Source organism: Schistocerca serialis, chromosome 2 (genome assembly GCF_023864345.2).
Source record: "Schistocerca serialis cubense isolate TAMUIC-IGC-003099 chromosome 2, iqSchSeri2.2, whole genome shotgun sequence".
In the NCBI taxonomy this organism is placed as follows: Eukaryota; Metazoa; Arthropoda; class Insecta; order Orthoptera; family Acrididae; genus Schistocerca; species Schistocerca serialis.
In genome coordinates, this window is record NC_064639.1 from 372,356,184 (window position 1) to 372,428,272 (window position 72,089).

The window sequence follows — 72,089 nt, forward strand, 5'->3', positions numbered from 1 at the left end:
AGAAGGACAGTCGAAGATATGTGTGAGATGATTTTCTTGAGAGGACTGTCAATGGTGATGCATCCTGGAATTTTGAGTAAGATGTTGAGACAAAGTGGCAAAGTGAGGAGTGGCGCACTGTGACACCTCTGCAACAGAAAAAAAGTTCGAAAAGACAAACCAAAGATCAAAACAATGCTGATTTGCGTTTTTGACAGGAAGGGTTCCTCTAGGACAAACTGTTAACCAAGTGTTTTACAAAGATGTCCTTGAAAGGCTAAGGAAAAAGGAGTGAGACAGGACACCCCAGCCAAATGGATGCTGCATCGTGACAACGCCCCACGTCACACAGCCACTTCTACCACGGAATTTTTAACCTCAAATGTATTCCTGTTGTTCCACAGTCCACAATTCATCTTATCTGAACCCTTACGGCTTTTTTCTTTTCCCTAAATTGAAAAATGTCTTAAAAGGAGGTCATTTTGGGACTCTGGAGAACATTAAAAAGAATGTGACCGACATGTTAAAGGCCCACTAGTTGAAGCCTTTCAGCGCTGCTTACTGATGCTGGGAACAACGACTCTACCGGTGCATAGCTGCCGAAAGAAACTGCTCTGAAGGGGACAGTAATGTTGATCGAAAAAATAAATCAATAAATAAAAAATTTGGTAGATTAAAGAAAATCTGTCTCATTTCTCTTCCCACACACTTCGTATTTCTGGACTCGAACTCCGTAACACTTTTCACCTGACAGTTGACAGTCTTGCAAGAAAGTCTGTGATTTTAGAATAATTTATATTCACGTAAATGTGTTGCTGTGAACCCTGCCGTTTATTCGAAGGCCGAAAACTATTAAATTTATCCATGGTTGGAAGCTTAAAAGCAAAGTAATCTTACTCATGATTTAGCCGGACAATAAATAGAAAAGGCAAAAATGTGAGAGATGGGAGTAGATTTCTTGTTCGAAACGTGTTCTTCAGGGGACATGCTCCGAGGATATGTGCTCAAACTGCCACTCGCGTAATAAATGCGAAGGTCAGTGCTGCTGAAATTAACATAGACTTATTTCATACCAACACTGAGTAAAGAATGGACAATTGCTGCTTACAAATTTAACCTGAAAATAACTACTAGCAGCGAGGAACGCTTCCCGTAAACACGGTGCGTCGTTTTTCAGGAAAAAATAAGAGAACCCTCGCGACTCCCACAGACGACAGCCGCTCTGTAATTTCACTTAATTTAGTTTCTTCGAAATCCCTCCTAAAAATACACAGTCCAGAAAACAGCCAAATGAGAGCGACCATATATTTCTTCGTGAGCCGGGACTGTAAGAGAAGTTGGTTAAATTCAGTGGGATTTTTCGAGTACTCGAAACACAAACGAATATTATTACTCTTAAGCAACTCCGTGTCAGTAGTGTGTGTTCGTACATTCAGTACAGCGTTTCTCCTGCAGATGAGTGTTATGTAAGTGAAACAGGTTCTATTAAGAAATTAACTGTGCACCCATGTTTCATTCCTCTATATTTTTAGAGTTCCAGATTGCCTTAAGTGGACTTAAAAATAGCCAGACAAACAATATATCTGTGTTCGTCATCAATCAAATGATCATTTTAGTTTCAATATGAACTTTGACTTCGATAATTCTAAAACTCTTAAATTTGAAGCATCCATAGTGACACAGAAAAATGGGCTGCTAATATTAATAGAGGAGTAAATATTTTGTTAATAGTGATTATGAAATATTTCTTCACGTAGTGTCGTCGTGTATTATTAGCTGTCTCTCTTGTACTTTACAGCAGAGAAGGAAGATCGTCGGCAATACACAATGAGCAGTATTAAATACAGAAAACATAGCCATTGAACCTTATATCAGTTTGAAGAGTTTATTGGAGAAGTCATTACAGTCTGCTTATTTTACACAGCATCTTGACCCGTTCACGTTGTGCAAATGCATGGCCTACCTCACTCTAGCACTGCTGGACAGACTGCAGTACAAAAGCCTACCCATTTCCCTCAGAGCTATATTTCCTTCCCCGACAAATGTCCTTCTTCTGGAAGCAATAGAAATGCCTCTATATGTTGGCAAAACAATATTATGTTCGTCTCATTCAACAAAAAATGGGAGATACTATTCATTCAGCGATAAATAACGAAGCGTTCTCAAACTTCTGGCATTACACAAGTATAAGGGAAAGACAATATCTGCAAAATAAAATACACTGAAGTGAGTTCCTTTCATTGTCACTGTATCACTAACACAGCACTTATCAAAGTATTCGTATAACACATGGCGATTGTTCCAGCAAAATAATAGGATATGGGCAGTTTCATCTCAATCGTACATGAAAAGAAAAAAAAAATGCGAACAGGATGAACACTAATAAACTCAGTCTCATTGGAAAATCACACCTGTTCACAGAATGTTTCAGCCACCAGATGATACATCTGTGCATCTAGGTGAAACATTTACACTTATGGGGACAGTAGAATACACAATCTTCCTAAGTATTCCCAAAGCCGAAATAATTATTGAGTCACAAAACGTCATGTAATCAGCGTTACAGGAACTGGGGCAACAGAAGAAGCACATACATTCTGGAGGTAGTATGTCAGTATCATCAAGGAAAGACCGGTCGAATTACAGAATTCATGTTGATCAAATGTCAAGTCGGTATTAAAGACAATGAAATAGCAGATCAACTAGCGAAAGATACAATTATAAGCGAAAGAAACATAGACATAAAACTACCATACACAGATTACCTTCTGAAAGTAAAACAACAATCGATTTAAACCAACAATTGATTCTCTCGTGGCAGGAAGAATGGAACGCAACTCATGAAACGAGGGTAGAGCTGTTCATACCAAGACAGATATGGTTTGAAAAGTCCAGAAAATCAAAGAAAATAATAACGTCAATTGAAAGAAAGAGTCTTAGTCATCTGTCTTCTCCCATCAGTTTTCATAAATTTTCGTACTGGACACAACCTACTGTCATTTATAATTTCTCTTCCGTTTCAAATAAAAGAATAAAGGTTAATTATTTGTTTACTAGTGAGAAGGGAAAGCAGAATTACCTTAATGACGTCAGTTAAGGAAGAAATCAGTGATCGGCGATTCGTCGCTAACAGGCTGATGCATAAGTGTGAATCGGTATATTAATAACTATGGGTCATTTTCAGTCCAATGATTCTTTATAAGGTATCGGACGTCGTATGATAAGTTTAAAATAAAGCAGGTTCTTTTATTAACCATGCGATATCCATTTAAGGCTGCTATAACGACGGTCGATCAATGGCATCACCATATTAGCATCGTCCAGCTCAAACCATTACTCACAGTCACAAAGAGCTGCAAAAGTATTTAAAATCAACGATAGAATAAGGAATCTTGATAATACTATATAAAAACATCATCTCTCTCAAGATTACGTTATTAATCCAGGAAGTACAAAAACTAGAATATAACTACCTCATACTATCCACTGTGACAGAAGGCGCGCGAAAGAGAGAGAGAGAGACAGGTAGCTAAATTTTATCCATCACTTGCAAACATAACTGCAACGGTTGTCCTGAGTTTACACACTTCACAAATGTTTATAATATTATCCGAGCGTTCACAAGACTGTGCAGATCTTTTATGTATCGAATGATAAGGTATGGTTATAGTCTCAAATACCTCTGATGTATACAGGTTGTTCGGAAATTCCCATTACAAACTTGGAGGACTCGTAGAGGAAAGTGAGTACATAATATTCTGAAAAGGAACCCATGTCCGGAAATATACCGTTTCAGTTCTACGTCGGTTTCGATTCAAATGTTTCACTCATCCATTTCTGTTTGAAGAATCTAATTCCTCATGACACAATGCAGTTATTACGTAACATTTCGAAAAGAAAAATAACGAAACATAAATTTATCACTTCATCACGTTAAAACTTGAACATTATGTGTTTACATTATTCCAGACCAAAACAGAAACTAGTATACTGTTCATACGGAACAATAGTGATGCATTACAACAGCGGCTCGGTGTGGTGACCACCAACGTAGTTTCAGACGTACTTACGAAGCACGTTTTGGTACACGCTCTCCATATTTGTAGACACAAAATCGTTGTTAAGTCGCCGGAAAGCAGTTCATCGATGATGGCCATTGATTTAATCGTGTATACGATTGGAGTTACCCCGTCAGTGTCAGTTAAGGCCTGTTGATGGTGTACTCAATCACCGAAGCTGATAGCCAAATAATAAAGAACAGCGAAAGGACGGCTATGTGTGTTCCAGTTCATTACATACAATCAAGAATAATGCATGCATATGTTCATCTGAAATTTTTTTGCTGAGGATCACCGATCCTATGTCCTCTCTAAGCATGTACCTCCCCTTCCTCATTACAATGCAAATTAGTAAAAAATATTATTATTTTTAAAATTCCGCCTTCGCTCATACATGTCACATAGAGCGTTCACATGCTAGTAACAGGACACCATTGGGATTTACATTACTATCTGGAAAACTTAACTGAGCCGAGGCGGTTCCTTTCGAGTCGATCCATCGCTGCTTGCATATCTTTTGTTCGCCATCGCGTCTTGTGTCTAGGTGGCGTTCCGGGGCCACGAGGTAAACAAAGCAAACGAGAGGTGGCGTAGCGGCAGTGAGGCGAAAGGTCGAGATCGACGTGTTCGGTCAGAGGGTTGGCTACCCTCCGTAATAAAAAAACTGAGTGAACCGATCAACGAAGAGAAGAACCTCAACGAGTGTCATGGGACGTCCGCCCCGAACAAATACAACGAACAATATAGAACAAAATGAGATTAAAAAAAGAAAAAAAGATCAGCACGACAGGGCTGCACATCCGGTGGTAGCTCCGTCAGCTGTGGGACTGGCAGAACTTTGCAGTGATCGCTATCTTGATGGTCGTGTCGTATTTTGGTTGCACGTTGGGCGAAGGGCAGAGCTGATTTTTTGGGCCTTCCGTTTGTCCCTTAAAGCCATATTTATTGAGAACGAAGCAGATCGTCTGGAAGAGAAGGAATTACTATTCTGAACACTGGGTCCAAGCGTTGTAAATAATTCGTGCCGCATTTGTATTGCCAGCGTGGCAATTAGTAAAAATTTTTATTATATTTTTTTAAAATTCCGTGTTCACTCGTACGCATTACCCCAAAGAACATTCATATGCTAGTAACAGGACGCCATCAGGTCTTAAGTTACTATCTCAAAAACTTAACTGAGCCGAGATTGAATTTAGTTGACCGTCTTCACCTACTTTGGCTACGGCTATATATAATGTGACATTGATTAAGTTTGCCTGTGAACGATTTATTTTAAATTCGTGCATTGATTTGTATTGAAAATTGACGGAAATCTTGGTGTGTTCTAGTATTGCCCACATGGGTTGCTAAGTTTAAACTACAGTTAGGTCACTGGACAGTTATTGCGCTGGTTGTATATGACCTGTTATTTAGTCGTGGGCTCACTGCTGGAGTGTAATAACTGAAACTCATCTGTTTTTCATGTTCCAAGATGTTGCTTACTGTACTGTTTGATGTTCTGGCATCTGGTCGGTTATTGTGTTGAGTAATAGTTTTACGGGTCTAGTCTTCCGTTAATTATATATATTGTTCTGACTCTTATTTCTCTGAGGCAATATTGTTGACAAAATGTTAATTATACTTGTAATTTTGATCCAGTTAATTTTCTGAAGGTGCAATCTTTTATTCAGCTAGATGTGTTTAAGGGCGTAATTTTCAGTGGTAAAAGAATCTGATTTATATTTCGTAAAAAAGAACAAATTACTATTTTGTTCTGAGTAGTAGCCAAACTGGAACACTGATTTTGATTTTATTAACTAGAATACGTAGTACTGAGACTGGTCAAGCAAATTCTTGGTTAATAGATGGTTTACAGTAACCTTCATTTAGTTGATTAATTGTTTAATTATATCGTTATTTTCTGAATTGTTGTGATAAATATATATTCGTGTTTGAAATTGAACGGTGAATGCTGTTGAACAATTTGCTGTCAAGACATTCCATGCGAGTGTTTTCCTATTAATTCCTTTGGGCGCATTTTGCCCATTTCATTAACATTGTACGAGTACTTCGACAGAAATCTAAAAATTCCACTGTATCCGGTAAATGACTTGATTTTAACACATTTCGTGCGCTAAAACTCTACGTACAAAACAGCGTTGATAATCCCCTAAATGGACAAATAGAATTTATTAGGGAAGCACTAGGAAGCTGTCCAGTTCACAAGACATTCCTGAGCTACAAATAGCTTGTCTTCCTGCTGCTGACTCCTTAACTCGATTGAACATGATACAAACGAAATATAAGCCGAAGAGGAAGTGTTGTTAGAGGCACTGGGCAATTCTTCCAAATGTTTTGCTGATTTTTACTCTGTTTACATAAAATAAAGTGGCCAGTAAGTTAGTGAAGAACATTTAGAGTTGATGTTGCTCATAAAGAGTGATCAATCAATTAAATCATTAATGGGCAGAAGATAGACATGCTGCGTTATGCAGATGCACTGCTGTGATCACGGAAACGAAAGAAGATGTGAGAAGGTCCTCAGGGCAATGTAAAGGATTTTCAGTAATCAGTGTGACATGAGAATGAACAAGCGAGATACTAAAGTGGGGCAGTACTGAAGAAGAAAACGATCCTTTAAGAATCACAACTGGAAGAGAACCTAGAAGTGGTAGAGGAACTTACCTACTTCAGAAGCCTCCTCACAATAGAAGACTCGGGAAAGATATTGTAAGTAGAATAAAGCACGCCAAAATTGCTTTTAATTTGAGAAAGGAATTGAAATTGAGCAATAGAAATCATGAGAGAATACGGCTAGAAGTCCTGGAGATTTGGTGCTACGGATGGATGAGAAATATCAGCTGGAATGACCGAGTTACTGTCTAAGATATGCTGAGAAGAGTGTAGGAAACCAGACCTCTAGACGACACATTCAGGCAAGAAGAGACGAACTCGTAAGTCACAACAACGTCATAGGATCAATACCAGAATGAGCAAATGAAGGAGGGATTCACTTCGGATGACCAAAGATGGCATGCATAAAGCAGATTATGAATGATATGGGATGAATTATACACGTGTAAATGAAGAGGAAGACAGACCCAAGAAGTTTTGAATACTGAAAAGAGAGAGAGAATGTAATGTTATCGCTTTTCTATAAAATTCCGCTGAGTGAGTGTCATTTTTCATTTTTCTGATCTGGTGTGTGAAATCCAGTATAATTCCTTTTAAACTAGCGACAAGTGTCTAATTATTTTATTATCATTTTATTATCAGGTACGAAGAATCAAATTACAAATGTTTTAAGTTTTTATTTTTTGTCTGACGATAGTGGGAGATGGTCGGAACCGGTTCTCTGAAAACATAGTTGTGATTGTCTTAGAAAATAAAAAATCCCGTTTTCTGCAAACACAAGACATATTACCTGCCGTGGTTAACATCTAAATTACTTCTTTGTAAACAGTCAGTTCTCGGGACGGGATACTATATTTTAAGGCAGTAAACACCGCAGCGAGGCTTTTCTAGTAAATGTGTAGAAGTTCATCATTAATGACCGTAAAATAAAAGGTACGCAACTTTAACAGATTAGGTGCGTTCTTTCCAACACATCGTCTTCAATAACTGCCATGTTTTTCCCTATTCTCTTGCATATACAGGCTGTCTTTATTATTGCCAGTTTCATTTGTCTCGTCAGCAAACTCATACGCTGATTTGCCTGCAGAGTTTTCTGCACATATGAATTTAAATTACAAAGCGGTGATTTTTATTCCACTGTTAAGGTCATGCTGTTTGGAATTAAATTAAAACTGAACTTCACAACACAGATGTACAACTTTTTTTCCTACTTGTTTTTACGCACGTTTCCGATAAATATATCTCTGTATGTCCCGTGGCGGACGGAATCGATTCGCTTTGCTACATGTGCTTGTGATTCATTTTTCAAACTGAGACGCTAATTCCAGTTATGTGTTCTAACACAAATTGGGTAAAAATTCATTTTCGTAGAACCATTCTGCCACCAACACATGATGTCCTTCTGTGTCAGCTAATCTTTAACAGAGTGTCAAGCATCCTTTCCCGTAATTTGTTGTCCTTGTGATGCCCAGTATTTGCATTGATAAATTCTAAACCGAAAACACTAAAGTATAAATTTGGTCATGAGCTTATATAATTTTGTCATCCGTTGGAGTCACGCATTTCGTTTCAAAAATTCATTGAGACAGTTGCCGTCACTGTCTTATCTCCGGGTTCAGCTACTCGTCTTACAAATAGTATATGCGCGTACACTACAAATATGATATTATTAGCACCGTATATATATCGTAGAGAGACAGAGGGATAGCGCCACTGTACTCTCCACGGGAATTAAAATTGTAATTTAGTATTTTCCGGTTAGTTACCCACCAAGAAAGTGATATGTCAATATTCAACATTTTTTCCCTTTCGAGTACAACTTCTTGAGTCTCGTAGCAATCTACTTCCCTCTACGTAGCGGTGAGAAGTCGCGACAGCACTACAGCGTCGCCTGTTTCTACGACAAGGACTTAAGCGACACACGTCATTTCGCGAAACGATGTAAATGCGCATTTTTATTTCCGGCTACCTTGATTACCAAATGGTGTTTCAGCATAGTAATAATTCTGATAGTAGAATAACACTAGCGATAATTGTAGTAATATACTAGCATATCAACTAATGGAATATATTTGTATGTATTGGCTAATAATGAAGAAAATTAGTACTAGACAATAAATGAGTATATCATCTTATAAAGATGTGAGTGGATGTCCGTTTTATCTTAAACCCTGAAATAATATTTTTTCCAAAAGAAAAACAAACAATTCATCAACCAAATATTTCGCAACCAGGGGATCTTTAACCAACATGACTGCCTTTCTTGTAACACTGTTTCTTACGAAGATGTGAATAGCAGAATGAGATTTTCACTCTGCAGCGGAGTGTGCGCTGATATGAAACTTCCTGGCAGATTAAAACTGTGTGCCCGACCGAGACTCGAACTCGGGACATGTCTCCGCAATATCCTTTCTTTCAGGAGTGCTAGTTCTGCAAGGTTCGCAGGAGAGCTTCTGTAAAGTTTGGAAGGTAGGAGACGAGGTACTGGCAGAAGTAAGGCTGTTGAGTACCGGGCGTGAGTCGTGCTTCGGTAGCTCAGTTGGTAGAGCACTCGCCCGCGAAAGGCAAAGGTCCCGAGTTCGAGTCTCGGTCGGGCACACAGTTTTAATCTGCCAGGAAGTTTCATGTGAATAGCAGTACATATTAGCAGAAGAGCAAATGCAATAATGTTTACTAATTTACAATACGGGTTCATGTAGAGCAGTACTGCAGTACGATGTGCTGTTTACAGTAAAGGCAGTCCTTAGTTAAAAAATGCATCACCGTTACTTTTCTTTTCGTGTGGTAGAAAGTAGGCGTGATGCTGCTCAGGCAAAGGAAAATTTACAAACAATACTCCACCTTCCAGATCGATGTTTTGTCGTTTTGCTGTGTTGCTTCAGGAAACGGGATGTTTCCACCTGAGGCAACGCAATCGCAGAACTCGCGCTGACGAAGCTGCCGAATTTACTGTTTCTGTTGCAAAGAACCCACTTGTGAGCACACGACGGCTTGGACAGGAGATTGACATTCCTAAAGCCAGTAATCATCGAAGTCTAAAACATTATCAGCACCATCTGTATCATGCACACTTCCAAATATTGCATGGGAATGATTTCTAGCGTCGTGTATAGTTTTGTCATTGGACACTCCAGCAAAGCCACGCAAATCAGTTCTCCTGCGTTCGTTTTACCGATGAATGTTCCCTCTCAAACATAGGACAGGTAAATACAAACCACGTGGTTTATTGGTGCAGCGTAAAACCCACGATAGCTTGGAGGGGAGTAACATCAGTGTCAATGAATATTTAACGTCTGGTGTCGTATGCTTGGTACTACAATAACTGGCCTTCGTTCATCAATCTTAAACTAAATGGTAGGACGTATTTCAGCTTTCTCAGACGAATTGTTCCTCATCTGAAAGTGCTACGAGAACAGATGGATTTAGCAAGGATGTTGTACACACAACTGGTGAAGTGCCGCTAAAAACCAGAATGCTTAAGTGGTACGAACACGATGGCTGTCCAGAAAATTTTGCCTTACGTGTGTCTCGTGGTTCTGTACCGGATTTATCATGTCAGATGGATTAGTCGTTGAAATGTAGTGGATTGGTGTGCTTGGTCTTCTGATTTAAGAAGTCTGGATTATTTTCTTTACGGATGCATGAAAAATGTTATACCTCGCGACATTCCAGCAACTTCATAATACACGCAAGAGTGTACCGTGATTGCTTGTAGTACACTGGGAAGCAGCGATGATTTATTTCATGAGAGACGCGGACCACTTTGAGCTGCTTGGAACGTTTAATCTCTTATGTCGACACTGAATTACAGCATCACAAGTCCCTGCTTCTGTTTCTTAATTAGATGAATCATGTGTCTACTTTAATACGTGATACGTTTATGAATATGACTCGAGGAGTGGAAATGGATAATCGAATAAAAATATATACGATGAACTTTTTTTTAAGTTGTGCTCTTCATACCTCTGTAACGAGCAAAATTAAAAGAAAGGTAATCATGCTGATTGATACCCTCCATAGGTAAATAAAACGTGCTTGTAAAAATTTATTTGGGGTGGTCACGACAAACGAAAGAATCTATATATGCTCTCTGGAATGGCGTCAGAGCAGGTAACCAATTTCTTCAGCAACAATCGTCACTTTTTTATGTTACAAAACAGTACAGGAAAAACATGGAGAATGGTTACGGTACTGTATTATACTGTACGTGTCAAGCAACTCCCTCCGTCGTGCTGCTCCCCATCTGGATTGGAACTGGATGTTGTGCCGATTAAGAGCTGCGTTCTGTGTGGGGCTGCACACACACATTTTCTAACACATAGCATTTTATTCATCTCAGGCAACTGAATTTCTATTTATTGAAATGATCAGCAACCAGTCACACAAAAGAAATTTTGTTTCCTTTGTCGTTGCCTGGTACCTAGTGCCCTTTGTCAGAAGATTATAACTATCGTATTATTTGTATCAAAAATGAGATGCACGAAGTATATTGCTGTGATCATGTAGTTCATAGCGCCTGCGCAAACGTGGTAAAACGAAACCAGACGACAAGTGTAGACGTCGTGCCACAACTGGACTTCGAACGTGATGACATGGAATCAAGAAATCCGGTCATCAATATTTAGACCCTTCAGAAAAGTAAGCTCTATCAGAAGACAAACACTGTTGTAGTTGGAGAAAGTGAGACACCGTGTCCATATCTGGAATATTTTACTTTGTTGCATGTTACGTAATGTTAAAGTGTACTTGGTCTAGCTCGTGCACTATAAACGTAACTGTGAAATTAGTGGTTGAAAATTTATGTAGTTGGTGCATCATTTCGAAGTTTGTTCAGTTACTTCAGAAAAAGCAAGGTGTTTCCAAACGTTTCATGGAGGAATGGGTTGAAGGGACGTACCGTATGACTGTATAATTTATTTTACTTTAAGCATGGCGTGGAGATAAGTTTCTTATACGGAAAAGCAGTGGATCTACATTCTGTAACAGAGATCCGGTAACGCTTTCTAGGATACATCCAGTATACCTCTGCAGTATCCTTCCCGTGACTCCTTTCCCCACTCATGGTCCTTTTATATCAAGAGCCCACATGGATAGTAGTAATTACAATACGATACAAATGATTACATAATTATGTGTCAGGTACTATTTTATTTCATGCAAAAAGTGACAACCAAGGAAGTGCAGAGCAATGGCTAAAAGAGGTAAGCTTTCAGAGATCTGATTTCTCGCAGCCAATGTTATTTTTAAGAATAAAAAAGTCGTAAATCAGTGGTGGACCCCGACATTGGCAGCAGCGTTTTCGATCAGTTGGCGGTTGAATGTAATGAATACTGCGCCGGATATTTTCGAGGGCAAATATTGACGTAATTCTTGTTATACTCCGCAGTGGGTGCAAATTTTCGCTGCTGTTTATGTTGTAAGAAAACAAAGCAGTTACGGACATGCTAATAAATAAGATTTTGCTAAAGCAATAAAGGCGACAGCAAAAAACCCCACGTCCAAGTGGAAACAGCGATGAAAACTTCTGGAAGACATAGTGCTGCTGACGGGTTTTATGGCCACCATTACAAAGAGAGAAAGTTGAGCACTAGAGCGCAAAGCACTTCTTCATATTGGCAGTAAAAGGGGACACCAACAGCGTGCGAAGCACATCTCTAAAGCAGTCACCGTCAGAAAATTGCCGGTAGTAGGTGGCTGTTACGATCAAGCCGTTTCTCTACCCACCAACATCTGTTCCCCAGATTAAAGTACAGCTGCATCTCGTACAATAGAAGCTCTCTAAACCTGGAAAAGCGTAGATATGTGATAATGGAACATACCTGACTTATCGTTGTTTTATCTGATGGAATTTTATAGTTTACTTTGAATGTGGATATGATCTAACGGAAGAATTAAATGGTGCAATTTGTAAATGGCGCTGAAAAAATAAAGAATGGTAATCAACATGTCGGAAGAAACTGAAAGCATACAGCTGGTTCATTAGATGTTGAATGTACTTTACTTGAAGTCAAGGAATCGTTGGAAAGCAAACAAATACATGTATATAAAATGATGTCTGCTTGCAGTAGCTACTGGGTGGACTGAGTAGCTCAGTAACACCTGTTGTCTGACTCCAGGCCGGATAAAGGAGGAGGGTTGGCGTACAGCGGAACTGTAGAAAAGTTGACAACCAGAAGTTAGCACGCAGCACCTTTCGATATTAAGAATTCGAGCCATAAATCTATAATCGTACCAAATGCTCAAGTTTTTGCATATATTTTTGACTTGTAATGGTTATATGATGGGACAAAAGCTACCTCAGGTTCTGGATTCACACACTCTTTTTTCTTTCTACAATTGTGTTCAAGGGGATAAGGAACATTGTGTGGAGAGAATCTCTTCGTTCCTAGAAAAAAAGATTTGTTTTTATTAAGAATGAAATTCCTCCACCTGAAGTTAAGATTTTATATTTACTTCAGTCTAGACTGAGAAACACACAACTGATTTCATCAAAGTGTACGGGCCTGAAGATGACGTTGACGCAACATCGAAACTGGTAGCGAAGTAAATATAAAATCTTAAGTACACCTGGATGAATTTCATTTCTAATAAAAATTATACCAGCTGTGACCCACCTTCATCCAATTTAAATATGGATGTACGAAGAAGAAAAAAAAAAAAGATTTGTAGGTGCAGTTAATGACAACACGCCACTGTGAACTTACACTCGTAAGTAGCTTACTGGCACTTTGGACAAATTACAAATTTAAGTGGTAGCTCTGCAAGATGAAACCATATTGGTTCAGAGAACTACAGGGTATATACGGGTAATCCAGCCGCAAGAACTAAAGGAAATCCAACCGTCGTTGGGGCAGCCTTTGTAACAAAAAGGAAACGGTTATAAATTCGGTACTTAACTATAATTCTCGGTCTAAGGAAAGTCTGTACTTTGAAATCAAGCAAAAAGAGTACACTGTGATCAACGTCCACGTTCCCCCAAAAAAGATAAAAACAAAAACTCGATGACATCTGGGAACTCTTAGAGATCACCAGCAAGCTCCCAGAACATACTTCGAAATTGTTTTGTTTGATTGCTAAGGCAGAGAGAAAAACCGAAATTCGAAACGGGCAGCTTCTTATAGACTTTGGCAAAGCCTTTGATTTGAAACGCATGTTCACCCACTTTATAAGACCTCCGCATAAACAGGAAATTACAAATACCTATACTAGAGCAACTCCACATTGATCGTGTTGCAGCTTCAACAAAAAAGATTAACATCCACAACATCAGAGTGCGGAAAAGAGTTTTTACTCGCACCGTTACTTAACGTAAATTAAAATAAGGTTCCATTCCGATAAATCTAGACCTGATAGAGGCCGGCCGGAGTGGCCGAGCGGTTCTAGGCACTGCAGTCTGGAACCGCGCGACCGCTACGGTCGCAGGTTCGAATCCTGACTCGGACATGGGTGTGTGTGATGTCCTTAGGTTAGCTAGGTTTAAGTAGTTCTAAGTTTTAGGGGACTCAGAAGTTAAGTCCCATAGTGCTCAGAGCCGTTTGAACCATTTTTAGACCTGACAGAAGGGGCTTTCCAAGCACAGACTCAGAGCGTCTTAAGCAGAACACTAAAATTCTGCCACAGTACATACGCTAGAAAATCTGTCATACCAACCAGACAAATACAGCAGACTGCAGAACTCTGCTCTGAAATTAAGACACTCCAAGAAACTGTAAATGTGGATGGAAGAACCTTTCAAAAACGCAGTAGACTACCGAAACAAAGCATAGAATAAATCACACGAACGTAGAACTATTGAAAGATGACGGGCATTCCTAAAGACACGAAATTAGCTCCAAAATAACTCAAAAAGGAAACAGAACCAGACTTCTTCAGAAACAACAGCAGGAATTTTTACGAGACCAAGGACCCCATTACCCCAGTACCAGCCACTATAACAGTTTCCGTAGAGTCAAATGCAGAACTGCGAGATACGGAGAGACTAATTCCAGAACTAACTCTGGTACACTGAAAGAAAGAATATACTCGGGAAACCCGTGTCAAATCCGGATTCAGAAACCACTACCGCACAAGAAACGACGAATATTATTAGACAGCCTGAAAACAAGAAAGCTCCTGGTGAAGACTGAACTAACTCTTAGATGTAAAAGTTATGAGGATATAAACTTACAAAGAGAATATTCAGGTGTTTAATTAATATCTGAGAAACTAGCACGATTTTACAGGATTTTGAATATGTATTTGAGACACTCACCCTAGAGACTCACAGAGTCTTATCTCTCTTGCCAGTCATATATAAAATTCATTCGCACCATCTTATACCGTCTGGAACAACAGACACAAGAGTGCGCAGAATGGATACGGAAGAAGACAAAATTAATGTTCCACCAATGCACAAGTCTATGGCTCAGCCCACAGACAGAATATTTTGGCACTCTAAAAGAGCTTAGACAGGAAGGCCAGAGAATTAGTCTGCCAGACTCTTAAAAATATAAAACGGAAAGTTAAATTCCTTGGTGACAAGCTTTTGAGCTACGTACAATTATTCGGCAAGCAGAAAGTTTCTGTCCTCTGCATACAGTAACAAGAGAATGGGGAAAATGCATTGAAAGCAATAGATCGGAATTCTGAATTGCTTAATCACGTCTGATGATTAGACAGTGATCGTCAAGACTAAAGGAGGAACAAAATTTTCGATGACAAAACAGTACAAAACTACAGAAGTTGATCAACAGCTTGTGGTAAGAGAAGCTTGAAATTCCATGGTCACATTTACAGAACGGACAACAGAAGACATACGAAAGGACTTCTCGCCTCTATTAACTAAAAAAGGTCAAGAAAGGTCGTTTAGAAGACACAAGGAAACATTTAAAAACCATGAACATCACATAAAAAACTTAATAAAGCGTTAAGCCCTCGAAACGCTAGTAATGAAGCATGCATCCACGGACAGCCTTAAAAGGAAACTGAAATTTTGTAATTGTACTACTTAGCTTTAAATAATCATCACATTCAACAGCCCAACTACTTGTCGTTTCCAGATCGAGTTTCCATTTGTTCTCTCTGTAGCTATGCATTGTTTCGTTGGTCTTCCTACTTTATTTACTTCTGCACTCATTTTTCATGGTCCATTTGTACAGTTTGTTCCATCCATTATATCTTTCATCTTAAATCGTGGAACATTCGTCGTATTATTTTCTAGTATCTTTTGTGATGTGTGGACTCTAGTTATACTGTCCTAAAATTCCGTGTTCTTTCTACACTGGACCATTTCCGTTTTCTTTTACTTCCAACGTGTGTCTAATTTTTCTTACTATATAACCTGTAGACCACCATCGTCCTAATTTACTTTACGCTCCTGACGTTTGACTGGCTACAGAAAACTTATACGAACCATTCTTGGGTACTGATTAAGTGTTTGGGATCTCCACCAGATCGTGTTAAAGAGAGACATCGAAGCAATTGAGAGATGAGCCTTTAAGTTTCTTACCGTTAGGTTCGATCAACATAAAACCTTCAGAATGATTTTCCATTTATACTTCTATATATTCCTTCCACCTCTCACCTTTCTCCTCTTTGTTCAGCATTGACTTTGTCATCGGAGCTTGGCAATAGACTGGCTGAGAGAGATGTACGAGCGATTCTGTACATAATCTGAAACCTTCGGGTATTTTTAATGCAGAGGGAAGAGTGATAGATGGAATGACTATACTGAAGGCCTTTATGAGGGAGGAGACTTGTCTGATGTAATAAGAGAAGAGACAGAATTCCATACAGAAGAGATAGAGAATTAGAATCAGAGTTTAAAAGAGCTTAGGAAGACATAAGATCAAAATAAGGCAGGAAGGGTAGTTAATATTCCATCAGAATTTCTAAAATCATTGATGGAAGTGGCAATAAAACGACTATTTACTTTGGTATGAATCAAGCGATGTCCATCTGACTTTCGGAGACATATCGTCCACACAATTCCGAAGAATGCAGCAGCTGACAGTAGCGAGAATTATCGCACAATCAGCTTAACAGCTCATGCATGCAAGTTGCTGATAATAATAATATACAGAAGAACAGAAAAGAAAACCGAGGATGTGTTAGATTACGATCAGTTTGGCTTTAGGAAAGATACGGGCAGCATAGAGGCAACCCTGACGTTGCGGTTAATAATGGAAGTAAGACAAAAGAAAAATCAAGAGACGTTCATAGGATTTGTCGATCTGGAAAAAGCGTTCGACAATCTCGAATAGTGCAAGTTTTTCGAAATTTTGAGACAATCAGGGGTAAGCTATAAGGAGAGACGGGTAATATACGACATGCAAATGGACCAAGAGGGAATTATAAGAGTTGATGAACAAAAACAAAGTGTTCGGATTAAAAAGGGTGTAAGAAAAGGACGCAGTTTCTCGCCCCTTCTGTTCGATCTATACATCGAAGAAGCAATGATGGAAATAAAAAAGAGGTGCAAGAGTGGAACTAAAATTCAAGATGAAAAGATACGAATGATAAGATTCGCTGATGACCTTGCTATCTGGCCGGCCGAAGTGGCCGCGCGGTTCTGGCGCCGCAGTCTGGAACCGCGAGACCGCTACGGTCGCAGGTTCGAATCCTGCCTCGGGCATGGATATGTGTGATGTCCTTAGGTTAGTTAGGTTTAACTAGTTCTAAGTTCTAGGAGACTAATGACCTCAGCAGTTGAGTCCCATAGTGCTCAGAGCCATTTTTTTGACCTTGCTATCCTGAGTGAAAGTTAAAAAGAACTGCACGATCTGCTCAACTGAATGAACACTCTACTGAGTAAGGAATACGGATAGAGAGTAAATCGAAGAAAGACGAAAGTAGTGAGAAGTGGTAGAATTTGGAACAGCGAGAAACTCAGCATCAGAATTGATGGTCACGAAGTATACAGTGTTAAGGAATTCTCCTAACTAGACGGCAAAATAACCCAGACCTGCACTGGCAAACGAGCATTCCTCGCTAAGCAATGTCTACTAGTACCAAACATAGGCTTTAATTTGAGGAATAAATTTCTGACCATGTATGTTAGGAGCACAGTGTTGTATGGTAGTGAAACATGGATTGTGGGAAAACTGTAACAGAAGAAAATCAAAGCATCAGAGATGGGGCACTACAGACGAATCTTACAGTAAGGTAATAAGTGAGGGGCGGAAAAGGATATATGGGAAACACGACGAGAAGGAGGGACAGGATGATAGGACATCTGTTAGACATTGACGTGGCACTAGAGGGAGCTGTACAGGGTAAAAACTGCAGGTGAAGACAGAGACTTGAATGTATCCAGCAAATGTTACTCTCAGACGAAAAGGCTGACACTGGCAGGCCGCATGACACCAGCCAGAAGACCGTTGATTCAATAATAATAATAAAGAGTGGCGCTGCGCCTGAAATGTATTCCTCGGGTATCCACGAGAAAACTACGTGATTTCAAAAATGTCGTTCTGACCTCCATCGAGGAGACGTCAAAAGGAGGGATGAGATGTGACTTTCGTATCGTGTGAGACATGTACGAGGGCATCGGGCAGAACTGTAGTGAGTTTTCTTGCCAATAGGACATCATTAACCCACCTTACACCTCATATAAACTTGTGAGCAGTGGCCTTTTTTTTCACATGTGACTTACGTGACATATGTGATGTCGCAAAGTACCATGCTTTGGCACCGCTACAAAGAAAGGTTCCAGGCACCTGTGAGCCAAATTTCAAATTTCTGCGAAGCAATGCGAGACAATCACGGTGTTTCGAAAAAGTGATCCTTTAATTATGTTGCGCAGTGTAGTTGCCCGTACTTCTCCTATGACTGAAAGCAAGGATGCATGATTGGTTGACTGGATTTAGCCTGAAATTTTCCCTGCTAAATAGAGCTGTAGCGTGACATGGCAGTTCTGCCGATGTGAGATGGTGATGGTACAAAGTCGATAGGTTTTTGCATGCCGAAGATATCTGTATTTTTGGGACCATTATGTTGGCCAGACGGTGCAGCTTGCCTGTTTATAATCCTCATCTCATTTTCATCCCCAAGCGCTCTGGCGTGGCTGTGCGTGGCCTGACTTTGGCTGCAGCAATGACTATTGACGGTGGTGTTTTTGCGAACACTCCTCATAGTTTGTGGATACAGGCATCAGGATATCTCGTTTTTGAGTAATCGTAATGTTAAACGTTTGTCTTATAGCTATAGAGCATTAGGAGAGAATTCATTGTGGTTCCCTTTCCCGTCTTTTAATATTCAACGATTGTAGATCTCTGCGAGGGTTGTTTTTCTGATTTGAAATTGAAGCCACTAATGGATCCTTATAGTCATACTAGTGGATCCCCCGGAAAAATCAATGTTAGTTTCAGTAATTCGTGTGATGTAGTTCACCTCCGCATAATTTGATTCCACTATTGTCGGGGCCTATATCCTTTGTTCAATGGCTCTCCACATGATGCTGCATGGAATTTAAGCTATCCGTTTGTCTGTTAAATTTCACATGCTCGTGCCTTTTGCATTTATTTAACAATGCGTTCATTCCTAATTTTTGAAAGACAAAATTTTTCTTATTCATGACCATCACGTGCGATCGCAGGTCCTTTAGATTTTCTTTTGCTCTAAATTTGAATTACTAAAATACGTTTCCCGTCTCCTTGTATTAAATGAAGACAATGTAAATGTTCTACGAAATTTTGTTTCTCTAACGACCTACTTAATACGCGGCTTCACATGTGGAACAAGTGCCCATAAGCGTTTTGATTTCCTCCATTTGCTCCAAATCTGAATTACAACTTTTTCTTTTTTGCGAACTCGTGGAATGGGATCGTATTCCCTGTGACGAATTGTTACATGTGTGTGCTTCCTAGCCAGAGCGAAATACATTTTACTTTTATTGTGCATGTGAATCGATGTGTGGCTGACTTTCTTTGTTTATCCCCTCTCTGTCTCGTGTATTCTGCAGCCTCACCTGTAACACGTGACGGTGTCCGTCTCATGGACGCTTAAGTAAATCTGTGTATTATTCCTTTCTTGTTCAACTCGTGACGCTCGAACAATCCTTTCATCCTTACTCTGGGAATCTATTATCAAAACCATAGGTGGAAGCATAAGCGGCCAAAGACTTTATTAGCTAGGGCATAACCACCTATGGTAAGCTAACATACATCGACAAACGACAACATCGGCAAGCCCCTGCGTAACAGCAACGTTGACTGGATATGCACCTCCATTAAAGCCCACAAATAGGCTACAGCAGGGAAACCAACAAGTTCCCACAGTGGTGCATAAACAAACCGCCAACCTTACCCTACACTGTGAATCTGGCATATGACCTATCAGACACAAAACGATGATGAACCTAACTGTTGGAGGTATGCTGGCGCTGACCGAGAAATCAACACCGGAACCCAGCGGCAGCCGTCGAGCAACACCACCGCACAACGACAATGGTATCGACCTGCATGATACCCAGTACTCGACCCAACTATCGCAGAAGTTTTGTTTTCTTGGATATTACCTTGGCAGTTTTTTCCTCTGCCCTTCTAACCGCTACCCTTCGTTCAACTTTCGACCAATCTGTCTCCAGATGAGTGCGTATTAAAGGTTAACCTTAACCAGACGTACGCAAACATTGCAGTCCCCACACTTGCGAGACCTCACTTTAGAGAAAACTAACCATTATGCAAAGACGGCAGTAGACCTTTTGTGTTGGCCATCATGCCGGTGTGGGCGTGGAGGGGCTCCAGCTCTTAAAAAAGAAGTACTTTCTTGTATCGACGGGACACGTAGGCCTATATTAATCATTATATCGAGCAAAGGGCAGTTGGTTTGTCAAATAAGTGTTACGCTGTTGGCCTATATTTTTCTAAGTTAACTATCATTTACATAATTCAAGTGATAAAATTTCTGTTCATAGTTTACCGAACGCCTTGTAATTACGATGTCTTCTCTTATTCTATGGTACTGTTAGGGATTTATGCCCTCTTCTTAATTATAACGTTGAGTAAACGAAATCAGTGAGAAGAAAATACCGTCATTAGGCCTTGTACTTTTGTTTGTAACGCCACGAAACCCTTTCATATCTGCGTCCCTGTGTTATCTATTGCTCATCCCTTGTAGCAGGGACCTGATGTACAGCAACCTGATCCTAACTAAATTTCTTTAGGCACAACAAGCATGGAAGTTTAGTGAGGAATATAAGAATGTGCAACTGTGGTGTCACCGCCAGACACCATACTTGCTAGGTGGTAGCTTTAAATCGGCCGCGGTCCATTAGTACATGTCGGATCAGCGTGTCGCCACTGTCAGTGATCGCAGACCGAGCGCCACCACACGGCAGGTCTCGAGAGACTTACTAGCACTCGCCCCAGTTGTACGGACGACTTAGCTAGCGATGCAACACTGACGAAGCCTCGTTTATTTGCAGAGAAGATAGTTAGAATAGCCTTCAGCTAAGTCAATGGCTACGACCTAGCAAGGCGCCATAGCAATTGATAGTTATCGTATGAAGCATGTCTCATCAAGAACGATGTATACAAATGATGGATTAAAGTTATTCCAGCAGCTACGTACTTTTCTTTATAGCATTCAATACGTATCCTGTTTCAGACCTCACGCCATCCTGCGTGAGTTTAAGCGCGTGCCTTTCGGTTACCCGTCACTGTGGACTGGCTGTCTTGTCAGTCCACAACAGCAACAATGGGATGTAACCTTCATAGATAATAGCGAGTACGAGCAGGTAGCCGTTTACTTTCAACGGGACTTTAGAAAATTGTAAATTTGTTATAGGCTTTCTTAGAGAAAGATTTCTGTGTCACGCATATCTGTCGATATCGTAGTTCCAGTCTTCCCTTGAACAAAAGGCGTTAGTTGAACGTGACTGCATTTTTTCGTGTCCGTTTCTAAAATCGGGTTTTCAAGTTTTAACAGCACATTACTGTGGACATGTCGCTAAGGAAAATAGACAAACATAATGTCTGAGACGTATAAAGACACACACACACACACACACACACACACACACACACACACACACACACACACATACAATTATATAGGCTGCACGTATAGTTGTAGGACGCACTAACGCAGATGTACCGCTACCTGTCACAAAATCTTCCTCTCTGACGATTTCTTTCTACTGTAGTTTACGAATTACCATCGGCAGGTAGTCAGTCGTGAATTTAGCGGCAATACGAAACGTCGAATTTCCGGTTGAGTCTCCAAAGGCAATGTGCTTCCAGCAACGAACAGAAGCTGTTCCGTATTCAACAGTGGCTTTGATCTTCACGATCGGAAATGGGGCAGGGTATTGGGACGAGGTGTGTGATTGTGCTTCAGGAAGTTTTCAGTAGTCGACAGAAATCGAGTGCCTGATCTTGTTTCAAGGCGCAAGCAGTTCCCTAAGAGGATACAGGGAAGCGCTGATTCAAAAAATGGAAAATCAACTGTGAGCGCTACTGCGGCGCTGGAAAGTACTGCAGAATGTCGTAACAGCTGACAGCCACCATGAGCCACCATTTCTAGCATTTTAGGTAAAACGTCAGAGTCAAATCAAGCAATTCTTTTCAAATGTAGAGATGTGCAAGATAATGTAAATGTACTACTGAAATAACACATAAATAACTTCGTAACAGCCGGCCGAAGTGGCCGTGCGGTTAAAGGCGCTGCAGTCTGGAACCGCAAGACCGCTACGGTCGCAGGTTCGAATCCTGCCTCGGGCATGGATGTTTGTGATGTCCTTAGGTTAGTTAGGTTTAACTAGTTCTAAGTTCTAGGGGACTAATGACCTCAGCAGTTGAGTCCCATAGTGCTCAGAGCCATTTTTTTGAACTTCGTAACAAATAAGAAGAAAGCAGAGTGTTCGCCACACATGAGGCCAACTTACGTTGGCATCCACCAGAAAGGAACAGGAGGGGGGGAGGGGGGGGGGGGGGAAGGGTCTTATGTGGTAATTCACACTGTGGCAGTAGAGAGGTTTCTGTTTCTTGAGGCTATTGCAAGTGCTGATTCATTCGTACTCAAGGGCTCGAGGCCTCTGACAGAAGGAAGCACAGAAAATTAAATGGAAGGGTCCACCCCGGCGGCGCTACTTAATCCTTCACCCCTTTGGTTTAGAGCCACTCCGTTTCACTGAAGCGTGACTACTTAAGTCGAATGTTCCACTCCTTTATGAACGTTATGAGGAAATATGAACCCCGAGATATTATCACTTTCCTAGAAATTTCTTAAAGAAAAAGTGTCAAATATGTACAAGTAAAGCAATAAAATGAAAGTAACATTGGTGGTAGTAGTAGTAACAATAATAATCAATTTTTCATCGCAGAAATTTATTTTATACCACAAAGATTTATTAGTGAAAGGGGAATGAAAATGGCGTTTGCCTTATCTTATCAATAGAAACTAATGTGATTATGATGTTCGCTTCGGAAAATCATTAAAATGCAATTACTGTTTCATTCAATAAACCTTTAAAGTTTCAGCTTTTTTAAAATATTGAAACAACAACTCCTTAATTGGAAATAGCAGTACCGCACAGTTGGCCTTCGATTAACTGGCTTCTGCTTACTGATCGAAGCGTTTTTTGTACTCCTGGAATTTCTTTTCGAACCTTTTCTATCGATGTTAGCAAGTTTTTTCGTCATTTTTACGCACTCGCCTTTTACCTCATATAAAGAACTGGCGAACTGGCAAGCATGCACGAGATGAGCACTTACTTTCAGACAGTTTACCACGTTAAATCAAGTTAGGAAAATAAATCTTGTTGAGAACAGTATTTTAATTTATACTAATGTCCTCTCTGATACTATCCGAAACTAACAGGTCTCTTGTTCCGTCGGTAAATATTATAGCGTTAGATCGTTTTTTCATTCGAACTGTAGATATGCCAAAACCCCATCCGTAAACAGTGGTTTCAACAAGTTTTAACATTTATGGCACACTTTATGCGAATTAATCTTAAAAACAGACTCTCCAATGAAAATTTTAGCTTAATAAAGAATTAGGCTAATATCTCCCGTGGTTTAATCCCTTAATCGCAGCGGCTGGCTAGTGGTGGCTTGCCATTCTCTCCGCAGTTCATGACCATATGTTTTCAGTTAGTGAGAGATCTGGAGAATTTGCTAGCCAGGTCGGGGAGGAAAGCATCGGTGTTATAATGTAGACAGGTATCTAACAGCGCTGGCCTAAACTCATCAGAAATGTAATGCCTGCCATCGAGGTTGCCGGCTGTGCGAGCCAGAAATGATCGTGTTGTGTTGCCAATGACATCTCATACTAATCACAGTGGGTACTGGGGCTCTATGTTGATAATGAATGCAATCTGCTCACATTCGTTCCCTACCAGCCTCTGCGCACATAGGTGAATCCTTCGAAGTACAGTACCCAGTATAAAACTCAACAGACAACGTGTTGCCACTCAACGTCCAGCGTAGTTGATGAACACACCTCCGTTGGAGCGCCTGTTTCTGCTGTCGCACCCGGAGGGGCATAAGAAAGGCCCCCGTGGTTGACCTTCCGTGTGTTCCAGACGTCGCCATGCTGTCTGTGTGGATACATCTTGGTGCAAACCACTCCTTTCCCTAAGTCAATGTACCCGACGTGGAAGCGCAGCGCTGTAAGGCCGATAGAAAAATTGTCACCTCGGGCGCAAGTCACGTGGAGACAATGAGATGCTACATGGCGCTATGGTCCTGCTGAATCCATCGAATACATATTCGCACGACATCCGTGGGATTACAGCCAACATGAGTATCAATATCGTCGAACGATAAACCGCAGTGTCGATAAACGATGATCCTGCCGCTATCGAATTTCGATTGGAATTCTGAATGAGAAATGCACCTTTTCGTGTATACAGAGAGTGTACATGGTTTTACTCCTACCGACTTTGCGCTGTTCTGCTGAAATGCTAGCTTTTTGCATATCGACACACACAGTGTAGGCCTACTTCCTACCAATTTTACATTTGCTACATGACACTGTCAAGCTGTTGCAATTTTAATGGTCATCAGTATAGTTGTAGCTCCTTAAATGGTGTGTCAAAGTGAAGTGTCTCTCATGATACCTAGCATCTTAGTATTTTATCTATCCTCAGAAACTGTAATCGTATGTAACGAAATAATAACCAACCACTTGCACTTTGATTTCTGTACCGGTTTCGGGCACTTAGTCCCCTTCTTGAGAAGGTTATACGTAATTTGCGAGTGTCAGTAATAAGATGCATACATACTTAGTATCGCAGTATCCCACTCTAGGCATTTGCTTTAGGTGTCTACATATATTTGACAGGTGAGCTCGGATTGCTCATTGTCCATCTAAATATTTGTTAAGTGCTTTTGCCGCTGTTTTGTAACGCAAAAAGGGATACACACTCGTGAAGACAGTTCCTCTCCTGCGTTTACTTAGAGCTACGTTTAGTTTCTCTGACATTTTGAAATCCATGTGCGCTGTTGGATCATCGATTTGTCAGATGCGTTCGAAAATCTCTGTGGTACTGCTGTCACCGTCGGGGGATCAGCAACCCATTGGGTCCGATTCCTGTAACTCTTGCTTACTGTTAAATATCTCTGTGTAAGTGATAGTGCACACGGGGTATGCACCAGACTCATCCGGTAATTCCTTTGGACCCTACTATACTAGCGTTGTCCAACAGGGTACTTCCGCCTTGTAGCTCCACATGGCTTTTGATGGCTTCAGACAGGCACATCACAATCTAGAGAAGGGTTATAACGGACGCAAGGAAGGTTCTCATGAGTTTTGAATGAATGAGAACTGGGCTAAGATGAAAACCACTGAACTATATAACATGTTTTTACTTTAACAGTTTTTGGCAGGTGCAACATGACTGAATCATTTGTGAACCCTGGAGCGGTGCCTGTAGAAAGTATTTAGGAAAGTTGCAAGACGCCTCTATGGTTTGTATCGAGTGAACCAATTCGATAGGGCAGATCGCCATTCTATGACTCAGGTGTATTTCGTGAACTGTGCACAACGGAAACTGGAGGAGGACTGTATGTTATAAACTGTGCACAACGTAGATGGGAGGAGGTGGACTGTATGTAATGAACTGTGCACAACAGAAATGGGAGGAGGTGGACTGTATGTAATGAATTGTGCACAATGTAAACAGGAGGAGATGGACTGTATGTAATGAACTGCGCACAACAGAAACTGGAGGAGGTGGAGTGTATGTAATGAACTGTGCACAACAGAAACAGGAGGAGGTGGACTGTATGTAATGAACTCGGCACAACGGAAGTGGGAGGGGTGGGGGGCTAACAAGTGAATCACGGATGTGGTTCTCACTGATTACCATAGTGCTAAGTAATGATGAGCACACTGAAGTTTAAAAGACCAGTGAAGAAGAATCAGGGCGCAAAAAAGTGGGAAACGGAAGTACTGAGAAATTAAGAGATATCCCAAGAGATACGCTTGAAGTTCTCTGAGGCTATAGATATTACTCCAGCTGAAAAAGAATGACCATCTCTCCGAAAAGAGCAACCACAAAAATCTCAAGGAAAAACGTAGGTTAAGGGAAGGTAACTGTGAAGAAACTATGGGTAACAAGAGAAGGAAGTAAAAAAAAAAAAACCCTTGAGTGGCCGAGCGGTTCTAGGCGCTTCAGTTTGGAACCGCGCGACCGCTACGGCCGCAGGTTCGAATCCTGCCTCGGGCATGGATGTGTGTGATGTCCTTAGGTTAGTTAGGTTTAAGTAGTTCTAAGTTCTAGGGGACTGATAACCTCAGATGTTAAGTCCCACAGATTTCAGGAATTCATTAATAGAAGTCTGTTAGGAATGAAATAAATACGAAGTGCAGGGAAGCTAAGGCAAAACCACTGCATTAAAATTATGACGTAATCGTAATATAAATGGTTGTCGGAAGGACTGACTCAGCATACAGAAAAGTCAAAACAATCTTCGTTGAAATTACATGCAAGCGTGGTAACATGAAGAGTCCAGTGGGAACACCACTATTATATGCATAGGAGAGAGCGGATAGGTGGAAAGAGTACACTGAAGGCCTCTATGTGACAGTGACTTGTTAGATGACGCAGCAGAAGAAGAAACAGCGGGATCTAGTATTAGAATCACAATTTAAAAGAGCTTTGGAAGGCTTAATATCAAATAGGGTGAATGGATAGATAACTTTCCATTGGAATTCCTAAAGTCATTTTGGGAAGTGGCAGCAAAAAGACTATTCACGTTGATGTGTAGAATGTAAGTGGCTGGCGACATACCATCAAACTTTTGGAAAAACATAATCCACACAATTTCGAAAAATGCAAGAGCCGACAAGTTCGACAGTTACCGCACAATCAGCTGAACAGCTCATGCTTCCAGTTTACAGACAATAATAATAAGCATAAGAATGGAAAAGAACACTGTGGATCTGTTAGATGACAGTTTGGCTTCAAGAAAGGAAAGGCACCAGAAAGGCCGTTCTGACGTTGCGATTGATAATGGAGGCAAGAGTGGAGAAAATGAAGACACTTCATGGAATCTGTCGACCTGGAAAAAGCGTTTGACAATGTAAAGTGATGCAAGGGGTTCGAAATTCTGAGAAAAATGGTGGTAAACTATAGGGCGATACGGGTAAAATGCTTGTGCAGTGTGTTCATAAACCAAGAGGGATCATTAAGAGCGGAAGACTAAGAACGAGTGATCGAATTAAAAAGGGCGTAACATACAGATGTAGTTTTACGCTCCTACATTTCAGTCGATACATCGCAGCAGTAATAACGGAAAAACAAGAAAGTTTCAAGAGTGGATCAAAATTCAGAGTAAATGGATTTTAACGATAAGATTCGCTTATGACGTTGTTACCCTTACTGAAAGAGAAGAATTACAGAATCTGTTGAATGGAGTGTAGCGTCTACTGAATATAGAATATGACTTGAGAGTTAATCGAATAAAGATGAAAGTGATAAGCAGTAACCGAAATGAGATCAGCGAGGAACTTAAGACCAGAACTTGGAATCACGAAGTTGACGAAGTTAAGGAATTCTGCTTCCTAGTCAGCAAAATAACTGATGACGGACATAGCAAGGAGGACATAAAAAGCAGATTAGCCCTGGAAAAAAGGGCTTTCCTGGGCAAGAAAGGTCTATTAGTATCAAACATAGTCCTTAATTTGGGGAAGAAATGTCTGAGAATGAAACATAGACTGTGGGAAGACCGGAACAGAACAGATTCTAAGCATTTGAGATATGGTGCTACAGAGTAATGTTGAAGATTAGGATGACAGATAAGATAATAAATGTCGAGATTCTCCAGAGAATCGTTGAGGAAAGGAACAGAAGTATGGAAATCTCTGACAAGAAGAAGGGACAGGGTGGTAGGGTACTGTCAAGACATCAGGGAGTAACTTCCATTGTACTAGAAAGAGTTGGAGAGGGTAAAAACTGTAGAAAAGGACAGAGAATTGAATACATCCTGCAAATAAGTGAGGACATAGGTTTCATGTTCTACTTTGAGATGAATAGTTTGGCACAGGAAAGGAATTCGTGGCGACCGCATCAAAGTACTGACAAGTCTGATAGCTAGAAAAAATAGTAGGATGAGTGGGTGAAAGAACGATTACTGTGATTGAATTACAAAGTATTCTATATGAGGAATAAAGCCTTAGAAACGATTAGTTCTCACACACACTGGAGATGAGTAAGTCATAACGTGAACTCGGTAAATTTACATAGTTGCCCAAATCTGAGTGACAAAGTCTGCGGGAAGTGCAGCAACGTTGTCTGGTAACTAAGACGCGAAATTACTCACTTAAATTAAATACACGGGTGCACTTAACATGATGATTGCGTCTTCCATGAGGTATAAGGAACATGTATGCAGGAAACCACATAATGGAGTATTGGCTAGGCTACCATTCGTCAAAATTTACTTAAAGCAAGATCCCCGATGGTCTGAAAACGCACCAATTCTTGTCTCCTCACCAGCATCGTGCCTCGCTTTGCAGCCAGAATTCACCAAAGCGAGCTGCGGATTCCGCAGCTGCAGACGGGGTGCGCGCCGCAAAAGCTGCCACGTCCGGCGCAGGGGATGAATTACGCGTAGAGCTGCGCTCTACCAAAACTAGAATCCGGTAGTCTTGGTATATTACATAAAGGACGTAATAAATGGTAGGATTGCCGGTAGTATTGGCAGCACTGGTAGGGAAAGAAACAAAATTCAATTTGTGAGAGAGTAAGAGTGGGAACCGACGATTTTTACTTTTGTGATCCACATAAACAAAACCTCACATGTACCAGTGTAGGTCTGTTGTGTCTTTTCTATCCTTCAAGAATACGAATTTCTTTTTATAAGTAGTAAAAATTTTCTGCTCGCCTAACTTCTGCACTTTTATGCAACCAAAGGAATTACTTTTGATGCAAGTACAGTTCACATGCACAAACACAAAAAAATTGTATAGTTATTGTTGTTATTTTGTACTCAACAGAATGATGTTCATCATGACCAAAGGCAAGAGTCTCCCGTTGTCGGCCGGCCGCGGTGGCCGTGCGGTTCTGGCGCTGCAGTCCGGAACCGCGGGACTGCTACGGTCGCAGGTTCGAATCCTGCCTCGGGCATGGGTGTGTGTGATGTCCTTAGGTTAGTTAGGTTTAAGTAGTTCTAAGTTCTAGGGGACTTATGACCTAATATGTTGAGTCCCATAGTGCTCAGAGCCATTTGAACCCATTTCTCCCGTTGTCACTGATAAGTGCGAAAGTTCTTTATCACTGATAGGACATGTTTTGTATTTTTTAATTTTACATTTTTTTGAGGGATTTTCTGGCGCTATAAGACAAAACAGTATTTTCTTTTCCATTTTTACTACAACATCCCTCTCTTTCACGTTACAAATCAACAATTTTAGAGTAAAACCTGAATTAAACAAGGACGCTATTTATTATTCCATAAATACTGTTTATTTTTAAGTGACAGACACGAGGAATATATGTAGGACGAAAATGTTACTTAGGTTATGTGGTCCTGTGTATATTCTCACTCAGTTTCTAGATAGTTCACTGAATGCAGTTTTTGGGGTAATCTAATTATATACTGAACACACACGCAAATATAACGATCGTTTTATTTGCGTATGTGTTCAGTATCTAATTAGATCGAAATCAGGTAACTGCTGATAGGTGCGACACGCACCTAATGTACAGGTAGGAGCTTTGGTCATTTTAGGATTGTAACCGCGTTACCTGCTTACTTGTAATTAGATAAATAAAAAAAGGAATATATATTTATGAATTTGGCCAACTATGGACCGCATACGACTTTAGACTTATGGTGTTTCGTTTTCTTCCTTTCTTCCCAGTATTTCTTCATTTCCTCTCCAACTGCTCGTCTCTGCTCGTCTGTCCATACTCTCTTGGGTCGATATTTTGGGTCATCTTCTTCATAGTTTGTGTTTTCTTTCGGTAGCCTGAAGTGATTCCTGTCACGTATTATTTCTTCTGTAACAACTTACTTGGGACACCCTATGGTAGCCAACGGTAGTTCTGCATCCCCGCGTCCCGATCAAGCGCTCATCACTAGCCATACTAGCCATCCCCAGGCCCAAATCAATGTGCATTTAACGGAAAAATACTGTGTTACAGGGGAATAATAAGCTCCATTACCGTCATGCAAGATACATGTGCACATCAGTACCTTGATTGTACTAGTACAAAAGCCAAAATCACCCATTATCCCTTAATTTAGTAATTAGTATACTCAGTGCGAATAAAACCGGCAGGCTGGCTCAAGCCTGAGGCGTTTGAAAGTAATGAAGATGATATTAACAACAATAATAATAATAATATATGCAGAATTTCGCTGTTTTCTCAGAGAACATAGATAATACATCACTAATTTGTTCTTTTGCTATTATTACTAATAATAATAGTCCTATGAAAAAATCGGTGAACCAATAAAAATAGCAAATATATAAGCTAATTAAGGTTAAAGGTTAGTTTGGGGAAAGGTAGTTGAAGGTTTATGAAAACAAAGTTTATGAAAACAAAGTATGGAAAAATAAAAAATAACTGGGGGAGTGGATCCAAGCCAATGGACTGGATAACACAACAAATAAAGAAAGAATAAAAAAGCTACAATTTGCATATAAATTAACACAAAACTACTACAATAAGAAATCAGAATCCATACAAGCTATGATTAGACATTATAATTCAATTATTAGGACACAAGCAAAATATGGATCAGAGTGCCTAACATTGAATAAGAAAGGCGAATTAAGAGAACTAGAAAAAAGAGAGAGAAAAATACTAAGAAAAGTTCTAGGTCCAGAGAAAAACAATGAAAATAGGTGGATTAAAAGGAGAAATGAAGATTTATACAAAAATACAGGAAAGATCACAGATACAATGAGGAAGAGACGGCTAAACTTTTATGGACATTTAAAAAGAATGGAAGAAACACGGATTATCAAGAAAATGTCTAATTACGTTAGTAAGCTGAAAAAAACTGTTGGATGGATAGAAGCAGTAAAGAAAGATGCCAACAAAATAGATGTTACAGAAGAAATAATACGTGACAGGATATTACTTCAGGCTACTGATGGAAAACGCAATGAAGAAGATGCGCCAAAACCTCGACCCAGGAGAATGTGGACAGATGAGCAGAGACGAGCAGTTGGAGAGAAAAGGAAGAAGTACTGGGAAGAAAGAAAGAAAGAGAAACAGCATTAGTCTTAAGGTGTATGCGGTTCATAGCCGGCCAAATTCATAAATAGAAAAACTTCTACTTTCATTTTTTAACAACTCAGAAGTTGAACCATACAGTTTTTAATGCTGCAAAATGTATGAACATTATGCAGAGAAAGTCTTTGGATAAAACAGGGTGTGTACATAGCACCTGCAGTTATCAGAAATCTAGGAAAATTTACCTATACGTACATTGCATTTGAAGAAAGGTACATATCATGTTCTCGAGTACAAAATTAAAGAATCATTGAAACCCGTGCACTATAGTGGTACTACATACCAGTAACCTGGTAAGACAAACGTTCACAATTTTTTTACAGCGAATACTGCTGAATTTTAAATTGTGGCGCTACAATTTCTTTTGTCTCCAGCGATTCCATTACCTTTGTCTAACTTGTAACTGCGATACTTACGCAACTCTTCCCATAAGAAAATTTAACCTTTTCCCCATATGTGTCGCTAAGGCTTTGCAACGTGTTACGTGTTTCAAGATGGAGTGCTGGCTCCTGTATAATTTATGGCCTTTGGCGGGCAACCGGTACAGCGTCTTTCCAGTAGGTAGGTCGGAGGTTGGTCGTGCGCAGAGGTGGGAGCCTGTCTCAGTAATATAGAGACGTAGGCAACTCGAATGTTTCCTTAATACTAACTATTTCTATCTGGACCTACAGAAACGTAGCACACGAAGTGCGTTTGCACAGAAAACAGTCTTAATAGCAACTCCTGCGAGAAAACGAAATGAGTACGTGCTACAGAAACAATGAGGTGAAACAATGTGTTCCTCATTCCCGCATCATGTGTGGACGAGCCGTTTACAAAGGATTGTGAATCTGGTAAGTATTTTATATGTGATCACGCAAAGATATAATTTACAATATCGTTCTCTGATTCGATCTGGATTCGTCGTCCTGTGGTCATATTGAAAACGTTAAGGCTTGACGCAATAACTTCTGGGTATATCCGTTCTGCTGTGTTAATCTGCGAACGTCACTGGTTGCGTACCCTTATCGTACCAACATTTTTAAGGCCCCAGGAGGTTGGAACTGCGACTGGTAGCTCGTGGTATGGCATGCCGAAACCTATCCGTGTGCATTAGTCTGAGATGAACAACAATATTACTGATCAAAAATATCCAAATACCTTCGTGCAATGCGGAATTGGTCACTGGTCTTCAATAGAGGCGGATCCGCCAGAATAAAAGGAGTCAGCGGAGTATTTTGTTGTCAGTAGAGCAGCAGTAACAACACACTGAGTTGGACGGGAGAGCTCAGTGACTTCGAGCGTGGCCTAGTGATTAAATATCACAAGAGTAACAAATTCATCGGAGACATTTCACTTCTTCTAATGCTTCCAAAGTCGACTTTTGGTTATGTGATTGTGAAATGGAAACGTGAAGGAACAATCACAACTAAACCAAGAGCAGGCAGATCTCTTGTACTGACGGAGGGTAGTAGCAAAAATATAGCATGAAATTAGAGAAAGGAATCGCTCATGACTTTTGTAACACCCCAAATATGGAACCCCTAATGAAAGCCCCTTGGTAGTAAAGACATAGCAAAATTGGTTATACTGACATTGACAGGAGCTACTGACAACAAAATTAACACTGTTGCAAGTTTGACTAACAAGAATACTATGCAACTAATAACGTTTATCATAAAGTCTCTCTTGTAGACGTCGCTGATAGATTGTTTCAAACCGATCTAAAGTTTTAAAAGTTTTCCAGTATCGACTTGACGTACTAGTCAGAATTTCGAACTGAAATAAAATAACATTTACGGTTTAGCCAGACAACGGAGCAGTTATTCTATGTGAAAGAAAAGAAAATCGTGTGACACCTAATTAACGCTGTGACTTAGCCTTCGTGAACTGTGATTGTCACGAACACAAAGGACGCAGCAATATACCAACTCCAACATAAACTCTATTATTAGCCATGAGTAGGAAACAGCTACACGCGATCACGAAGAACTTACTGTTTCACCATGTTGTCGGAAGCTGTAGTGAGTTTTAGAATCGCTGATGCAAATAGATTCAAGACCCTGAATGACAGGTCAGTGTGTTTTCTGTGCTGGTTTAAATAGTCACAAAGTTCAATAAACTCCAATATAACCTTAATGCTTCGTTTCGGCTACGTCATTTAAAAAAATTTACTGTGTAGTTGTGAAATTAACTATCTCTTGAGAGAACACAGAAATTAAAGGTGATTTAGTGATTTTTATTAACAGTGAACAGCAAGTTTACACCGAAATACGACGCTTTCTGTACGTTGTCAGAAGAGAATTTTATCTCTATAATTACTTCGTATTAGTTGTTGGATTAACACCGTAGCGACGCTTTGGCGTGCTATATTAATTAATAAATCAACATCCTCGCAAAAACCATGATGTGGCATCTGCTTGAGGGATGGACTTTACGATAATTCAAGATATCCTATTATCTGCGTTTGAACACACTTTCGCAAACCGGGAATAAGAATTACAGTTATCAAGTTCGCGTAAGTTTATCAGTCTGTCGCGAATACTCGAAGCATATTTGGTTAATTGTTTCAGACCAGGGGAGCTGTTGCGGTACCGAGTGGTGCAGTCGCTGTGGGTTCGAAGTTAAGAAGACCGACAGACTTCGAACACCAGTGCTTCAGTTTTAAACATTCCGGCGTGCTGCTACATCGATACGCTGATGTCTAAGGGAGATGGTGTCTGAAACTAATCAACCAAGCGAGGAGGTTTTAACAGTTACAGATCGGAGTCGTCGCGATCGACGGACACTGTTCCATGTCAACCAGACTGGGACAACCATCACCATCGAGCCGACACAAATAAAACACCACAAATTCAAAGTGCTAACTGCAGCCCTGCAGGGAGTACAATGGTTGAGGAACTCCTCAAATGTTACACATTTATGTTGTCAATGCTAAGCGGCGCCTGAGGCGGTGTAGAAAATGACGCCAATGGAGAGTGGACGGCTGGAAACGAGCTATTTTGAGTGATGTATCGTGCTAAACCTTGCAGCAATCCGATAGAAGTGTTTTGGTGTGGTGATTTCTGGAGAACGTTGTCAGCCACTTCGTATAATGACAACAGTAATTCAGTGAGGAGATGATATTGCTGTTTGGGGTTTGGGGGAGGGGGTTCATAGTTAGGCTGCTGCTCACTTTTTGAGCTTAAGAAAACACCAAATGCATCAGAAAAGGAACACATTTTACACCATTGTACAGTACGTACCATAGAGTACCATAGAGGAACAGCTTGGAGAACAATATATCAGCATCACAGCAAACCCCATGATAAAGTCAATGGTGTGTGGATAATAGCATTCTTGAAATGGACTGTTCTGCATAGAGCCCCCATCTGAACAAAAGCGGATACTCTTAAGATGAATTAGAAGGTTGGCTTCTCTGTAGACCTCAGTGTCCAACATTTCCTTCTTTGGTTTTGGTTCGTTAGGAAGAATGGGCTGTTATTCCTCCACAGTCATTGAGACACATCACTGGAAGAGTCCACACTTGAGTCCAATCCGTCATAAAGGCGAACGGTGGATATACCACACATTAAAGTCTAGTGATAGATCTTTAGGTACTTTTCATCAGCTAGTGTAGATTAATGCATAAAAAAGGAGAGCTTTCCGTCTCTGTCAGTTTCCAACGTAAACCTGATGCCGTATGGAATATAATTAAAGTGCTACAAGAATAATTTTTATCAGATTATTTAGTTTGTTTTGACAGTAATAGATACCATAGTCATAGTGAGTCATATCTCTCTGTCATTCAGTGTCAGTAAAAACATGTTCACGAAATTTTTTTTTTATTCTATTGTGAGAATTCTCGGCACCAGTTTCACAAACAGCTTTCTCATATTGCGAAAAAATTTTACTTACGCATGTTTTGTCATTTCCTACAATTTCAGCAATCAATCGAATAGTGATTCGACGGTCATATCTAATCAGGTTACCTACTTTTTCTATATTTCCATTCATTTTTAATGTTGCAGAGCATCCCAGGCGTGAGTCATCGTCAACATCTTCACGTCCATCTTGGGACGCTTCACGCACTCCAGAGTACGTCATAAACAGTCTGTGTCATACACATCTTTCACTAACAGCTAGGTTTTAGTAGCAATTTTTTCAAGTTTAATGTGAAACTTCACGGCAGTTCGTTCCTCTGTTATTACACTTATCATTATTCCAGCAAAACAAAGTAATGTTTCCTACACAATTACACATACGAAGGGCACGGGCATGCTGATCTCTGTCTGCAGACACCACAAACTCCGCATTCTACTGAGAACGCTTCACGCTCACGGCTATTGGCCGTTAATCTTGGTGTATGTATATTTCCTCGGTGAAAGCATCAGTTCCGTAATTTTATAACCACACCTCGTACTTTATGTAAAACTGAGTGATTTAGAGAGCCAGTTGAGGTGTGACACGCTTGCAGTCCTCTTAATACAGCAGTTGTCTCCTTGGAAGTCTGGAGTGTCGTCAGCAAACCCATCATGAAGATTTATGGGAGCGGCTAACACTCGATCATTTCGTAATTCGTCTTCACGGTAAACTGAATGAGTAGCCAGATGTCATGCTACGATAAACACTCCCAAAATATCTAGATCCACATCCGGCCTGAGCCACACCCCCACGCATGGAAAGAGACAAACTCACGACTTCTCTTTTTTTTTGCCTCCTCTGATGCAGTCGCAGCTACACAAGTAACATAGATGATATTGCAATTCCTGTGACAGTAATAAGTCTTATTTACATCGTAAAGGTTTGGCATTTTTAAAGCATCATCAGTTTTTTTTTTTTTTTTTTGTTCCTTCTTCATTCCTGACCATTTCCTACAAATAGCTGTTTGATTTTAGTACGCTGGTGCGCTGCACGTCACTCATACGTAATGTATTTTGCTTTTCATGTCGACATCGTGGTTCAAGTTGATCTATTTAGTACAGAGACTCAAGTACGCTTCAAGTCATTGGCGTGCAGTGTACTAAAATCGAACGTTTATACGGAAAACAATCTTTGAAAAGATGTAGAAAAAAATGACCCTGGTGATTTTTAAAATAAAACGAATCACGTATGGCCTAAATAAGACTTTAATTGCAGTCGTAAAAGACGCTTTATAATACATATAACTTAGAAAATTATGATAGTATTTTCAGTTGAGACATTCTCAGACGTTTATGCTGCTGGTGCAGTGATGTCCCTTAGAACTTGTAATGGAAGGGCATTACTTTTAAATTTACCTGGTAAACTTTCAGTTTCTGGTGTGATTAATGAAAATCTGACGAGAAATATAGGGTGAGAGATGTCATAAAATGATGGTTAAATTATATTGTGATTAACAATTAAACATTTCATTCATTTTTATAGACTTAAGGATTTAAAACGACCGTAATCGTACAGTATCGGCCCTGTCTGAGGATGCTATAATTTACTGTTGTGAAAAGGGCAGCATTCAGTCAACTACATTGGGAACTCATTAGGCCTGAGCACTGCCAAGCATTTTGCTTGTCATTCCATTTCTGTAACTACTTTTACAAAAGCGTAAAAGTGCAGTAGGCTAACTCGAGCGTTGATATAGGTTTGGCAGGCGAGTCATTTCGTCTGAAACATCTTTTCTATGCAGAGATCTATTATAGCAGACAAATCGAAGTGGAGGAGGTAGGCAGCTAGCAGGGGTTGAGTGAGGTTATGTTATGGTGCGCTATTCAAGATTTTGTATTTAACATCGGACAGATTTATGGAGGAAGGCGATAATTCGTACTTCCACAGTAATGACTGGACATAGGTATATAGTTTTTATTGTCTTGATCGCATGTAGGTACACTGGATTACTCGTTTCGGTAGGGATAAGCTACCCTCTCCAGACCTGCAAGGTTACAAAAATCACTAATACAATATACTGTTATACCTGTAATCGTAAATTAAATCCTTTACGCAAGTTCTACTTGACATACCCTCGATGTGCAGAATATGAAATCATGCTGTGCAATAAACCGCACGTTTATTTTTGCAGCATCATAACAGACTGTGAATTTCAAACAAGAAAACAGTAAATTCCCTTTACATAAGTTGTTTCAGTAAATATATAAATTCAGATACATGTCTAAGATAACATTACTTCGTGATGAAAAGAGAGTGAAATTTTTAAAAAATGTAACTGTGACCTCATGGCCACAAAGTGTCACGCAGGTGTTATACATGAAGAACTGCTGCAAGTGTCTAAGTTGACAGTCATCAACACACTGCCAGATACCAGTCGGGCTAATAGAGTAAATGACACCAGTCTCATTAATAATAACAAATATTTTCTAGGTTTTTTAACAATATGTACGCACACATAACTGTATATAAGAGGATACAACGTAGTTCATTCAAAATGAAAAATAGTGCACAGTCGTTCACTTCAAATGGAAAATACAACAGAGAATAATACATGATGAGTTTTTAAGATCGGTAAAATTATTTCCAATAAAGAAGTTAAAATTAAACTTTTATTAAAGCCTGAATTAACGACGTCAAGTGGGACGTAATATAGATAACAGTATGAGAATCGATCACTTCATAGGACTGTGGCAGAATGCCCATTTTTGCGAATTGTGACACCTTGTATTATAGTTTTCGTCTCACAGTAGGTATCACATTGAAATTACCAATTATCGTGCAATTTCACATACTTGTTTAGTTGTAATGTACACATCAATTTACACGACGTGGCATAATCGTGATATCTTGGCATATCACGATAAAGGATGTATAAATATCGGAAAAGTGCCGTAACCTGAAGTCTAAGTTATAATTTAAGGTGAACAGTTACATATTACATAATTAGTGGACTCATATACATTTTCTTATGCCGTGATAATAATGTTAGGTCTGGAGAAAAAAATGGAAGATAAACTTCAATAGGTAAATCTTCGTTTATCGCTGACTACGGTGTTACTCCATATCTAGGTAATAATTGAACAGTGTGATTGTAGTGATATCATACTACAATAATTTACAGAGGAGTACCATGACATTTGCTGGCTTTGTGGGGTAACACACGGATTAAGTCCATATGGATATAAGAAACTACATTTGAGAAGAACGACAGGTACGGAACTACCAATGTAGAGTATATGTTGATATTTCCATGATACGAAGAAACCGCAAAATTATCTTGAACATTTTGGTAAAAAAATAAGGATATTGTCCAACACAGAGTACAGTATTTTGTGGACTTAATTAGAGACAGTCAGTTATGGTGTTGGGACTTATAGTCACAGTGTAAAACTATATGTTACTGATTCAACATGTTGGTGAGAAACAGTAAAGTATTATCAAGACAGTTGTAAGGTATAATCACCAAAATAATTATGTCTTGTAATTCGGCTATTTATTATAGAAACTAATATGACCTAGAATATCCTCCATAAATTAGAGTTACGTTATGGAACAATTCGATACACTGCACTGGGTACACGTGAGAAATAGTAAACTATAGTCACTGTAATGATAAAATAAAACTATTGACAAACTTACGTAAACTCACTATCTTGGTTAGAACAACTTGTTATAAGATATGGAAACGTATATACATGAGTATAGCTGACTCTCGTCCCGTCATCTTCGGAACAGCGTTAACTAAGTGGAGAGTCACACATTTGTTGGAATGAACATATCAAAATAGGTGCAAATGTTATAAAATGTTAACATGTAAATAAAAGTAAATACAAAAGTGATACAAACCTCAGACTGAAGCCTATGCAGGTAGCTTTTCTGATGGTAAAACTTACGATGATGGGTAGCATATATATGTATCCCCATGTTTAATGATAAGTAAGCGTAAATCATACAATTTATATGAAGTATGAGATGAATGCAGTTATGAGTAGTGATCGTTATATGAAGATGGGGAGGCAGGATTTTGTAGACTGAGATCTACGTCATTACACTTAAAAGCAAGCATCAATAGATTTAAAAAAATAAGGGTTTTGGATATCATTCTAATAAGTGTAGCACTGTTATTATAAACTGAACTAAAATGGCAGAATTGTATCAATTGGACTACGTTGTAGTACTTAACAGTCTTCGAGAAACAGATCATCAGATATACATAAGACCTAGAGTATTTTATAAGGCATTCTGTACCATGAGAAGAGGGTAAACACGGTTATACTGAAATACATTTATGTGAAAAGACATAAACATGAGGTACTTACGTACGAAATATTTTAGCTCGACATCTAGGTGATCATTTGAATGTAGTTGTAGCTCGATGGCTAGGTGAGCATTTGAACGTAGTTATGAGAAACAGTTTAAATGAGTGGGCGTTAACGAGTAATAGAAAACCAAAGCATGAAAAACCCATAAAAACGTTTGTGATGTAAAGGAAATAGGAACTATCGTCGAATTATAGAATTTCTTCTAAACTATTACAAAATTGTTTTTTTGGCGAGATTCTAATTAGCCAATCAATAGTGGTGATCGTTTAGTCTGGGAACACAGCTGTAAATTGTCTAATAGGTCCAAATGCCTTCCTTTCGGTACGTTATGTATCACCTTCATATTCTGCCAAATATCTGTTTTTTATGAAACTTCCTGGCAGATTAAAGCTGTGTGCCCGACCGAGACTCCAACTCGGGACCTTTGCCTTTCGCGGCCAAGTGCTCTACCATCTGAGCTACCGAAGCACAACTCACGCCCGGTACTCACAGGTTTACTTCTGCCAGTATCTCGTCTCCTACCTTCCAAACTTTACAGAAGCTCTCCTGTAAAGTTTGGAAGGTAGGAGACGAGATACTGGCAGAAGTAAAGCTGTGAGTACCGAGCGTGAGTCGTGCTTCGGTAGCTCAGATGGTAGAGCACTTGCCCGCCAAAAGCAAAGGTCCCGAGTTCGAGTCTCGGTCGGGCACGCAGCTTTAATCTGCCAGGAAGTTTCATATCAGCGCACACTCCGCTGCAGAGTGAAAATCTCATTCTGGAAACATCCCTCAGGCTGTGGCTAAGCCATGTCTCCGCAGTATCCTTTGTTTCAGGAGTGCTAGTTCTGCAAGGTTCGCAGGAGAGCTTCTCTAAAGTTTGGTAGGTAGGAGACGAGATACTGGCAGAAGTAAAGCTGTGAGTACCGGGACTGAGTCTTGCTTCGGTAGCTGAGCCGGCACGGTAGCTCAGCGTGTACGGTCAGAGAGCCGGTTGGCCTCTGTAATAAAAATCAACCACCGAATTTGAACAGGATGTCTTGCGACGTCCGCAACGACCAAACACAACGATCAATAACGAACAAAATGAAGAAGAAAAAAAAAAAAAGATGGTAGAGCACTTGCCCGCGAAAGCAAAGGTCCCGGGTTCGAGTCTCGGTCGGGCACTCAGTTTTAATCTGCCAGGAAGTTTCATATCAGCGCACACTCCGCTGCAGAGTGAAAATCTCAATCTGTTTTATATGTTTTGTTTTTCTTATACACAAAACAAATCTGCATTTGATACGTGTATGGAAAACGAACATTCTGGTTGCCCTGTATAAAATTTATTACAGTCATTACATTCCAGTCAGTACCTGCAGAAAGGGTATAAACGTCTTTCTTTTTCTCATCGGTCTGATGATGTAATTTTGTTTGCAGTGTGTTAGATGTTGTAAATGCTAATGTCACGCTGGATTTTCGAGAACTGTGGCGGATTTTGTCAGATATTACGTAGATTTTACGTACTTGGTTTTCGTATTGTTGCTTTTGGCTTTTTGTTTTTGGTTTTCCTTTGGTTTTTGTTTGGCACTGCCTTTTTTCAGTTTGTTGTAAATTTTATCCACCAAATTTTCATTATAACTGTCGTTAATGACAGTCTGCCTCAATATGGCTAATTCTCTATTTACTTTTGTTGGATAAATAGCACTTTTAAAAGCCTGTGAACCGGGGAATTAAAAAGGCTCATTTTACGTCTTTCTGGATGGCACGACTTACTGTTGATGATAACGTAGCACCTTTTTGATTTTCTGAAATGTTGTTAAGGGCATTAAGTTATGATTGGATGTCTATTTCAGATCTGTTGAATAATATCAGAACATCATCTGAACAATAGTAGAACATCATCAACTTATTTTAAGTAGTTAATAGTTTTTGCTGTCATTTGTGCATTCTTGGAAGTATATGCTTCCTTTAACTTTTTATTAAGTAACTTATTTAATTCCTCATAGTGCATTTTCCACCGTATTGATTTGTCTTGTTTGTGTGTCATAACTTGTGATTGTAACTGCGTAAAAGATAAGTTCATCACCTTAATGTAGTTCTTTCATCAATAAGGAGGAAATTGGAGGCATCTACTTTGTTCTTTACTGAATTCTGAAATTTGGTGGTTGCATCTTTATTAACTTCAATGATGTTGTTAGTGGCAAAAAAATTCGGTTTTAGTTATGTAATTCTGATCAAGAATAACGATGGCATTGCTTGTAATTCCTTGTATCCCCATCTGCTTAATCTGTGTATTGCCATTTATAGCCAGCAAATGTCATAGTATCTCTCTGTAAATTATTATAGTATCACATCTCGATAATCAGACAGTTCAGTTGTTAACTAGTTATTGAGTGACACCGCAGTCATCGATTAACAAAATTTTACCCATTGAATTTTATCTTCCATAATTTCTTTGCACTAGAAATAATATTATTGTCATCGCATAATAAAATGCGTACGTCTGCACTCATTGTGAAATATAGAACTGTCCACCTTAAATCTAGACCTCGGTTTAGAGCCTGCCCTTACGATATGCACCCAACCACTACTGTAATATGCCTCGGTATTTCGCTTTTATGCCATATTGTGTCTATCGATGCATACATTACAATTAGACAAGTTTGTGAAGCGGCGCTATAACTGAAAGTTTAGTGCTATAACTGAAAGTTTCAGTGTGTCGTCTACTGTGTGTATAATACATCACAGCTGTAAAGGTAGACATTCAGCCATAGTCCTATGAAGCAATCGATGCTTATTTATACTGCGTTCCACTTCACGTCGTTCATCCAGCTTTTAAAAATTTTTAATATTAATTGAAGTTATTGGAAATATTATTACCTGTCGTATTTTCCTTTAGATAAGAGCGAAAGTGTATTATTTTTCGTTTTAAATTATTCACATTGCATTCTCACATTCACTGTTACATGAACTTATTTATTGTTAAAACACATAGAAAATGTCTATTACTATACAGGAGACGGCTGCGATATGGTGTTACTTCTCTGTATTACCCTGTTAGCTCAACTGGCGTGGTCTATTAGAAAAACAGACTGTGGTCCATACATCACACCACGTGACACTGCAGGTCTTAAGAGAGGCAGCAGCTGTCTCCGGCACGCAGCGAGTAAGTATTTCAAACGAGTTTATTATTTCTTGATTGCGCGCTTAAATTCGAGCAAGTTCTCGATAGCACACGACCAGGTTAAGACTATCAGTGGGTACCCTTTCAGGTACACATTGATTTCCTGTGGGCCCTGTGAGCCGAGCGTTTGCGAAGTGTGGCGGACAAGCCGACTAGTGTGACGTCAGAAGTTCGTTGTACAGCCTGTATTTCTCTTAGGTTCCGCCCAACTAGTATCCAGTAAGGTGTAGATAACCGTCAACAAAGACAACTGCAGCACTCTTTGTTGTCCCGCACCTGTGTGCCTCTTTGTTGCCATGAGGACACAGCAATATATATATATATATTTTTTAAGTTTTACTCTCTTTTCATCATGTTACTTCAGGCACGTATCGGAATTTGTACATTAACCGTAGTAGCTTATTTAAAGGTAGTTTTATATTTGTTTATTTCAGAAACATAATCCTTTACGATGATACAAAAATAAACGTGCGGTTTATTGCACAGCATGATTTCATAACTTTTACACTGAGAGTATGTCGGAAAGAACTTACGTAAAACAGTTGGCTTACGATTACAGCTGTAACAGTGTAATATTTTAGTAATTTTTGTAATCTTGCAGATCTGAACATGGCACCATAGTCCTGCTGAAACCAGTAATCCACTGCATCTACAGACAATCAAAGCAATAAAAATTTCATACCTGAAGCTACTTTCACACAAAATATGGTCTCGCAAGAAGTACATGTCATTTCAAGAATGGTTCCAAAAGGTGGACGCTAATAGATCGACAGTTAATTCTAGAAACCATACGATTTTATTTCGGGTAACTATTATGTACTTTGCTTAAAGATTATCTTAACATTATTATTTATTAATAGAGAAAGCATCTGCACTTAATGCAATATTTGTGTGGTTCATTAACGGAAGAACGTTGAGACACACATGTTTATGGGTCGCATTGCAGCAGTACTTACTTAAATTCATTTGCTAATACTCTCAACACTTAAGTAAATTCAGTCTGTTGGCAATAACGAACATAATTTTTCTTTCAAAATATTTCGTAAAGCAATGTTTCGTAAGGTAGTGATTTAAGATCTTTTTTGGTTTCAATCTGGTACTAAAAGCAAAAATTACATTTATTCATATCTAAATTCATTAACTCTTTCACACATAGTGAATGGAATTCCTCCCATCAGGAATAGCGACCTGTATCAAATGGCACAATTATTGATTTTATGGATGAAAGTTCTTAAGGTGAGGTAGCATTGCTTTTCGGCTCAGTGGTAAATACTAACACTGTTGTTTCTGTGGTAAACATTAATTATAAAAACGATAATTAAAGGTAGGATGTGTACTTCATTTCTGGATACAATGACACCCTAGTTTTCCAATAATCGCTCAGAAAGAAGTATGATACCTTAATTAATATTCAGACACGTACAGACGCGAATAATATTCGTAGGAAAGTCCTGTTTGTTTTAAAATAGTGCTCAGTGTCATTTTATTTGCGAATCCGAAGTTAGACGCTATGAACGACACGCAAGGTTGTAGCAAGGTCACGCAGTTTTGGAGACGCTTATAGCCACTTGTAATAAGATACGATGAGATTACATAAAGGAACAGAGTAGATGGTGTAGGGTCGTTATAAGCTGCCACTACTGCGTACTGTGGTACAAATGTGCTCCTTCAGTGCAACTAATAATTATGAAAATAATTCTTTTTAAAACTCATGCACCACTTCTGGTTACACTAACCCTTTATTCTTTTACCTCAGATTAAAAATTCTGCAAACTCATCTCTCTCTCTGTTTCTCTCCAATTAAGTAACCACCTTTAAAAACCTAATCTCCATTTTTGCAGACAATCTAAGAGCATTACTGCATAGCCAATAATCTAAATATTACAAGTTGTATGTATTCAGATTTTTGGCCTCTTGCAATAATGACCCCACAAAAAATTTCATTTCTAGCTGTTATTCTCTCTGTCGAAGTTCACGACAAATCCTCTGCCATCTGTCGAGTATCAGCGTTATTCCGATTGTTTGTTCCGCGGAGCGAGTTCCGATTTCTGTTAATGATCTCTGCCATCAGTATTTTGGTGAAACATGGTGATCCCTCCAGCCATTTCTCGTTCGCGTAAGATACAGGAAAAATCAGAATTGTACCAATGAATGTCCATTCTCTTCGTACCGACTAATAAAGAAAAATATTTGAAACAAACACGTGTAAACACGAAGGGCTTTCAATAAGTAATGCAGAAGATTATTCTCTGAAAGCAGGTTGGTTTTATTCAGAAGTCCAGTACACCGTATTTCTCCTCTGTTTTGGCTACAAAAAGCTGTTTTTCAACTTAACCTTCGTTCACTGCACCGGTCTCAACGTCACCCTACTGGGGGCCTGTATGACCTCACCGTACCACTCTACTGGTCAGCGCCGGAGTTAATCGCTTTCTGCATCAATAATCTCCCCACCATCCTCGTACCACTTCCTGCAGAGTGCATCCTTCATTGGGCCAAACTGTTTGCTCTTTATGGTCTTCTGTAAGGCGAAGAGGAAACGCCTTTGTGTACCCCAGCTGGTGGACGAGTGTGTCAGCACTACCACCACAGACATCCAGCTGTGCAGTGAGGTGTTTGTTTGAGATCCGTTGATCACCTCGAATGATGGTGCCCACACGTTCCAACATTGCAGGAGTCACAGCGGCGGCCGGCACGATGGAGATGCAACAGATGATGACACGCGCCTCGCCAAACGACTCATCGTGCTTTTGTTCACTGCTAGGTCCCTGTAGGTATTCTGATGGTGCCTACCAATATTTGTGATGCTAGGTTTAGCGCCAAACGAAATACAATGACAACTCTCTGCTTGGAGCCACCACCTAATAGATGCCATTTTCAAGCCTGCGTATAGTATCGCCATCTATTGTAACTTTATGGAATTATACTGACAGAAGCGGGATATTCCACCGTGTCCTACAACAAAATCCGCAATTTTGCAACGGGAATTGGCCAAGGAAAAGATTACTTACTGAACATCCCTCGTATCAACTTCGGGGTGCTGTAGAACAATATTAAACAAAAATAGACCATGAAAGTACACAGTAGGGCGTTGTTAACTGCTGGTGGGTTTACTGTATGTACAACACTCCTTACAGGTGTATTTATTCCTAGGTTAATTACGTAATGCTATTGATTTGGCGGATGGATGGACGAACGAGAAATATTCATCAGCGTCCGCTCTGAAATCCTGCATTAGCAAGTCAACTAGTGCCATAGAAAGGAATCTCATAGTATTTGCATAAGAAGCAGTGGTCAATTGGCATATAAAGTGGTTTCCGTGAATTAGCGTTTCTAGTGAATTTTGATTTCAGGCTGTCATTAGTTTTACGTTAGTGCCCGTATTACGTATTCCCCTTTTCTGTCAGGTAGGAATGGTATCGATACAAGGCAAATCCCACTACAGGTTTTAGATAACTAGCATCAGAGACTGCTAAGAAACGAACTGTTTTATGGATCACCGAAGTCTAGGAAAGGACATTTCGAAAATTAAATGTTGCTGTTGTAAAGCATTCACGCGTTTGGACAATAGCCGTATGCTGCAATCCTCGGATGCCTGCATTCGGACATGTCCGAAAGAACAGACACCATATCCATATAAGTATATAGTTCTGGCAGAACCGGCCATCACCTTCTTTTTCTGTGCGGATGCACACAAACTCCCCCGAACTGTTACTGGACTTGGTAAGAGTGTCTTCAACGAGTAATGAGTGTGTTGGGTGGGACATACAAGGGACATACAAGGTGTGAATGTAGATCTCGTGGGAGGCGTGCGCTCAGTCCGGAACCGCGCGACTACTACGGTCGCAGGTTCGAATCCTGCCTCGGGCATGGATGTGTGTGGTGTCCTTAGGTTAGATAGGTTAGAGTAGTTCTAAGTTCTAGGGGACTGATGACCACAGATGTTAAGTCCCATAGCGCTCAGAGCCATTTGAACCATTTTTGAGGCGTGCGCGAGATAGTCCCTGCAGTCGCACTATCCTCTGTACCCTCGGTGGCTCAGCTGGAAAGAGCGTCTACCATGAAAGCCCCAGATCTCGGGTTCGAGTCTCGGTGGGGGCACACATTTTCACCTGACTCCGTCGATATATATCAACGCCCGGCAGCAGCTGAAGGTATTAATATAATTCTAATTTCGCCAGGACTGTCTCAACGCAGGATCGCGCTCTGCTTATAAAGCTGTATTACAAGAACGATGACTGTGCACACGCCGCTCTGCAGAAGTTCCCGACACTGAAGGGTTTGAGAAAAGGCGTTGGTCCAGTGTCTGCCGTAGGTCTGGAGAAAATGATTCGAAAAAACGGGTTCTCTTGGTGTGCAAACCTGGTGGAGGGAGGAAACGAATTGATTCGACGTCAGTGAAAGCGGTGGCTGCAGCAATTGAGAAGGAGACGAGTGGTGGTGTGTAAACGTGTAGTGCACGGAGAATTGACCGAACATTGGACATATCGGTGAGCACGGAGCATAAAATCCTACGAAAAATCCTTTTTTGATATCTATTTAAAATTACCCATGTGTATGAACAACAGCGGACGAAAAGCGTAGCAGAGCAGAGCATAACAGAAGCTTCCAAAGAGGCCTCAAGAGCGCCGCGGCCATAGTCAAGATGGAGGAACACATCCTTTACGATCTGAAGGATTGCTATATTGTCCAGGAATCGCTGACTGGAAGTATATTTAGCTTAACTACACAAAACGTAGCCCAAACCATTAAATGCGTTTTTCTCGAAACTGCATTTTTCGAATTGGCAAGAAAAACAACTTGAGAGCGAAACATACGATTTTGATCGGAATCATGACAACAGTCTACTTTGAATGCTCTCTCAGAGGCTTCAACCGTTTTGCCATATCTTCAAAAGTACATTTTCGGTGCACGTTTTTGTCTCGTTGTTTTGGGCGAAGAAAATGACATTCGTTTCAACACAGCACCATTTTGTTAGAACTTGACATGTTTCCAGTCATCCTATGTAGAGTGGAATAGTGGCAGCGTCTTTAACAACTAATCAAAACGTCTTGGGTTCCAGATTCAAGTGACCCTGCCAACAGCCTTGTCAAAGCGGGAGCAGAAGAGGGCACAGGTTCAGGACAACCTCTTGTCCTTGGAGCGGGATACTGCCACTAAAAGCCGCAAGAATCAGCTATGATTAATGGCATGACAATGAAGAAGCCTATGGAAACCATTGCATTGAAGACACATAAAGAGTATCCACAGGATTCAAGACTACCCTACCATCCGAATCTTCAGGAGGGGACTGCCAAGGGGGAGGTAACCACGAGAAAGAGACTGAACAGCCGACAAAAGATTAACGTTCCATGAATCTGAACGTGGATTGTCAGAAGTTTGAATGTAGTAGGGCAACTAGAAAATCTGGAAAGGGAAATGCTAACGCTCAACCTAGAAATGGTGAGGGTCAGTGAGGTCAAATGGAAAGATGACGAGGATTTCAAGTCAGACGAGTATAGGGTAATAGCAACAAAACCAGAAAATGGCATAACGTGAGTAGATTTCGTTATGAATAGGAAGGTAAGGTAGAGAATGAGTTATTGTGAACAATTAAAAGATAGGTTTGTTTTCATTCGCATCGAAAGCAAGCAAACACTGACAACAATAGTTCAGGTATGCTTCCTGTTCAACTACCAGAAAGAGAGACCTTTGCTTTAGAATTTCTTGCTCGCATGGAAGTAGATAATGATTGGCCGTGGAATAGTTTGTGAACAGACGAAGCCCACTTTCATCTGACAGGATATGTCAATACATAGAACGTCGAATATGGGCAGCGGAAAAACCACACGCAAATCAACCAGCACCACTTGATCCTGAAAAGGTAACTGTGTGGTGCGGGTTTACGGCATCATTTACCATAGGGCCATATTTTTTTCGAAGAGACAGGTGCTTTAGGTCTCATTAACTGTACCGTCACTGGTAAGGGCTATGAGTATCTTTTGCGCAAGCACGTCATTCCAGCTCTCCAACAGCGTGAATGTGTGCATGGGATCTGTTTTATGCAAGATGGCGCACCTCCACACATTGCAAATCCATTTAAGTAGCTGCTGAAGCGCCATTTCGATTATCAGCCGCCATTTCCCTACAGCCTGGCCGTCCCGATCACCTGATCTCAATCCGTGTGACTTCTGGCTGTGGGGCTATCTGAAAGATGTTGTGTTCAGTATTCCGGTTGCAAACTTAGCTGCACTGAAGGCAAGCATTGCGCAACGCATTCTGAACTTGACACCTGAAGCATTTCGATCAGTTGTGGAACATGCTGTTTCTCGATTTCAACGTGTTGCAGAAAACGGTGGACAGCATATTGAACACGTTTTGCGCCAGTCACATGGAGATTAATAATCCAATTTGATTTTGATTGACGCTTTTTGTGCCGTTTTTGGTCTCAGGAAAATTAAGAACTGATGTGATTAATGCTTTTTATGCGGTTTTTGGCCTCACGACAATTAAAAACCGATTTTTCCCATCCGATGTGATATGTATGACCTTGCCATGGTGGATGGGCTTATTACGTAACTAACAGTATCACACCCGTACACGCATGCTCGTTGACTAGTACGGTTTCTTTAACGACAAACGTACACCTTAGGCATTGTTGTATGATTCATTTTTCATTTTCAGTCGACCACTATTAAATTATGATGCTTACAGCGCCATCTATTGCTACATTTTGTACCTATTCATTTTTCTTCTTCCATTCGTTTTCCACCTTCTCCAACAATATTCCGTTGCAATTTGACGTCATTCTGAGCTGTGGTGTTATTTCTACAGCGGTTTGAAAGTTCAGTTATAATCACCCTATATCTAGACTGAGCCTCAGCATTTTCCTTTTCAGATTTTCTAGCTTCCCTGGCACTTTCAATCTACTGACACTCCAAGCCCCGACTTGTTATTGCATCTTTTTCTCATGGTAATCTCTCCCTTGGGAGTCCCCTTGAAACGTTGCTCTTTGAATAATAAATAGAACATGCCCCAATCGTTTAATTAATGCAAAACTCTTTAAGAATAAATTCTCTGTCTAAATAAATCTGTAAAGTTAGGAGAAAAGGTCACGACTTAATGTAGGGAATGTATTTTTATGCTCTTCCGATAAAAAAATCCCAGAAAAATGTTTATATCTTGCTCCATAAAATAAGTTTAAGACAGCCGCCGTAATTTGTTTTGGACTATACAAAAGAAGCAGCTGTGAGATTTCTCACTCTCTCGTTTGTTTTCGATGGTCGTTTCAAAAAAAATGTAAGTGTCGCTCTCGTATTTGTAACTTTGGGTTAAATAATTACGCTAATTTAATTACAATCGCCGTGTTTGAATTAAGAACCTACTTTCCTCTTCCATTAAGGTCAATTTAAATTTATTATGTTGCATCTTAGAATTTTTTCAGGCTACAACGAAGGAGAGTTCCGAACGCTACTAGTGTTCAATCGGAATTTACTTTATCAAACTTGTATTTCAGCATTCCTGAGATTTCTTTTACCGTTTTTTCTGTCGGTGCCCGGGCAATGTAATTACACAAACTGCGTAATTTTTGGATCGGTCACTGGCATATAACCAATGCCGCCGATCAACGTTCTGTTCAGTCTGATGGGAATCTGATGCTGTTTGGTGGAATATAGTTTCATTAGCAACACGTAAGCAATTTCTATATACCATTCTTTCATTTCAGGAGGATTGCCACCACAAAAGCGATAAATATAGTATTACAGTATTTCTTTAAAAAATACCGGTAGTATTATACCCTCTTGGAGATCGGAATTGGGTACTAGTCCGGAATCTTTTGCCTGTGGAGAGATCATCGTAACATGTTTCAGTTACAGGCCACATACCCTGTGGATATATATTATGTGCCATTAATGCAGTGGTTTCCATTGCCTTCTGCATCTTCATGCGTTTGATCACTGCCATTAGGTGGTCCTAATGTTTCCGGCTTGGGTCTGCAGCTGCCAAGGCAAGATCTTTCATTGGGTGCCATCGTCTGATAGCCCAGCCAGTTCTAGAGAGACATGGATCAGAACGGCCCTGCGAGCCGCCTTGGGTCGCTGGCTGTGGCAGCCAAGCTATAAGCTCGCATGCGTTAGCTAGGCCACCGTTGCCGATGTCACGGTGTGTCAACTGGCTCACTCGCTGCCATTAACCACAGTCGGTACCCATGCCACAGCGGCAGAATTAATGTAGGAGGGACGTTCACTAAGTAATGCAATCCATTTTATCTCTCGGTCACTCTCGTTTGAAAAAATTCCGAGGTGCTGTGGAACATGGTGAGTTATTCCCCCTTCAGCCGCTATAGTTTACTGAAGTTCCACTAGATGGTGGCGCTATAGTAGCCTTCAAACTGACGTCTGTAACGAAGGTGCGTTCCAGACAGAGAGCTGTCATTGAGTTCCTTGGGGCAGAAAACCAGAGCATCGCAGATATTCATAGACGCTTGCAGAATGTCTTCAGAGACCTGGAAGTGAACAAAAGGACGGTGACTCGTTGAGCGAGGCGTCTGTCATCGTGACAAGAAGGTCGTGGAAACCTGTCCGACGTTGGAATGTGCAGACTCATTCCAGGTGATATCCGGATCACAATCAAACACTTCGCTGCGCAACTGGACGCCCTCGTTGGTAGTGCTGACAGAAGCCTGTGCACCCGAGATGAAATCATAAATATTGAACTGTTCTTCCTCATCATTCCTGCAGCCTTGATCTCGCATCTTTCGAATTCCTCTGTTTGGCCCAATGAAGGATGCACTCCGTGGGAAGCAGTGCATGGATTATGGGAAGCTTATTGATGGAGCAAGACGCTGGCTCTGACGAAGACCCGTACAGTGGTACCATGCGGGCATACCGGTCCGCTCCAGTAAGGTGCATTAAGGTCGTCGCATTGAACGGAGATTTTGTTAAAAAATGGGGTTTTGTATCGAAGAGAGTGGGTAATAATATAGTGTGTTGGAACCGACAGCAAAACCAACCTGCTTTCAGAAAAAAGTGTGTTCATTACTTGATGAACGGCCCTCGTATGAGAAATATTGAGTAATATACAATGTTTTATTGAGAGAGCACTCTTCACGTTTGCCACAGTACTGGTAGATCCCATTTCCACCGCTTCCGATACACACCATTCTAGGGAAGCGACCATCCTCCAGCATAAGTTTCGGCGAAATGGTCAATGCAAACACGACATCACATGGCGTCAGCACTGGGATCGGTGGAGGTGCTACCATCTTCATCAAGATTATCAATGAACGATAGAAGCAGATTACTTGTGAGTCTTATTTCTGGGATTATGTCCATCCTATTCCCATTATCTCACCGATGTCTACTGATTCTGTCGTTAAGAGACGAGATTGTGGTTCCTGGAAAGGTTCCAGTGTACGAACCAGTGAAACGGGTTATGTGTTTGCAGACCAGTCTTGTGTCGTATAGCTCCACGTACAGACTTGCATCACGTAGCATGGTGAGCAATGTACAGAGAGTTCGTGACTGAAATGTGGAAAGCCATTCGTAGCGAGAAAGTTCAGACGAATATAAATACAATGGCGTACTGAAAAGTATGCCTCCGAATTTTTTATGTGCAACGTCTAAAAACTTTTAAGGTAAAACAAGATTATTAACCTTCTACAGTTTTATTCCTCATCATAGTCACTCTGGCGAGAATCACGTTTCTCCCAACGAGTGATCGCTTTTTTAATACCGTCGGAACCACAACCTCACTGAAAACAGATGAAAATCGGATGGAGCCAATCGGCACTGTGTGAAGGACGATCGATGTCAATTAACCTCAGGCGTCGGACTGCTGCAGATGTCGCACCGCTCGTGAGGGATCTGTCATTGTGATGCTGAAGGCCCAACGAAGGAAGCACTCCGTGGGAAGCAGTCCATGGATGATGGGAAGGTTGCTGATGGAGCAAGACTTAGGCTATGACGTAGACCAATAGGGTGCTACCACGCGGGCATACCGCAGTAAGGTGCATTAACGCCGCCGCATTGAACGGAGATTTTGTTAAAAAATGGGGTTTTGTAGCGAAGAGAGTGGCGAATAATATGGTGTGTCGGAATCCACAGCAAACCCAACTTGCTTTCAGAAAAAAGTGTGTTCATTACTTATTGAACGGCCCTCGTACGAGAAATATGGAGTAATATAGAATTTTTTATTGAGAGAGCATTCTTCACGTTTGGCACACCTGTGGAAGTACTCTGGGTTCGACACTCGATAATAGCACGCTGTTTCTCACCCACCGCCACAAGCTACAGCTCGGAGCCCTCCAGCAGCAGAGGGTTGCTACTTGCGTGATCGAAGTGAGAAAGTCGACGCAGTACTTACATGACATGTAATACGGCAACCGATATTGTGACCAGAATAAAAAAATTCAGAAGCATTGCTTTTCAGCACGCCCTGGTAATACACGAACGGAGGAGTAATTTATTGCAAGTAGTGTTGGTGTTTGAGGTATGAACTGAGGAGTCCTCACGAGATTACCGCTGGTAGATGTGGGGGGTATGATAGTAAAAAATAAACCTAAGATAGATGTCGTAATTGGCCTAAGACATAATGGGAATTATAATGGAAGGACCCATCAAGATTCAGGGTAATTCTGCGAAGAGAAACAGGAATGAATGATGGGTGCATGAGTTGGATGCCTGTGGTTAAGTGAATACGTCAATGGTATTCCAGAACTTACGAAGCGCAGTAAAATGGACGGGTTTCTCGTGGATCAAAGGTTGATTGATGATCGGAAATACGACTGTAGTGACTTTATCACTGCTATATTTGTAAATAATGTCAAGTTCTTCTTGCTGAACTTTTTGAATGTTTTGTGACTAATGATATGACGTAACAGATTATGAGGGTGATGTGTAACATGGGGAAGAGTATTACTATGTTGATGATGAATGATGTTATAAAGAAGCTAGGAGTAAGGAGAGTAATTCACTGTAATGAGCGAGTATATAATTTACTGTAGCTTTAGACCAGTCAAACGGGAGCACTAAGGCGTAACTCTAGGACGCTTCCTGGAATCCCAGAAACCCATCCCTATGAGATGGCTTGACAATGCAGTCGAATGGGCATGTGAATGACGAAGACTGAGTCTTCTGAAGATCTTAAACTTTAATAGCCACGCTTTTGCCAAATTTTACCGTTGACATCGTTTAACTTACAAATCTATCAGCTCCATGCAAGGCAGCACAAATAAAAAGTGATTTCAGTACACGTTGCGAAGTCCAATATCATTTCCTTTCAAACGCAAAATTTCGCCGACAACAGGCATTCGTCAGTCTTGAGCATAGCAAGATATTCAAAATAAAAATAGTCGGATTTTTTTTACATCTAATTTCATGATAAGATACAGTACGCATTTTATTTCACTATTTCTATTGTTGTATTACGTTCATCATCTGTATTAATACAATTACTTACGACACAATTACTTATATCTAGTTCCAAGTAGAATCTAATACTTTCTGCTAGAGCATTTGGTTCTTGCCAAGTAACTATTGAATGAAGATAATATTCGCTACTTTCTGCGTTTATTCTTAAAATATCTAACTACAGGAAAATCTTTCGATAGGATGGCTACCAAAAAAGTAAATAAATAAAAAAATATAAAATAGAAATTGAGAAAAATAAAACTGAAAATAAAAGTAAAATAAAAAATAATAAAATGAAAAAATTAATAACTCTTCTGAGATGCTATATATGGAAACGACCACTAAGTGGTAAAAGAGCAGACTCAAAGTAGGAATCAGGTTGCGCGATGCTGACAAGGGAACATCCCCATCGCACCCCCCTCAGATTTAGTTATAAGTTGGCACAGTGGATAGGCCTTGAAAAACTGAACACAGATCAATCGAGAAAACAGGAAGAAGTTGTGTGGAACTATGAAAAAATAAGCAAAATATACAAACTGGGTCGTCCATGCGTGAGATAGGCAACATTAAGGGGAATGTGAGGCGAGGAGCGCCGTGGTCCCGTGGCTAGCGTGAACAGCTGCGGAGCGAGAGGTCCTTGGTTCAAGTCTCCCCTCGACTGAGAATTTTAACTTTTTATTTTCAGTTTATGTGAAAAACTCTTATGTTTTCATCACTTTTTATGGAGTGATTATTACATCCACAAGAAAACCTAAATCGGGCAAGGTAGAAGAATCTTTTCACCCATTCGCCAAGTGTACTAGTTGAGTGGGTCGACAACATATTCCTGTCATGTGACGCACATGCTGTCACGTGTCGTATACAAAATATCAGACGTGTTTTCCTGTGGAGGAATCGGTTGACCTCTGACCTTGCGATCAAATGTTTTCGGTTCCCATTGGAGAGGCACGTCCTTTCGTCAACTAATCACACGGTTTTGCGGTGCGGTCGCAAAACACAGACAATAAACTTATTACAGTGAACAGAGACGTCAATGAAAGAACGGACAGATCATAACTTTGCGAAAATAAAGAAAGCAAAATTTCCAGTCCAGGGCAGATTTGAACCAAGGACCCCTAACTCCACAGATGTTCACGCTAGCCACGGGACCACGGCGCTCCTCGCCTCACATTCCCCTTAATGTTGCCTATCTTGCGCATGGACGACCCAATTTGTATATTTTGCTTATTTTTTCGTAGTTCCACACTTCTTCCTGTTTTCTCGATTGATCTGTGTTCAGTTTTTCAAGGCCTATCCACTGTGCCAACTTATAACTAAATCTCAGGGGGGTGCGATGGGGATGTTCCCTTGTGAGTAGGAGAAGTCTTCAGGAGTCATAAGAGAAGAGAAACTGAAATACACCAACATGGTGGAGGTTAACACGTTAAAAGCTATAGAGACAAACAGATTATCGAAATACGGTGGATATGTAGAAGAAAATTTACCTAAAATCTTTCTTCTCGGTCATACGTATGAAGGTAAAGGTGCTGGCAGGCTAGAGTGAACGTGGATTTAACTTGTGCCAAATGGATATAAACGCAGAAACCAAAACAACCTTGAGCTCGAACTCCTACTGATGTGTATCCTCTGATTCAGACGGAGATGGAGCAGACGCATGCTCGCTGTGACCTTTCAGATGGCCGGCACAGGATTTGCCCGTTGCTCTCTTACTGCAGCACCAGCAGATCCTCTTTTGGTGTAAACCGTGAAAGCACACCGCGTCGGGAAAGCCGATGAAACGTCCTCGCCCTCGAATGTGTTTCGGCGAATCTCGTGAGAGGGCTGAGCGCGTGGGATGCGGCCCACGCACCGAGATTTCGGCCTTCTTTTGTGATTTATGTTTCTGTTTTCTGGCCTAGCAGGATCTGGATAACGTGACTCACTTCCGTAGCCACTTCCGCAGACACACACTGGTAACGTTTCCTTAACTTGAAACACACTGTCAATAATTCACGTTGTGGATAAATTTTCCGTGGTATTGGATGAACTGACATTGCTTCTAAATGTATTTCTTTAATATCATTAAATTGAACTACGTAATCACTGTATGGGCGCATGTATGTTACCTTGATGTGTCTCCTTTTAATAGCTTTGTTATGTATGACACGTTCAAGAAATATCATTATTTATGTGAATATTATTCACCTAATTTAGTATCATAACTGCTCATCTCTACATTCTGTTAAGGACGTAAACAAGTTTGGAAAGAAATAGACATTTGCTACTATAAAGCTATGTATAAATATAAGATCTTTGATGAACTGTGAACTACAGATGCGATATATTGCAGGAACGGCTTTCCGACCGACATCTTTAGGTCCTGAATTAAGCAACTTTATTCACTACCGGTTTCAGGTTACATGGTTACATGCATTCCTCAGACGAAATTCATATTTCTGTTTCGGTAGCACATTAGTATTGCAAGCTGGTTGCAATTCATGAATAATCTTCGTATGTTTAATACTGAAAGATTAATTGTACTGCACAATTTCGCATAATATTACCTCAGTCGTCATGTGTCTGTACTATTCTGAGCGTAAGTGGTTGCTTACGTTCGCTTAACTCACCAATTTCAGTAAATTGAATAGCCATCAATGGAAATAATACACGAGTCTGAAAACGGTATGTGATGAGAAGCCGTTATTACATAAAACAATTGCGACAAGAGCTTAAAGTCTAACGCATTTGTCGTCCACTTTACAGTCTCTGACCATGTGGAGACAGCTGTTAAATGAACGGAAATGTCATGTCTCGTACAGAAACATTTACAAGTTCCGCCTTTTGTTTTACGCAAACATTTCTTGTGCAAATGGTATTACTGTTTTTCCGAATACCCGCACAGAAAATTGACACACTACTTTATGCGCTCCATCCAGATCTGTAAACGACTGCTCCACTATAATGTAGGCATCTCAAAGACAAGAGTTCCGGTGAATTCAAAATCAGCCTGAGCTGATGAATATTGCCTCCTACACACCTTTTGTTTGATATAAATTTCATGTTGTTCTCTGTCAAATAAGTTATTTGACATGCGAGTGACAGCTGGCATTGTCATAATCAACGATGATGTGATGTATTTGATTGTTTTGATGTGATGCATTTCACTGATTATCAGCGACTTTAAAACAAACAAGTTGCTGTGTACTGTTCAGAATTAGCTGTTCTTCGATCCTTTAAAGCACTGGTTGTAGCATATCTTTTGTAACCAAAGGTAGCAGCTATCATTTTATTGGAAGCGTTACAGTATTGATACAGATTTTTCATTTCCTCGACTTTTTTAATAATTTTTAAAGCATGCTCCTCTTGAAACGGGATGGGACGAATTGCGCGGACTTCATCGGTTTTCTGAGCTGAATATCCGACTATTCACCCAAAATCGAAAGTACTGCTGTCTCCGATGCGTCTAAGGATGCCTGTTTGTGACGGACAGTCAAGTTACATGTCGATCGTCTTCAGTCGTAGTTCGAAAAGAAGCTTTTTCTGCTTTGGATCAAGTGGATGATTACCAAAAGTTCAACTAAGGGATTCTACAGGCGATGAAATGGCGCTACAGGTGGACCAAAATCTGTGATCTGATCGATGTTTGATGATTTGCGCTTTTCCAGAAGAGTTTCCTCGTGTTGGCGACGTGACTATTTATACAATTATCATGCCAAAACTCTCGAATATCATAAACTGTATGCAAAGTCGAAACTAAAAATATTTGACGACTAACACAAAGAGCAAAGAATGTCTGGGTATGAGGGTTATGTACCGCTATCAAAAAGATGGAGTTGATTTGTTTTCCCACAGCACTACAAACTACGAGGTGTGGATCTTCTACAGCAGCAGCGTTTCTCACTCCTTTTGATAAGCGAAATCCTTTTTAATGATCACGTTTAACTGCGAACCCTTCGTTTGTTTCTATAGAATTTTCAATGGTTATAAATCTAATTGGATTTTTTTGCAAAAAAATGATAATGTTCCGAATAATATTTATTTCTTTCGGAATGAATCCAAAAATTTCTAAAATAATCAATTATAATTAACATACGCTAACAGTCCCTATTTTCGTACATCTTCTTAATGTCACATGCTGTTGATGAAAATTAAATTCTCGTTACAGGTTCTGCAAAAAGTCGTCCGTTGTATTTACGATTTGTCGAAACAAGACGTTAACTCTATTTGGCACATATATGTAGTGACAATACGAATACGCTCATTTGTGACAATTGAGGATATTCATCTTTTAAACTCCACACTGTTAACTGAAATCAGTCTTCCAACGATGAATCAGATGCCAGTTCAATAAATTTCCTATCTCTCTGCTTACATGGTAGAAGATCGTACATTGATAATACACAGGATTTTAATCCAGAAATCATTTTCATACTAAATTTACTGTCAGTTTTCAAATACTCATTGAAAGCCTCAGTCAAACCTTATAGGTGCTGAGTAAATACACTCCTGGAAATGGAAAAAAGAACACATTGACACCGGTGTGTCAGACCCACCATACTTGCTCCGGACACTGCGAGAGGGCTGTACAAGCAATGATCACACGCACGGCACAGCGGACACACCAGGAACCGCGGTGTTGGCCGTCGAATGGCGCTAGCTGCGCAGCATTTGTGCACCGCCGCCGTCAGTGTCAGCCAGTTTGCCGTGGCATACGGAGCTCCATCGCAGTCTTTAACACTGGTAGCATGCTGCGACAGCGTGGACGTGAACCGTATGTGCAGTTGACGGACTTTGAGCGAGGGCGTATAGTGGGCATGCGGGAGGCCGGGTGGACGTACCGCCGAATTGCTCAACACGTGGGGCGTGAGGTCTCCACAGTACATCGATGTTGTCGCCAGTGGTCGGCGGAAGGTGCACGTGCCCGTCGACCTGGGACCGGACCGCAGCGACGCACGGATGCACGCCAAGACCGTAGGATCCTACGCAGTGCCGTAGGGGACCGCACCGCCACTTCCCAGCAAATTAGGAACACTGTTGCTCCTGGGGTATCGGCGAGGACCAGTCGCAACCGTCTCCATGAAGCTGGGCTACGGTCCCGCACACCGTTAGGCCGTCTTCCGCTCACGCCCCAACATCGTGCAGCCCGCCTCCAGTGGTGTCGTGACAGGCGTGAATGGAGGGACGAATGGAGACGTGTCGTCTTCAGCGATGAGAGTCGCTTCTGCCTTGGTGCCAATGATGGTCGTATGCGTGTTTGGCGCCGTGCAGGTGAGCGCCACAATCAGGACTGCATACGACCGAGGCACACAGGGCCAACACCCGGCATCATGGTGTGGGGAGCGATCTCCTACACTGGCCGTACACCACTGGTGATCGTCGAGGGGACACTGAATAGTGCACGGTACATCCAAACCGTCATCGAACCCATCATTCTACCATTCCTAGACCGGCAAGGGAACTTGCTGTTCCAACAGGACAATGCACGTCCGCATGTATCCCGTGCCACCCAACGTGCTCTAGAAGGTGTAAGTCAACTACCCTGGCCAGCAAGATCTCCGGATCTGTCCCCCATTGAGCATGTTTGGGACTGGATGAAGCGTCGTCTCACGCGGTCTGCACGTCCAGCACGAACGCTGGTCCAACTGAGGCGCCAGGTGGAAATGGCATGGCAAGCCGTTCCACAGGACTACATCCAGCATCTCTACGATCGTCTCCATGGGAGAATAGCAGCCTGCATTGCTGCGGAAGGTGGATATACACTGTACTAGCGCCGACATTGTGCATGCTCTGTTGCCTGTGTCTATGTGCCTGTGGTTCTGTCAGTGTGATCATGTGATGTATCTGACCCCAGGAATGTGTCAATAAAGTTTCCCCTTCCTGGGACAATGAATTCACGGTGTTCTTATTTAAATTTCCAGGAGTGTAGTTAAAAAACGTTTATCCTATTTCAACCGCTTTCTCTTCTAAGAAGCTTTTAATTGCTCGAAAGCAATCAAAGTCATTGGAGCACAAACTCATCCAAAACTCTCCGTTTTTTTCAAAGCAAGAATTGTTTCGTGCGCAGTAAATGCATTTACCTTTTAGCCTTAGAGATTTAATTTAAGTTCATTTATATTCGTAAAATTGTCGCATAACAAGCTATTTGAAGTAGCTCGTCTCTATCAAGTAATCCACCCTTCAGTTCGAAACTGTGTTCTAAAATGAAAATACGCGTCTCGTCCCTCTTGGTGATTTCATCAAGAGCATTCTTTTAACTAGACGATTATTTTTGTGCACAAAGTACCTGCCTGTGGATCATACAGCGATCCTTGAGCAACATTTGGTGATATTTAAGAGAAACTATACATCGGAGTGGGAACTTTGACATTTCGCGTAAATTACCCGGTCGTGTTATAAAGCTAGGGGAACTTTCAATTTACCAACTACAGAGTTAGTGAATCAAGTGCTTAGAGAGAGCAGCAGGGACCGTATACGTTAAATTAGCTTCACCAGTTAGAGTTCCGAAGATATTCCTCCTTACCAAGTGCGACAAGAAGAAGTCTCTAGGGAATTTGACCGGTCAATATGAAATATTCATTTCTGAGATTAAAAATTTTGGGTATCAATGAACGAAATTGAAGGGTATTGTATAATACTTACTACGAACGTAGTAAGGTATGTGCCGACCAACGTTGTGAGGGATGTGAAAACACGCCATAATTCGGTAGCCCTGTTGGAAAATTTTTCAGAAAGAAAAAGGGTTTCACTTGAGATTTAAACGTAGCCAAAGCCTCACAGATAAGCAAAAACTGAACAAAGCCAAAATTAGCATAAGTGGGGCGCAAGACAATCCTGTGTAGTTTTATATTAAGCCACTAGACGGATCAAGGAAGTCAATCGTGACACCCTGTGACCATAATGGCATCGAAACAAAGGGTCGAAATACTACGTTCCTTTTAGAAAGTTATTTCACTGAGGAACATCATCTTGCGGTTCGTTTAAATCGTCACACGAACGTCAAAATGACAGATATCGAAGTAAGTGAATGCGGGATAGAAAATCAAATGAAATCGCTTATACATAGAGTATGCGAAAGAACTTGCCCCTCTTCTAGCAGCAGTATACGCATCGCTGGAGGAGCGAAGCGTTCCAAGTAATTGGAACAATGCGCAATGTCATTCCCGTTTTCAAGAAGGGTCCTCGAACAGTCAAACAAAGCTTCACGGGCCAGCACATTAAAGTGACCACTGCTTACGTTCGACATCAACGTGAAACAGCTATATTCGACGTCAGCGTGTGAGAACTCTGTTCGATGTCAACGTGCAACAGTAACTCCACAGATGGTAGGTGGCAGCACTAGCAGTGGAGGGTATATAGAGCATGTCGGAGGGGGAAGGGGTGGGGGGTGCGGGAAACAGAGCTGCCGAAGTCTCAATTTGGAAAAGCAGCGATTTATCTTTTGTCCAAAAGGACACGGTCATTGGATTTCGGTACAAGAGCTGAAGAATTTCCCGAATGATTAACTCTATAAGCTGTTTACGTGCCGTCGTGATTAAAGTATACCGAGGAGATAAAATAGTGCCGCCCAAAACCAGCACCAAGGCAAGTCTGATGCACCAGGGCCATAGATGGCAGGGAAGGCTGCGGATACAGGTACGGACGAATAGACATACAACTGTTGAGCAACTGTCCGCATAAATGAACCAAAGGGCTATCAACAGTGTCTCCTCAATAACCATTCAGCAAACGTCGCTGCTTATTGGCCTCCACAGCAGTCACCTGGTACATACACCCATGCTGATTGCTGTTAACCGGCGACGATAACTGGCAATTGCATGCCTATACTGCAACTGAACGTCGACAAAGTGGCAACAGGTAAATCGCGTTTCATGTCCATTGCTCAGGTGGCCGTTGGCCTATGCACCCCGGAACAGTCGTCAAAAGGGTTCAGGTTTGGGGGAGTAAGCGTATGGTCTGGGGATTGTTTTCGAAGCATTCCCTGGGTTATTTCGTCATTCTGGAAGGCGCAAGGGAGCAACACAAGTACGCCTCTTCCCCTGGGAACCATTCACATCCCCACACGCAGGTTGTTTTTTCCTCGGCACGGTGGCATCTACCAGCAGGATAATGCAACGGGTCAGACAGCCAACAGCGTACGTGTGTGGATCGGAGAGCATCATGATGAGTTTACCGTACTCCTCTGACCACCAAACCCTCCGGATTAAAACCCAGTCGAGAATCTGATGGACTACCTCGAACGAGCTGCTCACGCCACAGTTTCTCAACTAGGGCAGCTGGTCAATGTTCTGGAGTTGGCATGGCTCTACGTCCCTGTCGATACCTGTCCCAATCTCAACGACTCACTTCCTGCAGATTGTTTACGGGTGATCACATTAATGTGACTGGACGGCGTATACACGTTTTATTCTCGCGTGTTATAATATTTCTGGAGACCTAAAATCCTCTCTTTAGGAAGCGACATGGATTCTGGAAGAGTCGACCGTGTGAAACCGAGCTCGCTCTCTTCGTCCACAAGACGCAGAAGGTAGTAGATACTGGCACCCATACTGACAGCGTCTTTATCATATGATGTATCCCTCAATGAAAGTGACTGAACTTTATTCCCCCGACAGGTAATTGTTCGGATGGGGACCTCATCACAGTGACTACAGCAGGAGCACATTAGAACATAATCGGCTTTTTAGCGTTAAGTGGTAATTACATTCCCACTAGGCCAAAGACAAGTCCATTACCTGTTATCTTCTGATTTCTTTTACAGTCAGCTGCAGAGTAGCCATTGGTGAGTAGATAAGCTTGGTGACGTCGAGCGTGGTAATATGAAGTGTAATACAACAAATCATTTGCGTTATACAGAAACAGTAATTGGGCTTCGCAATAAGAAATATGGATTGGAAGGATAGACTTATTGTTGTGATCTTCAGGCCAGAGACGGGTTTGTTGCAGCTCTCCATGCTACTCTATCCTGTAAAAGCTTCTTCATCTCCGAGTAACTGCTGCAACCTTCATCCTTCTGAATCTGGTTAATGTATTATCTCTTGGTCTCCCTCTAAGACTTTTTCTCTCCACGCTTCCCTCCAGTACTAAACTGGTGATTCCTTGATGCCTCAGAACGTGTCCTACCAACAGATCCCTTCCTTTAGTCAGGTTGTGCCACAAATTCCTCTTCTCCCCAGTGCTATTCAGTATATCCTGATTAGTTACGTGATGTAGCCATCTAATCTTCAACATCCTTCTGTAGCACCACATTTCGAAAGCTTCTATTCTCCTCTACTCTAAACTATTTATCGTCCATGTTTCACCTCCGTACATGGCTACACTCCATACAAATTTTTTCAGAAAAGACTTACTGACACCTAAATCTATACATGATGTTAACACATTTTTCTTCTTCAAATACGCTTTCCTTGCCATAGTAAGTCTGCATTTTATGTCGTCTTTACTTCGACCATCATCAGTTACTTTGCTCCCCAAATGGCAATAACTAATTGCTAATTCAAGTGTGTCATTTTCTAATCTAATTCCCTCAGCATCACCTGATTTGATTCGATGGATAGACTTATAAAACGAAAACGTGTGTATCATGGACGTTGTTGGTACACAGTACCAAACCAACCGCTTCCCATTGTAGACAAATAGCTGAAAGTCAAAAAAACTCTGTATGCATCATTAGTAAAGTAATATGGCCAAATCGCCTCTAAATAAAAACATAAATGAACTTAGATAACATTTTTAGTACAACAACAAGAAGGAAGAGCATCCTTAAATGAAGAAAGCCGCGAGGCAAAAGACAGAAAGAGATTTTACGTGCCTATTTGAAAAATATGGATCACGAAATTACGAAAGCGATGCAAATCGTTTGCAACGATACAGATTACAGTTTGCTCTCTGACATAGCGGGATATATTAACTAGTTACGCTTGAAGGCGTTCGATACAGTTCTGCACTGTCACCACAAAAATGAAATACGAAATATGAATACGTACCAAATATCTGACTAACTTTGTGAGTTCATTGGAGAGTTCGTAGCAAACAGAACACATCAGGTTACTCGTAAGAAACTAAAACCTCCAGACGTAAGTTCGGGCGTAACCAAAGTAACCGATAAGATCACTAATTTTCACCATACACTCGTATGTGGACCAGTTGAACGGTATGGATAGTGTCTTGAAAGCAGTATATAAGATTAACATCAACAAAAGCAAAACGAGGATCATGGAATGTAGTCGAATTAATTCGAGTGATGCTGAGGGAATTAGATTAGGAAATGAGAGTTTTGCTATTTGGGGAGCAAAATAACTGATGATGGTCGAAGTAGAGAGGATATAAAATGTAGACTGGCAATGGCAAGGAAATCGTTTCTGAAAAAGAGAAATTTGTTAACATCGAGTATAGATTTAAGAGTCAATAAGTCGTTTCTGAAAGTGTTTGTATGGAGTGTAGCCATGTATGGAAATGAAACATGGACCATAAATAGTTTGGACAAGAAGAGAATAGAAGCTTTCGAAATGTGGTGCTACAGAAGAATGCTGAAGATTAGATGGGTAGATCACATAACAAATGAGGAGGTATTGAATAGGATTGGGGAGAAGAGACGTTTGTGGCACAATTTGACTAGAAGAAGGGATCGGTTGGTAGGACATGTTCTGAGGCATCAAGGGATCGCCAATTTAGTTCAAAAAATGGCTCTGAGCACTATGCGACTTAACATCTATGGTCATCAGTCCCCTAGAACTTAGAACTACTTAAACCTAACTAACCTAAGGACAGCACACAACAGCCAGCCATCACGAGGCAGAGGAAATCCCTGACCCCGCCGGGAATCGAACCCGGGAACCCGGGCGTGGGAAGCGAGAACGCTACCGCACGACCACGAGATGCGGGCGCCAATTTAGTATTTGTGGGCAGCGTGGAGGGTAAAAATCGTAGAGGGAGACACAGAGACGAATATACTAAGCAGATTCAGAAGGATGTAGGTTGCAGTAGGTACTGGGAGATGAAGAAGCTTGCACAGGATAGAGTAGCATGGAGAGCTGTATCACACCAGTCTCAGGACTGAAGACCACAACAACAACAACTCGTATGTAAACGATTCCATGAGACTTCTCACAGAGAATGTTGTTGAGTACAGTCGCAACGTTACGAAACTGTTATGAAACAGGAAAGTCTGCGCGGGTTCGACGCTTGGTGCAGAGTTTAGTTGTAGACACTCAACAAAGCGTATTTAACTTGTTGCGCATACATAGGGTGAAATGCCCGTTACTGTGTGACTGTTCGACTGCAAAACACTCACTACAGACCATTCGTTACCTATCTAGGAGTATGCGTACCGAGCGATTTAAAATCGACTGATCTCACAGAACGAATTTGCAAGTAAGGCAGATTCCACACTAAGATTTATTCTAAGAATCTTCAAGAAGAGTAGTTCATATACGCGGCAGATAGTTTACGAAATTCTCGTTTCACCAATGCTTGAATATTGATCGCCAGTCTGGAAACCATACCAGGAAGGATTGGTAGAGCAAACGGGGAAGACCAAAACGAGAGCAGGCGTTTCGTCACAGGTCCATTTAGTAAGTGAGGACGTGTAATCGAGATACCCACACAGTTTCAGTGGCAGACTCTACAAAAGGAACACTGTGCGTCAAAATGTGGTTCACTGTTAATATCTGAGAGCATACGTTCCTGGAAGACTCAGTTGACATATTGCTTCCTCCTACATATATCCCGTAAAAAAAGACGAACGCGAGATTATAGCGATTCATGTTCACACAGAGGTTTACCAAGAACCCTTCATCCTACGGACCATTCGAGACTGGAATAGGGCAGGGATAAAATGGAGTACCAAGCAGCCTCTGCCACAGGCGATTAGGTAGCTTGCTGAGTACAGATGTGTATGTACATGAAAACTGCAGAGCCAGCTATACTGTTGGAGTCATCCATTTATAGAGTAAATTTGCATTATTTGGGATGAGAAGTAAGTTTATCCTTCATATTGGTTACTCTGCATTCTGAGCTACCTTGTCATTAGAAAGTGGTATCTTAGCTATTTCTTTGGGTGACTTTTCGCCTAGCATGCACTTTACCATATTCATAGTGGAGGGATTACCAACATTCACCACTAGTGCGTAGCACTGCGTCAAACTATCCAACAGTCGTTTTTGTTATGAAGTAATGTTTCTAGTTTTAGTGTTCGTCTGTTTTACAATAAATAAATCACCATTTTTTCTTCAAGCACGGCATCAACGGACTTCAAATGCGATTCATTTTAAATGGAGATATAGAACAATTTGGGAGAACTTTGCTGCACATAAGATGCTGAGGGTTATCATTAAAATTCATGAATAATTTACAAGAGACAGTAATATGGAAATACCAAAAGCAGAAGCCATTACTATGCATAACAAGAAGTAAGAAAGTCATTGGCATTCAAAAACGCTTCCTTTTGTCTCGGAATGGATAAACATAGGTCCTATATGCTTTTAAATAGAATCTTACGCCATTCTTGTTGCAAAATAACGGCAAGTTCCCTCCCAACCAGACCACAAAGACTCAGTAACACAGAGATCTGGCAATTGTTGTGACCAGGAGAGATACAACTCATCCTCGTGCTCACAAGAGCTGAGTGAACTGGGACCCCGTCGTCTTGCAATATAGAATCACCGTTGGGGAACAAAATTCGTACCATGCGATGGACCCGGTCAGTCAAAATGGTCATATAATCCGTGTAGCATAACCATGAGGCCCATACTATACCACCATAATATTGCTCAAATCTTCACCGAACTACGCAATTTGTTACTTTTGGAAAATGACATTCTTCCGTTGCTCCATAGTTAAGGCTTCATGGCTTCGGCACCACATTTACTCGTTACAAGCGTTTGCATCAGAGATGAGTGGTGGTGGAATTCCAGCTCGCCGTGCAATTCCCATATCAGCCCTAGAGAGGCAAACCGAAGAGCTACTTGACTGAGAAGTAGCGGCTCCGGCCTCGTAAACTGACATACGGCCGGGACAGCGGTGAGGTAACCACATGCTCCTCCATATCCGCATCAAGTGACGTTTGTGATCGGAGAACAACACAGCGGCCGGCCGGCGTCGTCGGGCCTACATGGCCTGTTCGGACGGAGTTTAGTTTAGTTTAGTGCAATTCCCATCTTATGGAGCGGAGTCCCCTAGACTTAGAACTACTTAAACCTAACTCAACTAAGGACATCACACACAGCCAATCCGAAGGCAAGATTCGAACCTGCGACCGTAGCAGCGAGTGCAGTTCAAGACTGAAGCGCCTACAACCGCTCGACAACAGCGACCGCCGAGTGTTGCAAGTTACTACTGTCAACTTCGTACTGGAGCAAGAATGTTTTGTTTGAAAATGAGAAGATACACTTTTTTTCACATCAATAGAAAGATCTCGAAGAAACTAATGCAGCCAAGAAACACTTGTTGATGTTGGCGCTGAGAAATTCAGCAACAGTATCCGAAACATAAATTAAGACTGAAAGAAAAGGCGGTCAGAATTGACTACTACGATGTAATCATTGATCATCGGCGAGTAGGGCTCTTAGGGTCCGTCGTTATACGAGCCGTTTTCGAACAGTAAGCGGCTGTCGGTCATTATATATCTTGACCATCCTAAATAACTGTTTGACCAGATGCAAATTCCAAAATGTTTCAAGCAAATGTTCTTTAGTCGTCAGGGGGTCGTCAATCAATTTGACAGCCTTTGCTGTGACTTTGCTTTTTTGGTTCAAATGGCTCTGAGCACTATTGGACTTAACATCTATGGTCATCAGTCCCCTAGAACTTAGAACTACTTAAACCTAACGAACCTAAGGACAGCACACAACACCCAGTCATCACGAGGCAGAGAAAATCCCTGACCCCGCCGGGAATCGAACCCGGGAACACCCGGGCGCGGGAAGCGAGAACGCTAGCGCACGACCACGAGCTGCGGACCTTTTTTTTCTTTTTTAAATGGCACCCTGTATTTCCTCTCCTAAAGAGCTATTCAAAAATGTATCACAGTGTACCGTTCACTGAAACACAACGTTATTAATTACATAACACAGCACTGACTCTGAGCAGGGTTTCACAAACTCGTCAACTTGCTGTAGTTATCAGAAAACAAATAGTAGCGAAGTAGAAACGTAACACAAAACTGACATTGACTCTCCTGTACCACTGACCAGTAGTAGAACATTCAAAGGTGCTCAAAGAGGTGACCCTGGACACCGATACACTGGTGCACCCGTTGAATGAAAGAATTATTTACTGTTTCCAGTGTTGACTGTTGAAGAGAATTACAAGAACGCGCGATATGTTCCTGCATGTCTTCTGGAGTTTTTGGAATATAGCGATAGGTAACGTCTTTAATGCATCCCCAGAGAAAAGTCCAGGGGATTTAAATCAGGAGACTTGGTAGGCCAAGTAACTGTTCCTCGTCGACCAATCCATCTGGCAGGATACCTTCGGTTCAGAACACGACGTGCATGCAAGGGATTATGTGCTGGACATCATCCTGTTGATACCGCATAAGCATTCTCATTCTTAGCGGCACCTCATCCAGAAGAGGAGGAAGAATTCGTCTGAGTAAATTGGCAGACAATGTGCCGTTTAGACTAACATTGATGACAAAATGGTTCAAATGGCTCTGAGCACTATGGGACTCAACTGCTGTGGTCATCAGTCCCCTAGAACTTAGAACTACTTAAACCTAACTAACCTAAGGACATCACACACATCCATGCCCGAGGCCGGATTCGAACCTGCGGCCGTAGCAGTCGCACGGTTCCGGACTGCGCGCCTAGAACCGCGAGACCACCGTGGCCGGCTAACATTCATGACATAAGGGCCAATAATTGTAGTACTAAGCATCTCACACCAGACGTTAACTCTCCACTGACGCCGATGTTCCACCTGTCTAAGCAACCGTGAGTTGTCACTGGACCAATAATGCATGTGCCTTGTATTTACTGTCCTTTGTTTGAGAAGGAACATTCATCGGTAAATAGAACATTGGAGAAGAAGTTCGGGTTGGCGAGGATTTGCTGCTGTGCCCACTGACAGAACTGTACATGATTCTGGAAATCATTCCCATGTAATTCTTGATACAGGTGTACATGGTAAGGATGGAACGGGTGACGTGTAAGAATACGATGTACACTGGTTCTAGGAATGCCAGTCTAGTGTTCGAACTATCGTGTGTTCATATGTGGATTCATAGCAACGGAAGCGAGAACAGTAACTTCGGCAGCTTCGTCTTTGCGAGTGCTACGACGATTGCTTTGTCGTGGGTTGAAACTTCCCGTTTCCTGAAGCGTCACAACAAGGCGAGAAAACATCCATCGGGAAGTTGGGCTCTTGTCAGGATATCGCTCTCTGTAGAGTTCCGCTGCCTGCGTAGCATTTCGCCTACCTTCAACAACAACAACAATAAAAGAAACGTTATATCGATGCAGTTTGTAGGAAGGACAGCCTTTACTGTATGCCTACTCTACAAAACAGTATTTAAAAGGACTAGACTACTGTACTTAATATACCCGTACATAAGGAAACAGTATTGCACTCACTTAAGTTACATTCCCCATAGATGAGTAGCATTTCTACCTTTTCTTCGTTGGTGTACATTCTACACACACAACTCTTCAACTGACGATAGTTAACCGAATGAGGGTTGTGCATTCTACTTATGTTTACATTTGTCCTCTGTTAAAGTCAGCACATGGATGTATTCCATTACCCCGAGTACCTGCACTAAACGCTGCGAGCGCCAACGTCATTGTTGTGTTATGTAACTAATAAAGCTGTGTTTCAGTGAATGGTACATTGTGATACATTTTTGAATAGTTCTTTAGGTAAGAAAATGAATAACCGAATAAAAAATACAGAGTGCCATTTGTCTTGTGACAGCCAGAGCGAGAGCACCAGCAGCAGCGAGTACTGTTTGTATAAAGCGTTTATTTTGCATTTTGTTTACGACCTTCCACTAAGGAAGGGATTCTATTTGTGTTTATCTGCTCTGCATAGTAACTAACAGTTCTTGATAAAACTTTACGTAGTTTTCGTGTTAGATTTCTTAGTGTTTTCTTGATCGTTTAGAACAGAAAGCGCCCTAAAACCGTCTTTTGTTTGTTTCGCGGCCGTTAGCCACTAGTCACTTGAATCAGCAGTTGTCTTGTGACAGCCAGAGCGAGAGCACCAGCAGTAGCGAGTACTGTTTGTATAAAGCGTTTATTTTGCATTTTGTTTACGACCTTTCAACTAAGGAAGGGATTCTATTTGTGTTTATCTGCTCTGCATAGTAACTAACAGTTCTTGATAAAACTTTACGTAGTTTTCGTGTTAGATTTCTTAGTGTTTTCTTGATCGTTTAGAACAGAAAGCGCCCTAAAACCGTCTTTTGTTTGTTTCGCGGCCGTTAGCCACTAGTCACTTGAATCAGCAGTTGTCTTGTGACAGCCAGAGCGAGAGCACCAGCAGTAGCGAGTACTGTTTGTATAAAGCGTTTATTTTGCATTTTGTTTACGACCTTTCAACTAAGGAAGGGATTCTATTTGTGTTTATCTGCTCTGCATAGTAACTAACAGTTCTTGATAAAACTTTACGTAGTTTTCGTGTTAGATTTCTTAGTGTTTTCTTGATCGTTTAGAACAGAAAGCGCCCTAAAACCGTTTTTTGTTTGTTTCGCGGCCGTTAGCCACTAGTCACTTGAATCAGCAGTTGTCTTGTGACAGCCAGAGCGAGAGCACCAGCAGCAGCGAGTACTGTTTGTATAAAGCGTTTTTGTACTTATTTGCTGCGCTTAGCTTTTAAATAGTTTTTCTGGGAAAACCTAGCGTAGTTTTCGCGTCTCGTATTTCAGTGTGTGTTTCTTGATTATCAGAGTAGCTCATCAGAAGATTATCTTGGGAATTTGTCACCGTATAGAGTAGGGTAAACATAGTCATGTGTAGGGACTGTGGTTGTTGTGAGCGGACGCAAGGAGAATTGGCCACTCTTCGGGGGCAGGTGGAGGCTTTGTCTGTTAGGCTCATCGAGCTCGAGGCGCAGGCGTCGGCTCGTAGTGGCGTTGGGGCAACTGTGGTGAGACCTATGCCTACTTCGGTGGCCTTGGAATCACATGGAACCCCTGATGTCGCTGCGTCTTCCGGCAGTGAGCATCTTACCGGTCAGCCATCACTCCAGGGTGAATGGCGGTGGTGGGCTCGCGCGTGCCTGGCCGAAAGGCGAAGGTGGGATCTGGCCGCGTGGCAGCTGCCTTACCCCTTTCCAACAGGTACGGGGTGCTTCCTAGTGGTGATGACATCGTTTCCGAGCCACCACAGGATGCCTCGCCTGTTGGGCCAGTGGCCGATTCTCCGGCAAGGTCCCGACAGTCACAGAGGGCGGGCCTATTAGTTATAGGGAGCTCCAACGTTAGGCGGGTTATGGAGCCCCTTAGGAAAATAGCGGGTAGGTCGGGGAAGAATGCCAGTGTGCACTCGGTGTGCTTGCCGGGGGGTCTCGTCCGTAATGTGGAGGAGGCCCTTCCGGCAGCTATTGAACGCACTGGGTGTGACCGGCTGCAGATAGTAGCACATGTCGGAACGAATGACGCCTGCCGCTTGGGTTCTGAGGCCATCCTTGGTTCCTTCCGGCGGCTGGCTGATTTGGTGAAGACAACCAGCATCGCACGCGGAGTGCAAGCTGAGCTTAATATCTGCAGCATAGTGCCCAGAGTCGATCGCGGTCCTCTGGTTTGGAGCCGTGTGGAGGGTCTAAACCAGAGGCTCAGACGACTCTGCGACTATAATGGTTGCAAATTCATCGACCTCCGTTATTGGGTGGAGAACTGTAGGGCCCCCCTAGACAGGTCAGGCGTGCACTACACACCGGAAGCAGCTACTAGGGTAGCAGAGTACGTGTGGCGTGCACACGGGGGTTTTTTAGGTTAGAGGGACCCCCCCCTTGGGCGAAACGATAAAATACCTGACGGCTTACCAGAGAGGACATTATCATCGTTGATAAAGAACGTCCGTCCTCAGAGACCAAAAACGGGAAAAGTTAACGTAATAT